The sequence below is a fragment of the Podarcis muralis genome, chromosome 12 (assembly GCF_964188315.1).
Source record: "Podarcis muralis chromosome 12, rPodMur119.hap1.1, whole genome shotgun sequence".
Taxonomy (NCBI): Eukaryota; Metazoa; Chordata; class Lepidosauria; order Squamata; family Lacertidae; genus Podarcis; species Podarcis muralis.
Window position 1 is genome coordinate 14,936,132 of NC_135666.1, and position 70,346 is coordinate 15,006,477.

Sequence of the window (70,346 nt, forward strand, 5' to 3'; positions counted from 1 at the left end):
ACCCATGAAACGGGCCCCCAAATGCAGTGCAAAACAAGGTATTCAAAAGTCGAGAACAGACTTTTTGGGGTACAGAAAACTATTGCAGCCTAAGGGGGTCATTTGATTCAGAGCTGGCCCTAGCTAGGGGTGGACGGATCTGTCAGATTTGGTTTCTGCTTCTCCCGATTCCAGTCAGGAGAAAAGATTGCCATAGTTCCACACCAGCTTTATTTAACGAAATCTATATACTTCTCGTCATAAAACCTCTTAAGCGGTTTACAAGAACCTTTGAAAACTAGCAATTAAAAACAGTTTGAAACATTTAAGGGTAATTAACAGTGATTTTATTTGGAGAACACGCCAGCGTCTATGTGTCTAGATGGGCTTGCCTGTCCATATTGCTTTGCATGTGGTGAAGTTGAGCCGAATGGGCCTTCTAAGAACCTGCTCTGTGTACAGCACCACTTGCTATTTTCCCTGTGAATCAGTTTTCTAGAAATCTCCACGCTGTTTGCTGCCTGTGGTAATTTTTGCTAACCCTTCAGTTTATGGGGTAAAAAAAAAAACGTCATTGTATGAGGTAAATTTTTTTTTATAAGTCCCTGTGGAGAGCACTGCAGCATTTGCATCTATTATTTAGAAAAGACGTGGTCACAGGCGACAACAGAAATAAACACACTCACGCTCCTTTCTTTTAAGAGTGTAGACACGGCATGCTTATATTTATAAGAACCTGTCAGCTTCATATCTTTCCCTCTGCAACGGCTACATAAGGACAGGAGGTTAAAACAAAACAAAAAAAAAGCCCCTTTCAGTTTATGCCTTTTATGGTAATTATAAAGGGATCCTCTTGGACTCCCCCCCCCCCCCTTTCTAAATGGCCCTGCTAGGTCTGAAGTTGTAAGCAGCAGCTCACAGATATAAAGTGGTACTACAGTAAGGGTATTTACATAGCCCATTAAGTTCCAGCAATATTTATAATCTGATATACTAAACACCAAGGTCCAACCATGCAATTATGAAACATTAAAGTAGACTTTTGGGTGGGAAAGCTACAGTAAAAAACCAAATGCTTGACACGAGCTTGGGATGACCCATTTTGATGAGAACATATCGCACTCCCGGCCTCTGAATTAATCATGCAGGAAGAGGCATTTGTACTTGACGCATTGCAAAAATGTTATGGCCTATCAATGCGTCCTTTATCAGCTCACTTTAAAATGCACCAAGCTGATGAGATGGGAAAAGAAAGGAGCAAAATGAAAGGCTCCTCTGGAAAGCAGACACTGTGGATTGGTTGAGAGAATGGCAGGTTTGGCATGGGAAATATTAAGGCACCTCATTGTGCTGGTGTGACCTATTCCCCCTCCTTCTTCCACCCAGTAAACCTCAGGCATACTAGGAGTCAAGCAACTCGGTAGTGGCACCCTCCCTGTGGAACACCCACCCTTCAGATGTCAAGCAAATAAACAACTATCTGACTTTTAGAAGACATCTGAAGGCAGCCTCGTATCGGGAAGTTTTTAACGTTCGATGTTTTAGTATGTTCTGATATATGCTGTGAGCCGCACAGGGTGGCTGGGGAAACCCCAGCCAGATGGGCAGGGTATAAATAAAAAGATTATGATTATGATTATGATTTAAAAGGCTGCAGATATGCGCCTGCATAGCTGTGACTCAGAACATCTACAACAGCCACCCAGGACATAGAAGAGTCGGCCAAGAAAGGACGACAGAAAGAAAGAGTCAGCGTGGTGTAGTGGTTAAGAGCGGTAGACTCGTAATCTGGTGAACCGGGTTCGCTTCCCTGCTCCTCCACATGCCGCTGCCGAGTGACCTTGGGCTAGTCACACTTCTCTGAAGTCTCTCAGCCTCACTCACCTCACAGAGTGTTTGTTGTGGAGAAGGAAGGGAAAGGAGATTGTTAGCCGCTTTGAGACTCCTTAAGGGGAGTGAAAGGCGGGATATCAAGTCCAAACTCTTCTTCTTAGCTCTGAGTCACAGAAGCATCGATGGAAGGAACATGGAAACTGAACTAAGCCATGTGGCCTTCAGAATCCAATTATGCTTGTACTTTACTGTGGGTGTAGCCACACGTACCTTTCCACTGCCCTTTCCAGGCACGGTCCACAATTTAATGTTGTGTGTTCCAGCGCCATTTTTTATTTTATTTTTTTTTGGCTCCAGAGCTTTCCTTGTGAAAACTCATTCTACGAAGTTCAATCGGAGCAAACATCCATCTGTGGAAACCCCAATTTGACCTGTGCTCCTATTCAGCTTTAAAGAGCAGGTTTTCATGAGGAAAGCTTGGGGCAACGAAAAAGCGGAGGGAAACAAAACTCAGACATTGAGTGTGCCTGGGAAGAGAAGGGTGAAAAGTAAGTGAGGATAATAAGCAGAACATCAATGCTACACCCTATTCCCCTGCTCCAAATGGTGCCGTTCTCTGACTCTGGACAAGTAATTTGCCTGGTGCCTTCTGCTTCAAGCTTTATTTTTCAATCCGCATCATTATGTCCTAGGTGTCCTAAGCAATAGTTAAAAGTTTTGTTCCCTCCCACTCCCTCCACCTCTTCTTTTGCTTTTTACAAATGCACATCAGCATGAATGGAAACCCGCTCGGCAGATATCATAAACACTGGAAAAGAAAATTATATATATATAGAATGATATTCAAAGTATGCTAGAAGAGTTGTTGCATTAAAGAAGTCACAAAAGCGTGACAGGTTTTGACTACACGAAAAGACTTGTGCTACTCATACTATTTGATCTGGAAACCATGTTTTTTATTCCAAGATGTTTAGGAGTTCGGGACATAGCAAGCATTAAAATGAAGTCACTCTGCACATACAGAGCTGGTGTAGTGTCTAAGGCTGCTCTTTATGAAGAGTCAGTGGGGCTTACATCCAAGTAAACACGCTCAGGATTGCACTATTAAGAAACTGAGCTGTGAATCAATGGACATCCTTGGTGGCATCTCTTAGCCTCAGTCTCCCATCTGCAGTATGGGAATACCAATACTGACCCAAAGCCCAGGGTTGTCGCAAAGATTAATGATATAATTCAGGTGCTGTGGACACTCTAGAGCAGTGTTTCCCAACCTTGGGCCTCCAGCTGTTTTTGGACTACAACTCCCATCATCCCTAGCTAGCAAGACCAGTGGTCAGGGATGATGGGAATTGTAGTTCAAAAACAGCTGGAGGCCCAAGGTTGGGAAACACTGCTCTAGAGCACTACAAAAAGCCATCATTTTCTGTCTGCTGAAATTAAAGATTTGAATAGCAAGCTAACAAAAAGGGAAGCCTTAGCAACAGGCAAAACATAATACATATATGACGACGTAACATAAAAATGCATACAATAAATTAGTATCGGAAACGGTGTATGTGAAAACATGCAAGTCACAAAACGAGTATTTGGAGAATTTAATGAGAACCGTTGTCACAGGAATGGGGAAGCCATGGCACTCCAGCTGGACTCCAGCTCCTAAGAGCAAAGGCAGTGGTCAGGATGATGGCAGCTGTGCTGCAACATCTGGAGGGCCACAGATTCCCCATCCCTGTGTTCAAAAGACAGCCATTCATCCCACGTACAACTATTCCAAATGCAAATCCATTCATTCACTCATTCATTCCAAGAAGAATGAAGAAACAAGTCCAATAACTTTGCCCAACAAGGCCAGAGGCTCCTCTCATGATTAAGGACCCGGTATGGGGGAATTGAAAGTCTGAAGAGGGGACGCATTTGAATACATCACTCTTTGCCAACCTGGAACCCTCCAGATGTTTTTGGACTACAACTCCCATCAGCCCCAGCCAGCTTGCACAGATGGGAGTTGTACTCCAAAAACATTTGGATGTTTCCAGGTTGGCAAAGGCTGCTTTGAAAGTGAATTGGATAAACCTCTTTGTAAACTGCAGCATCCTTTTGAGCCTTCTTAGTCAATATAGTAGGGATGCGGGTGGCGCTGTGGGTTAAACCACAGAGCCTAGGACTTGCCGATCAGAAGGTCGGCGGTTCAAATCCCCACGACGGGGTGAGCTCCCTTTGCTCGGTCCCTGCTCCTGCCAACCTAGCAGTTCGAAAGCACATCAAAGTGCAAGTAGATAAATAGGTACCGCTCCGGCGGGAAGGTAAACGGCGTTTCCGTGTGCTGCTCTGGTTTGCCAGAAGCGGCTTAGTCATGCTGGCCAGATGACTCAGAAGCTGTACGCCGGCTCCCTTGGCCAATGAAGCGAGATGAGCGCTGCAACCCCAGAGTTGGTCACGACTGGACCTAATGGTCAGGGGTCCCTTTACCTTTACCTTAGTCAATATAGTAGCTAATTCCCAAGATGGCAAAGATTTTTATAGCCCAGTTAAAAAAAAATAGCCACATTGAGGACAGAGGTTATGTGTGAAGAAACAGGCTCTACCCACTTCTATCTCTAGGTTGCCTGGAAGGGAATGTGTCCCTTCAGCTAATAAGGTTCCCTGCCCATGGTTTATAAGGTACTGCATACCTCAGTCTATACAGTCTTTTTTCTGTCTCCGTGTGGTTCACTGTTCCTCCTTTGTCAAGTTCCAATCTCTATCTCAAGACTCATTGCACAACCCTGAGCCAAGTCATTGGCTCCCAACCGCAGTTCCCATTTGTAAAATGGTAATAATAGTGACCGACATCACTGGCTTGTTGAGAGAGCATGTGCAATAATGACGGCGAAACCATTTGCAAATTAAAAGTGCAACATAACAATCAATACTCAGGGCACAGCCAAACTGTAGGAACAGAGGGAAAATATGCCAGTGTGTGATAAGAGCAAGGATGTTCTATTAATCAAAGTTCGTGCAAGCTGAATTCTGCAGTTTGTGTGTGTGTGTGTCCTACAAAAACCTTGATTCTTTTCTTCTGCAAAGGTCTGTGTATGACCTCTTACCCAAGCCTCCACCCCCTTAGGCTTCGTAGAGTTCACCAGATTTAAAAGTGCCATTAGACTTTGAAGATGGGCTATATTTTGCGGCGGCTGCTCTTCAGTTCTAGGGTGGTGTCTGCAAGCCCCCATGTCTTTACCCGATATGGCTTGGCCAAAAGGGACTAGTGAGCCAAATGAGTTGGTCTGCGGGGGCCTCATTAGGTCCATGAGCCAAAGGTCCCCCATCCTTGAACCAAAGCCTAGTAATACTTTCTTCTGAAACTATGGACCAGCATGCCAATGTGGGTTGATATCACGATCTGCATCTATGTAACAGAGCTGGTCCTAAGTCTGGCGATGTTTGGCGTCATGCAAATGGGGAAGTGTTTGCTGAAAGAACGTGGACAAGCAAGCAATATGTTTAGTGGGCATCTGGGAGAATGATTCAGATGTGAGGGTGATGAATTGAAAGTGACTGGCAGGAACTTCAGCACAGACAAAAGGAAGTTATTCAGACCTCACCTAATTTATCTATGGAACTCATTATCACAAGGTGTGGCAATGGCCAGCATCTTAGATGACCTTAAAGAGGATTAGATACATTTGTGAAATATTAGGGTACCAATGGCTGCCATTCATGATGCCTGTATATACCATCCCGGTTCAGGGGAAGTACATCTCCAAAATTACCATGTTTTAGAGGGCAAGCACGGTAGAGGACTCTTGCCTTCATGTTTTTAGAGATATCTGGCTGAATGCTGTTGGAAAAAATGGATGCTGAACTAGAGGGACATTGGTCTGAGGCAGCACAACTTTTCTTTTTCTTAATCCAGTAAATCCCAATTATTTTCAGCATGGAATTGGCAGGGGTCAGAATGATAACTAATAAAAATGCATCAAAACACACCATTTCCTATGGCCCAATGACACACAAATCCTACAGCTGAAAACAAGTTCTAAGGCTAAACTCAAAGGATACCACGACCTGCACTAGGCCATCCCCACATTTTGACATGTAGACAAAAACAGGGTAAAAACTCTACAGACGTTATAAAATGTTATCACGCTGACTGAGCTGTACAATGCAGCGATATGCCCTATGATCTTGAGTCTTTTGCAGGCACCCACGTGGCTTATATCACTGTGGTTTCCGTTTGGAGGGAAAACTGAGTCGCTGAATTACGATGCAACTGGGAGATGCTTTCTGAGCCGTTCCGAGAAATAGAAGAGCTGTGAAGTCTGTAATCTCGGCCCATTCTTTGGTTCAAACACCAACTCCGCCATTTTCTTTTCAGTTCGCCTTGTACCTAAATGTAAACAGAGCGCACCAGCACGCAGAGTATTAGGTGTGCACATTCATAAGAAGTGTACATCAATTTGGGGGTCAGGGTGGGGGCTCGGAAAGGTCAACAATGCTCCCCCCCCTACACAATGCTTTAACATGCAGCAAGGTTGTATAATAATTCCTTTTCGGTAAGATATTTCAGATATACAACGCTGAGAGTGGATTCCTCTGAAACAGAGACAGCAGACCTGCCAAGAATCCTTGGTCAGAACTGAATCCAAATTTGCACCCACCCATACGCATCCAAATGTTCTCCAGGGTCCCTCCTCTATCTGAGCAACACCTGGCAAGCTTACCTGTTAGTCATGGTGGGTGGCAGTGGAGTTGCCATATTAATTACCCCAAATGCCCCTGATGCAATATTGCTCCAGGGCACTGTGGGAAATGAAGGCCAGACCATCTTTTCAAAGCACTATGATACCATTTTAAATAATCATGGCTCCCCTCCACACACACCCAAGAATTACGGGAGCTTCCGTTTGTTAAGAGTGGTGAGAGTTGTTAGGAGACCCCTATTCCCCTCACAATTCCCAGAGTTTCCTACAAAGATGGGCTGGTAATCGTAGCCTAACAACTCTCAGCGCACTTAACAAACTGCAGCTTAACAAACTACACTTCCCATGATTCTTTGGGAAAGGCATGGCTGTTTAAAGTGGTATCATAGTGTTTTGTATGTGTGATGTGAATGTGGCTTAAAATGGCACCTTCCCTATTGCAGGAAACACTACCTTGGGGGTTCAGCTGCCTGATCTGGTCAGGAGGGTAGAGGACCTTTATTAGCAGAGAAGTGGGGTCCTGATGGGGTGCCATGAACTGTCTAGTAATGCTGGGTCCTAACACCAGCCCTGGGTCCCTCACAAAGCCTCAAAAGCCCAAGGAACTAGAATGCTGTGTATTGCACCTGTAAGCTATAGCCCTTCCTTAGTAATTACCACAAGAGACTAAATAAAAACTTACTTCGCTGTTCAGAAAGCAGTATAGGACTGCAACAACCAGGCCCTGTAAATGGGAAATATTAATAAGTTAAACATAATGATAAACTATTTCAGGAAAAATAATGAACTATGTCAGTTTAAACAACAACACTGGGATATATCTTACCTGAAAAGATCCCAGACATAACTCAAAAATGATCTGATAGTTATTAGAAATGCGAATCGGAAAGACCGCAAACAACATGTAGTGAACTCCAAACAGTGGTATAAGCAGCAATGTCGATTTTGCAAGTCTCCTAAAAAAAACAAAAACCAACACACAAAAAAGTAAGGATGAATCAGAGCTTAACAGAGATCCCCTAAATTTCTGTTTTCCCAACAGGGACTTCTGGGGAGTTTCACTTACTTATACTGGGACTGGTCATTGCCTCCAACATCTGGCGATCTCAGCTTTTGCAGTAGAATTCTTATAATGCTGATGAAAAGTACAAAATTCACCTAGAAGACAGCATGCATGCACACCAGTAAATCCACGCACCTCTCCCTGGCAGTAAAAGTTCAATAAGAGTAAACTGAAAAAACTAACAATTTATAGTCCTTTCATGATACCCTACATTAAAAGGTACATGATGAAGCTGCTTCACTCTAATAGCAGGGCTGGACCTGATAAAAAATTCTGGCCCATGGTCAGTTAGTAAACTTTGTAGCTGAGCAACGATTTGAATATGGACCTCCCCAGTCCGATACTCTAAGCCAGTGGTTCTCAACCTGTGGGCCCCCAGATGTTGTTGGACTACAACTCCCATCATCCCTGAGCTCTGGCCTTGCTAGCTAGGGATGATGGGAGTTGTAGTCCGACAACATCTGGGGGCCCACAGGTTGAGAAAGGCTGCTCTAAGCCATGGGTAGGCAAACTAAGGCCCAGGGGCCGGATCCGGCCCAATCGCCTTCTAAATCTGGCCCACAGACGGTCCGGGAATCAGCGTGTTTTTACATGAGTAGAATGTGTCCTTTTATTTAAAATGCATCTCTGGGTTATCTGTGGGGCCTGCCTGGTGTTTTTACATGAGTAGAATGTGTGCTTTTATTTAAAATGCATCTCTGGGTTATTTCTGGGGCATAGGAATTCGTTCATTTTTTTTATTCAAAATATAGTCCAGCCCCCCACAAGGTCTGAGGACAGTGGACCGGCCCCCTGCTGAAAAAGTTTGCTGACCTCTGCTCTAAGCCCTACACAACACTAAGCTTAGCATAAGCCACATTAGGTGGCTGTAGCTGAAAGGCAGGGTAGGACACAGCTTAGTTGGTTAGAGCATAGTGCTGATAATGTCAAGGTTGGGAGTTCCATCCCCACACGGGCCACCTGCATATCCCTGCACTGCAGGGCTTTGGACTAAATGACCGTCAGGGTCCCTTTCAACTATGAAAATCTAGGATTCTATGACTTTGATAGGCAGGTCATTTGTAACTGCAGGACTGCAAAAAGTCCTATGTAGTTCTCAGTTCAGATTTTCGCTAGTCTAAAACAACACCTTCACCGAAGGAGAGTATAAGGCAGCCTTCTGCAATCTGGTGCCCGCCAGATGTTTAGCTTCCACCATACCTGACCATTGGCTATGCAAGCAGGGGCTGATGGGAGCTGTAGCCAAAAACTTCTGGAGAGCACCAGGGTGGGGGGAAGAGCAGCATAAGGACAGAGAATCAGAGAATTGCAGAGTTGGAAGGTACACCGAGGTTCATGTACTCCAACCCCTGCAATGCAGGAATCACATCTATTGAATCCTAATCACCTGTCTCTCACCTGTTTGAGTCTTTGCCTCAAATTCTTTGGCTTGTTAGAATTTCACTGTGCCAAGTACCGAACAGCGTGGCTGGTACAGGACATCTCAAATTTAAAAGACCAAGAAGAGGAACACGGCACGGAATGCCCAAAGCTTGCCAAGAAGGATTCTTCCATGGCCAAAATGTTATTGGGAGATGCTTCCAACACGCTGAATCAATGGTGAGAGCCGTTAGAGGCACCAGAAACGAACAGCTTGGTTCGACAGTGTTACCAAAGGGCAAGGCACAGCCATTTGACTTCTGGCAAAGTTGGTTACCACCCAGTGAAAAGTAACAGGGAGACTGAATTATAATTTACTTGTGTCCTATGGACTTTAAGCCAGAAGTGAGATATTTTTGTCTCATAAATGAATGGAGGCGTAACCTCAGCTGAAAGCAGAGGGGTGTGTGTGTGTGTGTGTGTGTGTGTGTGTGTGTATGTGTGTGGGAGAGAGAGAGAGAGAGAGAGAGAGAGGCTATAACTGTCCTCCCACTTTTGCGTACATTTTGGGAGTGCAGGTGGGGAATTTCAAGGGCTGAAAGATCTTGGGAGTTCCAGTGAAAAACAAATTACCGGTACATCTGACAAGCCTGACGTCTGTTCACTCCTGTCCTGCCTACTGCAATTTTACTCTACCTTGCCACTCTGTTAACCATCCCTGAGACCTCCTGGTATAGGTAAAGGTAAAGGTACCCCTGCCCGTACGGGCTAGTCTTGACAGACTCTAGGGTTGTGCGCCCATCTCACTCAAGAGGCCGGGGGCCAGCACGTGGCCAGCGTGACATCGCTGTTCTGGCGAGCCAGAGCAGCACACGGAAACGCCGTTTACCTTCCCGCTAGTAAGCGGTCCCTATTTATCTACTTGCACCCAGGGGTGCTTTCGAACTGCTAGGTTGGCAGGCGCTGGGACCGAGCAGCGGGAGCGCACCCCGCCGCGGGGATTCGAACTGCCGACCTTTCGATCGGCAAGCCCTAGGCGCTGAGGCTTTAACCCACAGCGCCACCCGGGTCCCACCTCCTGGTATAGGGCGGTATATAAATTCAATAAATAATAATAATAGTAATAATAATAATAATAATAATAATACCTACCTATCTTCTCATTATACTTTTGGGGACAAGAAGAGAACTGCCACAATTGACATCGAGTATAATGAATCCATAATTAATTCACGATTAATGTGCCTTTTGCCTGTCACTTATAAACAAGGCTAATTAGAGCTTGGGGTTCACCAAGACCTAATTAGCAAATAAACAAACAAACAAAAAAACCCCATCAGGGTTTACAGGGTCAGCGCAGATGGTTTATGGACAGCCTAGAGCTACAGTGCTTCTATTTTTAATATATATATATATATATATATATGGGGGATTATTTGCAATTTTTTGTAAATTGCTTAGCATACCATTAGAGGGCATTTATACACATCTATATTAAAATGCAATGCATTGTGCATGCACACTCGTGCAAACACACACACACACACACACACACACACACACACACACACACCCCTATGTATGAAGATGCCTACAAATAAAAAATAAAATCCTTTGAAACATGAAATTCCTTGATGGAGGTTTGAAAAGGTATGGCTCTGGCAGGATGTAATGGGATAAGTATTTGAAGCATCACCAGCTGGCATAGAAAATGCTTTGGTTCTGGATAGTTAGCCCTATGAAAAGTGATCTTGCAAATGGAGGCTGATTTAGCTACATCTATTTTAACTTTTATAAAGCAGGCAGGGGCTGTTTTGGTCCGCTAAGTATTTGAGGACTGTGTCTGGTGGGGGGGGGTGCCGTTGCATTTTCCACTGTTGTTTTTAGGACTTTGTGGGAATTTAAAAAAACCCAAACATATTTCAATGTGCTAGCAGGAGTTCTTTCTGACGGACATTTTATATTAGCTGCTTTAATGGATCATATCAACCTTGAGCTGAAAAGTAGGTTATAAATAAAATAAATACGTTAAAATATGATAGCGCACTTTGCTCAGATCGACACACGCGTACAGAATTACAGAGCTGAAAATCACAGTGTGAAACCGAAGCGTTAACATGCCATTTGAATTTACTTACTAAAATTGAAATTAGGATGGGTAATCTTATAACCCACCAAGGAACGCTGTGATCGTTCGTATCCCAGCAACTATTGGGAAGAAGGGAGAGAAAAATAATAATAAAATTAATCCCATTTATACGGTAAATAAATTGAGAAGCTGCACTGAAAATGCCAAGCAAATTGGAAAAGGGCAAAACCTCCTAAAAGAACAAAACCAGGCACTATTTTCTCTTGCAAAGTAAGTGTCGGAATCATGGAGATATGGGCAGAAGTGAGGCAGCCACACTAGTAGAGCCCTCAATAACAGGAGAAGCTATAGAAAGCCAGATAAGTCCACCCCTTTTACAGGGCTTGGGGGTGGGGTGGGGTTTCTTTGCTGGCGGTTTGGGGGTCCCAAGGGGGTGCCCTCTTTAGCCCCTGCAAGAGTAGTGAGGTCGCACCTGCCTATGCAGCATCTAGCACGACCTAATGGAAGGATGCACTGGCTTGTGCAGCGTTGGGAGACACATGTGACATCACATGGCTCAGGTGTGACATCACATGGCTCATGTGTGATGTCACATGTGCACACCAGGCCCCTTCACTTTTTGGAGCAACCCGGTGCCTGTGATCCACTGTATTAGCAAAGCAAGCAACTTTTATTAAAAGATGAATTTACCATGTGCTTTGAGTCAGGGGCGTAGGAAGAGGAGGCGGTGGGGGCGGTCCATTCTGGGTGTCATCCTGGAGGGGGGTTTGACAAAATCCCCCCAGGTGGATCGCCACACCACACCCTGGGCGCCAATTGTCACACAACCCCCCGGGTGCTGATCGCCCCCAATGGGCGCGGATAGCTGTGCTGATCACTGCACTGATCGCTCCCAATGGGCGCCAATCACCATTCCAATTGCCCCCCTGGGCAGCTCGTCCCACCCCTGGGCGGCTTCCCCCTCGCGTGCACGGCATGTGCGCCACTCCGGGTGCGCAAGTGGCTTTGAGTTAGTTCACACAGTGGCCAGCTGATTTGACTGAACCACACAGGATTGACCCTGCGTGCAAATCCCACGTTCTGTTGTTGAGTGTAGAACTACGTATGACAAGCACTTAACACCCTGTCCAATCTGGTCTCCTCTAGATGTCGTTGAACTAGAGTACCCAGCAGACCACACCCAGGATGGTTGAGGAAGTCTGCTCTATACAGTAGCAGAGAGCAGCCAATATAAAATATTTTTGAAATTATGCATTCACTCCCCCTCGTCCCTGGAGCGGGAATGAGCCTCATGAAATGTTTCATAGACACCTCAGGGAAGTCTGACATCCCAAGAATTGGTAATATTGGACATAGCACAATTGCCAAAGGACCCGTGGCGACAAAACGTGGAGGCATCAAGTTTGCTTTCCTTTTTAAACTTACCCAGTGTCCTCCAAATAGACTCTAGACACAATCCATGCGATGATGAACACTGTGGGGATTCCTGGGAGTGGAATACGAAGTGGAGGGAAAGGAGCATTATTAAATAGATCACTTGCACAATGCATCAACATTAGAATGCATTACATGCAAAACATATCCCATGGTGCAAGAACTAATTGCTAGGTAGTGTTAGAAATCCTTTCTTAAATTTAGTTAAATGTTTTAAGTAGCTAAACATGTGGCAGAGGAGAGGGAGAGACTGCTGCTGCCACATTTGTGGTGTTGAAACAATCAAAAGTAAGGTCTTAGGCTGAGGCCCTTGTCAGCCTTGCTACCTAAACCCCATTTAACTGGAGATGCCAGAGACTGAGCATGGAATAAATGTTTTGTCTGCAGGAAGCCCAACATGAAGCTACAGCTCCCTCATACTATCTGGCTCCAGATTAGTGATTCACCGTGCATAGTGTTGCAACCTGTCTACCGTATTTTTCGCTCTATAAGACGCACATTTTCCCCTCCGAAAATTAAGGGGAAATATGTGTGCGTCTTATGGAGTGAATGCAGGCTCCTTGGCTTCAGTGATAGCAACGTGAAGCCTCCGAAGCGCAGTGGGAGCGCTCCCGCTGCGCTCCGGAGGCTTCACGTTGCTTTCGCTGAAGCCTGGAGAACGAGAGGGGTCAGTGCACACCGACCCCTCTCGCTCTCCAGGCTTCAAGGATAGCAGCCTGAAGCCTCCGGAGGCTTCGGGTTCCTTTTGCTGAAGGGTAGGTGCTCCTTCAGCTAATGCACAGCGCCCCTTCAGCTAAGCGGGAGGAGAAATGGAAGGGGCTCCGTTTCTCCTGCCGCTTCGCTGAAGGGGTGCTGCGCAGAGAGGGGGAGATTTTTTTTCTTCTTGTTCTCCCCCTCTAAAACAAGGTGTGTCCTATGGTCGGGTGCGTCCTATAGAGAGAAAAATACCGTAATTGTGCTTTTAGTTTATACACTTTACTGTGGGCTCATCCACATTTCTGCTTTTCCCATTTCTAGAATGCATCGGTCTGAGCAGTTTCCCACTTGACCCATGCTGTCTAGGTACGAGTCCAAGCCCGGGGAGAACCCTAAATCCATGCTAAATCAGAGCAAAGGTCAACCCGGAGAAAACCTGAATTGCCATTTGCTCCGACTGTGCACCAAAGAACGATTTCCCGGGGGGGCAAAGCAGCGGGACAAGAGGAAGTGTGGATAAACCCTGTTATATCTTGCATTTCAGTTGTTGTATTGATTGAATTCATGTTATGGGGTGGCTATACAAATTCAGTGAATGAATGGATAAGCTTGTCTCAGAATTCCCTCCTTCCCAGGAATGCTGGACCTCTCCTCCAGGGGTTTTAGGCTTTACACATACACACATACATCATCTTCAAGAGTTCTGGGTCCACCAACCAAACAATCTGAATACCGTACTTTTCTATGTATAAGACTTATGTTTTTTTCTTTAAAAATTATGCTTAAAAGTGGTGGGTGTCTTATACATGGATAGTGCATAGGGTGGACATTTGATTGGCTGCTGCCATGGCTGTCAGCGGCTATTGTGTGCGTGTTGTTGGTTGCTGTGTCAATGGGTGGTGTTGATTTGCTGACGCTGCGGCAGTTGTGTGGGCGATTGGCAGCTTCTGCTGGCGATGGAAAATAGGCGTGCGGGTGAGCAATTTTCGGCAATCCCCTCTAAAAAAAGCTCAGCAACCCTGGGAAATCCTTCACACACACAAACACCTGAACAACTCTGTGTCATCTCCACCCAATTTTCTTCAATTTGAGTCCCCCCAAATAAGGGGCATCTTATACATGGGGGCGTCTTATACACGGAAAGGTACGGTATCTAGGTCAGGCCTGTACAACATGTGACTCCCACCCCCCAGCCAAACACATCCCATCAACCAGCAGCAGGGGCTGGGTGCATCTCCATTTTTGCTGCTTGTTTGGAAGCGCAGAAAGAGAGATGGGAGTGAGGGAGTCAAGCAGCCACAACGTATGCCGTGTGTGTCCATGTTGCTGGATCTCAAGTTCTGGAGGCCAGACCTAGGAGCTAAGATACAAAGACCCCGTTTTACACAGTAGGGGCAAAGAGAGAAGAAAAGAAGGTTGTGTCAATCTTCTTACCCCATCCAATAAGGAGATATAAGGCGAAGTGTCTGTTAGGAGAGAATATGACCATGAGGATGTGGAGATAAAGTCCTTCAACTAAGAGCCAATAAAAGTTGGCCATTACACAGTACTGGAAAATTACCAAGCTACCCTTGCAGCCGACCTGGAAAGTTACAAACCAAGGATGAAACGTTTGGGTAAATAAATTGCTTGAACACAGTAAATGGCTTCCTTTGTTAAAAATCTTTCTTTGATAGATACAAGCTCTGACATGAGGGACTTCCCCTTCCATGAACTTGCCTGTTGGTCGCCTGAAAGGGCCTCTTTCTATTGTTTGGATTCTGGTCAAATTATAACTTTTAGAAGTGAATGGAAACAAATGCCAAGTGTTTCTCAAAGCTTGCTTCCCTAGTGAAACATTTGGGATTTGTCTTGTCTCCTAAAAACCATCCTGTCTCTCTCTCTCCCTCTCCCTCTCTTTATACCTTGTGTTATTCCTTCCTCCTAAATATCTCCTTTTCATTTCAGGGCAAAATATTCCAGGAATAAAAATGCCACCACCGTCGAGGTTAATCTGGGGCAGGGAGCTAATAATCAGGACCACCAGTTAACCAGAAGTAATTTGGTTTAGGGAAGAGGCTCCTGTCACTTTTTAAAGCTAGTTTATTCTATAGAAGCTGTGCCAGAAGCAAAAATAGCCCTGTGGAATGCATAACGAGCGACTGAAAGCTCTTCTAGCTCTTATGTAACTAAACCGGGGTCAGCAGAAGCAACTCTTTGCTGCAGATATTACATCACCTGGACAACACTGCAGCATATTGATTTATACCGGTTTAACTACAGCGACAAAACTCGCTGTCTTAAAAATTCCTTCTTAAATTAGCCAGAAAAAATGGGGGTGGGGGTGGGGGAGAAATGAAATGAAAACCTAACCTGTGTCTCCTTGCTAAATTCATGATCCTGAACCTCTGAAGTGACAAGCGATGTTGACATCTTGGTCAGCGATATGGGGAGCTCTGTGGAAGGTTTACCAGCCAATCGCATTTAATTAAGGCAAAAGAAAACGGTTCAGGGAGGTTCATTTGAGGGACATGCAAAGGTTTGTGCATGTTTCCCACCATTACAAATTTCCTGGTTTTCATGGCTACGTTGAACAGAGTGGAAATATTAACGTAAGGAAAGGGGAAATCCCCCAAGCAAGGAGATCTTTGATTGCGGTTTTGCACAGTAGATGTCAGATTTTTAGTCCATTTAACTCACAATTTTCTACACTGATTGGCAGCAGTTGTCCTTTTCCTGTAATGTTACATGGGGCCTTTTTTGCAGGACGGGGCTGCAAACTGACTTGATGCTCTCAGTGTACATAATATGTGCCCTTTTCACTGATTTGTGGCCCCTTATCTTTATCTGTAGTCTAATTCTATGCATGGATAGAAGTCCCTCTGTATTTACACCCAGGTAAGTGTATTTAGGATTTAGCTCTTAATTATGTTACATCAACATGGAATCCTATTAATAACTTTTTTATGAATAGCACGGAAGCAAATGTCACAGTTCATCTTCCACCCACTGAATACCCTCTCCAATTCACCATTTGTCACTCTGTATTTATTAAAAACGTTGAATTCAGAAAGTGCTTTGCAATTATTTGACCTTCCAAACCCTGTGAGATAGCTCATTATTATATCAGTTGTTTGGTTTTTTTCAGATGGAGAGCTCAGGCAATGATTTCCCCAAGGCAACAGCCTGAGTATGGTGTTTTAGGGGATGGAAATGGTTTAGTTGCACAAGAACACTAGGTCAACTTTAATTACGCAAACTTGAATTTGCTTGTTTGTGACTGAACCCTATCCAAAAAGAATGACAGTTTGGAAGTGCCCCTAGATCATGGGTAGGCAAACTAAGGCCCGGGGGCAGCATCCGGCCCAATTGCCTTCTCAATCCGATCCGTAGACGGTTCTCAATCCGAACTCATCTACTGTTGCCCATTCATTTCTTCACTTAAAGAAGATAGGGAACTTCTGGCTTTGCAGATGTTGTTGGACAACACCTTCCAACCCTCCTAACTATTGGCCATGCTGGCTGAGGCTGATGGGAGTTGAAATCCAACAACATCTGGAAGGCCACACTTTCCCCACCATGACAAAGATCCTAATTACCCTGAAGCCCCATCAGCGGAGGTGTTGACTTGCACTCAAGACTGAGGGGGCCCATCGTGTGTCACACACACGTGACATCATGCACATGTTGCATATGTGTGACGTCATGTGCCCATGACGTCATGTGCCACGTTGTATTGTCAGGAGGAGGCTGAGTGTGGCGGTTCCTCCTCTCTCTCTCTCTCTCTCTCTCTCTCTCTCTCTTAGGAGGAGTTGACTACTGAAGCCATGCTGTGCTTGGCTCCACGTTCAACTTCTTCTGCCCCCTCAAGATGAAGGGGGCCCAGCTCCCTCCCAACAAATATAGCGGGGGCCGAAGGCATCTTGGCCCCATAGATTGGTGCCACTGCACACGAGTCTTTATGCAACCTGTCTGCAACCAATATAATGCTCTCTTAAAAAGGTAAAGGGACCCCTGACCATTAGGTCCAGTCGTGGCTGACTCTGGGGTTGCGGTGCCCATCTTGCTTTATTGGCCGAGGGAGCCGGTGTACAGCTTCCGGGTCATGTGGCCAGCATGACTAAGCCGCTTCTGGCGAACCAGAGCAGCGCATGGAAACGCTGTTTACCTTCCCGCCGGAGCGGTACCTATTTATCTACGTGCACTTTGACGTGCTTTCAAACTGCTAGGTTGGCAGGAGCTGGGACTGAGCAACGGGAGCTCACCCCGTCACAGGGATTTGAACCGCCGACCTTCTGATCGGCAAGTCCTAGGCTCTGTGGTTTAACCCACAGCGCCACCCGCATCCCTAATGCTCTCTTACACGCCCAATAACACAGCACAGGAAAGATAAAAACGCTTCAAGTCATAGCAATTTGTTTTCTTACCCAGGATGGTTGATCCTCTGAGCAGTGAACTGTGTTACTACCAGAATAGAGGATCTCATCTTTGACCAAGACAGAGATTGCTTTTAGAATGAAAGACAGGAACAAATTCAAATGTATATAGTTCCTAGTGCAGTGAAGTTTCCTACACATGGGGAAAGGATACAAAAACAGAAGAGCAAGTGAGTATCATTTTGCTTACTCTTAGCAAAACGAATACCCTGCCTTAAAGAAAAACCTGCAAATGTCATTTCTTAACAAACCAATGACAGAATATATTAATTAAAATGTTTTTAATTGCAGTTGTTTATGCTGGTTCTGTATTTCATTAGCATCTACAATTGGCCGCTTTGTTTTGACAGCTATTCGAGCATTGCTATGGGTTGGATTCAGACTATGTTAGTCATAATTTCGTTGCATAGATTTCAGTGGGACTAGGCCTGCAACCGTAACCATGTCTCATTATATTCAGCGGGGCTTACTCTAGGTAAGTGGAGAGGGGATTGTAGCTTAATAAACAGCTTACTACCCCACCCCGATTTTTAGGTATACTTACCTAAAAAGGCAAAGAATTATACTTCCTGTAGTCAGAGCAATGAGAGACGCACTGTGTCCAAGGGTGTAAATTGCTTTCACCAAAACATAGAAAATCTACAAAAGAAACAATTTCCATGCATCGGTCACCATAAGAGAGCATAAACAGAACATTCACCAAAATTGGATGATTTATAGTAGTGCCAAGGAATCATGCACAGAATAACATTTGCATCTTCCATATGTAGACCCAGCAATACCTCTCCTCTCCAGGGCCTTAGACATTTGACCTTTATAGTACTCATGGGCAACACTCTCATTAAAAGAAGTGGCCATTGCAGTGCATTCGGCACTATCCATGCCTTAACTCTGGAATTGTTTTCCTTATCAATATTTGAGAGATCAAACCATAATACTGAATGTAAAGAATTGTATTTTTAATATTTTGTTGGAAGCCGCCCAGAAAGTATACTCTACTTTTCCGTGTATAAGACTAGGTTTTTTTTCTTTAAAAATTATGCTAAAAAGTGGGGGTCGTCTTATACATGGATAGTGCATAGGGTGGACATTCAATTTGTTGCTGCTGCGGATGTCAGCAACTATTAGGCGTGTTATTGGTTGCTGCATCAATGGCTGGTGTTGATTGGCTGATGCTGTGGCAATTGGGCGGGTGATTGGCAGCTTCTGCCGGTGAGGGGACAGACAAGAGGCGGATTTTTGGACACGTGTGGGTGAGCAATTTCCGGCAACCCCCCCCCCCCCAAAAAAATAGCTCAACAACTCTGTGCCATCTCCCCCCATTTTCTTAAATCTGAGTCCCCCAAAATAGGGTGCATCTTATACATGGGGGCATCTTATAGACGGAAAAGTAAGATAAATTATAAATTATTATTATTATTATTATTATTATTATTATTATTATTATTATTATTATTATTATTATTATAAATTATTATTATATTGATCTTGTTTGTTGGTGGCAGCATGACAATCAGTATTTCAGAGTTGAAATTCCTTGGAAGAGCTAGAGCTTGGCATAAAAATGTTTGGACTATTGCACACTTGGGAGGGGGATCACAGATTGTATTAGACCCCTGCAAGGCACAAAACCCCTTAATTTTATTTGCATATAGTGATGACATGCAAGGACACATGTTGCTAGCTGCCTCAGAAATATGGAAAGGGTGCGGTGATAGAGATACCGTATTTTTCGCTCTATAACACGCACCCGACCATAACACGCACGTAGTTTTTAGAGGAGGAAAACAAGAAAAAAATATTCTAAATGAAACAGTGGATGTATGATTTTTGTGGTTCATGCTGTGGCCACAGACATGTGATCTGACAGTGAGTTTGGAGTAGCCCAATGCAAAAATCCTGAGGATCCATGTGGATCCATGCTTTGTAACCACGTTTGTGCACCACTGCAGCCCCAGGCAACTGGGTGTGTGATTTTTTTGGTGCAAGATGTAGCCATGGACATGCTATGTGATCTGATGGTGAATTTGGGGTGACCCAGTGCAAAAATCCTGAGGATCCATGTGGATCCGTGCTTTGTAACAACGTTTTAAGTGGGGAGGGAAAGAAAAGCACTCAAGGGACAAGGAGCACGCATGGGGTGTGTGGAGAAGGATGCTGCTAATAATGCAGAAGAGGGGTTTAAGGGGAGAAGGAACATGCGTGGGGTGGGTGGAGAAGGATGCTGCTAATGATGCAGAAGAGGGGTTTAAGGGGAGAAGGAACACGCGTGGGGTGTGTGGAGAAGGATGCTGCTAATAACGAAGAAGAGGGGTATAAGGGGAGAAGGCTCCTCTCTTCTCCCACTTTGCTCCTTTAAAGCAAGCAGGCTCTGCTTTTCTCCCTCCTCCCCGCTCATCCCCGGCTTAGCGAGCTGAAAAACTTTGCTGCTATGGGTAGCGAGCTGAGTGTGGAGGAGAGAGGGACAGAGAGCCTGCTTGCTTTAAAGGAGCCAACCGGTTAGGAGCCGCTTACACTCGTGTAAGCGGCTCCCCTCCTCTCCCACTTTGCTCCTTTAAAGCAAGCAGGCTCTGCTTTTCTCCCTCCTCCCCGCTCGGCTTAGCGAGCTGAAAAACATTGCTGCTATGTAGCGAGGCCACGGAGGAGGGAAGGCAGGGGAACCATGGATCCTCTGCTCACAACTGCAGCAGATCCCCCCCGCCACCCGTAGGCATTCCCTCCATAACATGCACAGACATTTCCCCTTACTTTCTAGGAAGAAAAAAGTGAGTGTTATGGTGCGAAAAATACGGTAATACATTTATTTTGTATCTCTTGCACCAAATGAAAATTACTGCTTTTTAATATCCTGGATGTAATGTTATTGGAAATCCTGTATTGGGGGGGGGGGGTGCTTTTAAATTCTGTTTAATGAAATGTTTTTTTAATAACCAAGTGAGTATAGTGAATATGAATCTACGGCTGCTTCAATAGAATTGGTGCCTATTGATCTGAAAGCCATTCCCAATTATGTGAGAGTTCATTGCATACATGGCCCAAAGTACATTTCTTTCAACCAAAGAACTGTAAAAATATATCCATCTATTTAGCCATGCAGAAAAAAATCTATGCAGCTTTCTATTAATATGCTTGCTGGCTATAATATACTAAAGTTAGCTTGCTTGAGCATGGCTTGACAGGCCGTTATTTCCACTTCAGAGCATATTTCGCACTTTTGCTTAGCAAGGCGAAAAAAGTTGTTAGTCAAAAGGTCAACTTTGTTGCTGCGGGGTCTACAGAGACTTCCAGAATCTACCAGAATTCGACAGTCATCTCTCCGGAATGAGTCGTGCTGCAGTTTCACATTTGACACTGCTTGACATGAAACCACAGCTTAAGAATGCAGGAAGAGGCATGTTAGGTCAGAAGAAAGGTCCGTCAGTGGTGTGCCATCAGAGGACTAGTGGGGCTAGGCTTTTCCCCTAAAGGTTCCTGGTAAACAATAGAGTATTAAAGTCTGGCGCCTCTTTCACAAAACCTGGGAGCCTTCTGCCTGGCTTAGCGAGGGTGGCATGATGCTCCAACAGGGCCCAAGAGCCCTTCCACCACCTTCCCAAAGCCCTTTCAGCTTTGAGAAGGAGGCACCAGGGATCTAGCATCCTGCCAGGAAATGGTCTGAATCAGATGATTGGGGAATGCATTCTCAGGCAGATCAGCTCCTCTTTGAAGAGGAGAAGGAGGAGGGGGAAGATTCGCCCTCCATGTTTCCAGCGGTTTCAGGAGCAGAGAGAGACATAGACACTGAACAGCTTAGGCAGGAGTTACCGAGTTACGAGATAATGGAAAGAGAAACAGAAGGGAGGGAACAGCCAGCAGAGACATCATTAGAAAGTGTGGGGGATGCTCCCTCCCCAAGAACTAAGAGGTCTGTCCGTATTAGAGAACAAAGAATGCGCCCAAGATGTTGCTGGAAGGAGGAGGATTTAGAGTAGCCAACTGCTCTCCTTGCGGAGAGATGTGGATTTTTGCTTGCAACAAGGTCCAAGAGCCCTCCTGCCACCTTCCCAAAGCCCTTTCAGCTTTCACAAGGAGACACCAGGGCTCTAGCACCTTTCCCAAAGCCTGTGAAGTTTCTGCCCGACTTAGGGAGGTGCAAAGCTCACACACGCAACACACCCATCACCCTCACAAGCTGCCACTTCTGGTCCTAACTGTTCTGCTTCAAAAAATTTAACTGTGGTTCATCTAGCCCCATCTCCTGCTTACCAACTAAACACCTCCTCCAGGAAGCCCACAAGCAGGACTCAAGGGCAATAACAACATAGGAAAAGGTGTTCTGGATCAGGCCAGATGCCCATTTGGTCCTGCATCCTGTTCTCATAGTGGCCAACCAGTTGGCTATGGGAAGCCCACAAGCAGCACCTGAAGGCAACATGACTCTTCTTACTTGTGTTCCTCAGGAACGGGTGTTCTGAGTTATACTGCCCCCAACAGTGGAGGTGGAATATGAGCATTGTGTCAAAGGGGCCCCTTTAACCTGGAAGAAGATGTGAAGGTGCAAACAGAAATTTTTCTCACAGTGTCAAGGTTCAGGGAATCCTATCCCTCTCCCCGTGGCAGCCAAAAAAGCAGGTAAACAAGAAGAGTCCTTACCACATAATTTATTCAGTAGTCACAGAGAGAGACAAAGGAATGTAGTCCCTATTAAATAATGGCATTACTCCGAGTAAAGCCTAACCCCCTCCGCCTCTCTTATCTAACATCATCCCTGACTTGGGCTTTCTGCCTCTGAGCTTTCTGTTCCACTACCTTCAATGCCCGTCTAGTCCTGGGAGAGGGGGGCTCAGGAATGCTCTCTAAAGACACTGAGTCTGTCAACTGTTAATTCCCCAGTGTTCCTTCTTCCTGCTGTTCCTCTCCCAGTATTTCCCAGCTTTTCCACTCTGCAGTCTCTGAACTATATCCTTCTGCAAACCACTGTATCCACACTGCCCTCCTGTTCTCGGGAAGGTTCAGGAGAACAGGGGGCTGCCGCCACCATTCCTCCTCAGTGCAGCCCCTGACACACAGTTTCTAACCTTCTTGTGCTTTCTGTGCATATTGAAAAGGTGGGTGCTCTTGGTTCAGGGGCCCCCACCCGCTAGTCTTGCAGCCCCAGCAAATGCCCAACGTTTCCACTGCCTGCAGCCAGCCCCCACCATGGTGGCTGGTTTTTTTAATTGACATTATTTTGCAAATCACAGCAGTCACATGCACAGCCTACCAGTTGCAAATAACGTGGAAAACATAGAAGCTTTAATTACTTGAAATATACTTGTCACACCAGGAAACAGCTTTTCTCTAAATCAGACTGTTATTGCTGCTACAGACACTCCCTGTCAGACGTAAGAAAGCACCATAATAAAATGTCATATCTTCAATCCGTTCTGCACTGTACAGCTGTAGAAGATTTGATTGCATTATGCAATGCGAAGGGCGTCCCCCCCCCCCAAAATACAAATGGTCTTATTACTTTGTTTTAGAGATAAGAAGCTTGCAAAGATTTGTTCCAAGCATATATGCTTCATTAGCATTTTCATTTTCCTGCACTTCAATTTTGAAGGCAAAAGCGTGTGATCAAATATTCTGCTTTGCCCCCCTCCTAGTAAATCAGAATATCAAGTATAATAAAGTATAGCACCAGGCAAGAAATACATAATTTCACAGAAATGTTGTCTGAGTCGGCCATAGCAATTTAATCAGGACATGTGTAGCATAGTACCTTGGTTCTCAAACTTAATCCATTCTGGGAGTCCATTCAACTCCTGAAACGGTTCGAAAACCAAGGCGCAGCTTCCGATTGGCTGCAGGAGCTTCCAGCACTCAATGGGAAGCCACGGAAGCTGAGTCAGACATTCGGCTTCCAAAAAACATTTGCAAACTGGAACACTCACTTCCGGGTTTGCAGTGTCTGGGAGCCGATTTGTTCAGGAGCCAAGCTGTTTGGGAACCAAGGTACCACTGTGGAGCTCAGGACCATTCCAGATATTTGGGGGGCCTTTGGCAGGCTGTCCTCAGTGGGGCCTTCCTGTGTTGACCCACCTCCAGGACCTACCGCAATTTGGGTCTCCTGGCAGTGGAGCAGCTGCCAACTTTGTACTCAGCTTAGTTCATGAGCATGCAGAATGGTGGCAGCCCTGCACTATAATGAGCTAGTCTTTGGGTGATGTATACATCTAATATTTGGTTCTTTGGGTCTACTGCTGTTGTTGTTACACTTGTATCCCAACAACCTTGTGGAGTAGGTGAGGCTGAGAGATGGTGACTGGCCCAAGGTCACCCAGTAAACTTCACGGCTCAATAGGGATCTGAATCCTGGTCTCCTAAGTCCTAGCCCAGCACTTTGATGAGTACACCACACTGGGGTGCGACCCTCCAAATATTGTTGGACAACAACTCCCAACATTCCTGATCATGGCTTATGCAGGCCGGGTTTTGGAACCAAACATCATAAGGACAAGCTAAGAAGAGCTCTGTAGCCGGATCAGGCCAATGGCCCTCTGAGACACAGAATCAGAATTGTAGCGTTGGAAGGGCCCTGAGAGTCATCTAGTCCAACCCTCTGCAATGCAGGAATCTCAACTAAAGCTTCCATGGCAGATGGCCATCCAACCTCTGCTTAAAAACCTCCAAGGAAGAAGAGTTCCACGACCCCCTGAGGGAGTCTGTTCCATTGCCGAACAACTCTTACCATCTGATGTTTAGTCAGAATCTCTGGTTCTTGTAACTTGATGCCATTGGTTCAAGTCCTACCCTCCAGAGCAAGAGAAAACAAGTTTGCCCCACCTGCCACGAGACAGCCCTTGAGATATTTGAAGGTGGCTATCATATCTCCTCTCAGTCTCCTCTTTCCCAGGGTAAACATACCCAGCTCCTTCAAGTGTTCCTCACAAGGCTTAGTTTCCAGACCCTTCTGACATCAAATTCTCACAATGGCCAACCTGTGGGAAGCTCACAAGCAGGACCTGAGTGCAAGAGCACTCTGCCCTCCTATGTTTTCAGCAACTGATATTCATGAGCATTGGTGCCTCCAACTGTGGTGGCTTGGCTTAGCCATAATGGCTAGTAGCCATTGATAACCCTCTCCTCCATGAACATCTGGAGGGTCACACGATTCCCATCTCTGTGAAAGGAGCCAATGGCTGCAGATTGGACAATGGCACTTGAGGAGCCAAGCCAGCTTCTCAGGGAAGGGAAGGCCAATAGCAGGGCAAGGCCAGCCACCCTTTAGAAGGCCTCTTCACTCACCTGAGGCACCAGCTTTCCTAGCACCAGCTGGCCCCTTCCATGGTGCTCTGTCCAAGGTCCTGTTCTTTGCATCTGCCTTTCCTGCCATGAACCTGCCTTATGAGCAAGTGTCTCTGCTGCTGTCAGCAGTTTTGAGCCATGATGGGGCAGGCCACCCCTCCAAAAATAAACACCACACACAAATAGCTTCATGGTGGGGGAGTGTTATTTGAATTGAGTCCAGGTAAAGAAGGCTGATCGCCGTAGAATTGATGCTTTTGAATTATGGTGCTGGAGGAGACTCTTGAGAGTCCCATGGACTGCAAGAAGAGCAAACCTATCCATTCTGAAGGAAATCAGCCCTGAGTGCTCACTGGAAGGACAGATCCTGAAGCTGAGGCTCCAATACTTTGGCCACCTCGTGAGAAGAGAAGACTCCCTGGAAAAGACCCTGATGTTGGGAAAGATGGAGGGCACAAGAAGAAGGGGACAACAGAGGACGAGATGGCTGGACAGTGTTCTCGAAGCTACCAGCATGAGTTTGACCAAACTGCGGGAGGCAGCAGAAGACAGGAGTGCCTGGCGTGCTCTGGTCCATGGGGTCACGAAGAGTCGGACACGACTAAACGACTAAACAACAACAACAATAAAGGGGTAAGGAGGAATTTTAAAAAAACCAGTTGTTGCTGCACTGATTTTCCAGCTTACAGTGAGTCCCTTCTTTGGAGCTTCTCTTAGTTGCAGAAGAGAGAACATGAAGCTCTTAAGCCTGCAAATCACCTCCCTTTGTAGGAGCTTGGGGGTGGAATTTGGATTGGATCTAAGGGAGCAGGAGACCTTCAGAAAGCAGAGGGTGGTAGAGCTGGAAGAGTGAAAGTCACGGACTGGGATAGCTACTGATATGAATGGGGGTAGGATAAGAGGAGGGCAAAAGTCCATGGAAGGCTTTAAAAGTCAGTATGAGGAGCTTATGCTGAACCCAGAAGAAAACGGGAAAACAGAGCAAGGGTTTAAGTAAGGTGTCGTGTGATCAAAGCCTGAATAGTTTTGGCAGCAGGGTATGGGATGGATATGAAGGGACCGCGGTGAGAGAATGGCAAACCAGGGAGGAGACGATGGCAGTAATCTAGGCAAGTGGCCGTGTGGATAGAGAAAAGAGGCGATTTTGTTGCAATGCTATTGAATATGGCTGGGTGGTGAACTGAATATGGGAGGCACAGAAGACAGAGGAGTCAAAGGTTATGCTGAACATCAGAGAGAGAAGAACTGTGAAAGTTACCGCAGTAGCAGGGAGGGAAAATCTGGCACTGGAGCCTCTCTGAGATAGAAGCAATCTCTTTCTGCCCTTGGAGGGGGAAATTCCATGTTTCCTATGGTCTCTGCGATGGTGATTGCTTGGTAAGGCCACAGCTTTTATTAACGTATGCAGTACAGTGTGACATGCGTCACTCAAGGGAATATATATCACATCCCCCTCCCCCTTACAGGAAATCTCTGAATGTTTGCATTCTGCTTCCTTGGAAAAATTATATTGCTTAGCTTTCTCAGACCCCCTAATTATTGCAATATGTATATCCATATATATAAATAAATATATATTTAAGAAGGCTTTTCCTGTTCGTAATTAAAAAGGAACGAAAGTGGGGAAAAGCTTCAGTAGGTCTACAGGCAGCTGCTATCCACATGTACACGGTGTTCAAATGTTCCCTGTGTCTACATGCATGGCTCTGACAGAACAAAATGAGAAAGACCAGAAGTGAGCTAATAATCGTTGTCAAAACCCACAGGATGAAACATGCCTTTGCAGAGAGATATTAAGGAAAGAGTAATAGGGGCACACACATAATACAACATCTTCATCTATCATAAATTTCTAGATGGGGCTTCTAAAGCTTTCTTGGAACCATTCTACACCCCTCACAAAATAAGATCAGATTCTGAAGTGGCAGGGACAGAAATGCCCTCCCCCTTAAACTTATGCATGGGGGGACAGGGAAACTAGAATTTCAGTGGGAGAGTTAGGCTAAATATTTCCGCTTGGTGAGCAAGCGTTCTCCTTGCAAGTCAGTTTTCTGTGGGGTGGACATTTTTTAATAATTCAGTCTTCTGCCTGTAGTTTGATGTGGTGCAGTTTCAAATCCTACAGTCTCCTACTGTCTAATGTGCAGTGCGAATCTAGACACTAAAAGACATGGGTCACTTCTGAATCCCTATTTCTAATCTATTGCCTGGGGCTGGAATCCACCCATCACAGCACAGTTTTCAGAGGCCAGAGCATGCATAGCTGTCAAGTGTCCCTTATTTGAAGGGACAGTCCCTTATTCCAGCGCCATGTCCCGCTGCTGTCCCTTATTGATGGATGTCCCTTAAATGATGTCCCTTAAATTTCAAAGGAAGCAGCTCCTCTCCCTCCCTCCCTGCCGGCCAAGGAGGAGGGAGGCTCCAACTGTGTTGCTTGGCTGTGTTGCTCACCCAATAAGAAGTCTAAGAATGACTGGGGGGTGGAGCTTGCATGCCTTGTGTATGGCTAGTTAATGCAAGCTGAGGGGGGTTTTGAATGCTGGATGCCATTTTGTTGCACGTGCTGCTGCAAACTTTGCAGTTCAAAGCCAGGCCGGGGAGCCATCTTAAGCTGAGGCTGCGTAGGCCTTGTGGTGCATGTGATTCAGATTCTATTCAGTTGAACCTCTGGTTACAAAGTTGGTCGGACAGTGTTCTCGAAGCTACCCAGCATGAGTTTGACCACACTTCAGGAGGACAGGAAGACTGGAGTGCCTGGAACAGGTGAGGCTGCAGGTCCCTTATTTTGGCTGCTGGTCCCTTATTTTCAAGGCTGCTGGTCCCTTATTTTCAAATCTGTAAGTTGACAGCTATGGAGCATGTGCAATTTCACTGTAGACGGAAACAGCAAGACCATGGAGGAGGATGCGTTAGGCACATGGCTTCAGCTATGTGAGGGGTGGTGAGAGGGGTTTGTGGTTCTGAAGAGCCCGCTTCCACCTAACCAGCTGAACTGGTTTATCGCGTGACCAAAACCACCCACATCCCAAGGCCAAGGAGAACAACTATAAATTGCTTTGAGGTGCCTCATGGGAATCAATAACAACAACAACAACAACAACAACAACCTCAGTGATCAGTATGTTTCCTCAGAAATAGGCCGGAAGGTTTTCACCCACATTTCTTTAGAAAATAACTACAGCATTGTGAAAAATGTCAACATGAACAACTTTTAATTTCCGCTGCAATAATTTTTTTGGGGGGTGGTAGAGATCGCCAGCATGGCCACAAAATGCTAGAGCAGGACCAGCATCACAGAAATGTTTCCCAGTCATCCCACCGTAAAGGTGACTTCTATGTAATATTTACACCACAGGCCTCATCTTCAAGTAAATCCCTTGCACAGGGACACAGGCCCTCAAGGTTCCCAAACAACCTGCAATTCAGAGTCCGTTTCTACACCTTTCCCCTCCTCTAGGTTCTACCTCTAGAGATGCATGAGGCAATGTGGCACAGGGTGGGGTGGGGTTAGCTAACTTCCTCTCCCATTAACCCAGTTAATGCCCCCTAAAGCTGCTATTTGCTCCACAGGGCAAAACAAACAAGCCTCACAGGTGCCTGCATGTTTTGCTCTGTAGGGACAAATAGCAGCTATGGGTGTGTGTGTGTGTGTGATTTTGATGGGGGAAAGAGTGCAAGATTTAATTCTACTTCCACAGCACCATTTTTTTTTTAAAAATGGATGATTTCTCAAACAAGGCCTAGTATGGTCCTGAAAATGGTCCAAAAAATTGATTGAGTGCATACTGTAGGAAACAAGATTGTATGAGGTAGAGTTTATCATTTGCTTTTAAAGGCTTTCTGCAGTTAGTCAGCAGTGTCACAGGAGGAAAAAGTCAACAAATACGGAAAACACAAGATTTATTTGATGATAAAGCATATTTGATTCAGTACATATGCAGAATTAGAATTTCTAGAACATTCGACCAGTTTCCCAGCATCTCTGCTGGGTCCATACTGCCTTCTAAAATCAACTCTAGGTGCTGGTTTTGACCCATAAAGGCCAATTGGTTTGGGCCACTACAATTATGATGGACCTATGCAGTCTTCCAGGAGCAGTGTTTTATGTTGCACTTTCTAAAACCGATATGGATGGTGTTCCATCTCTAACATTTAGCTTGATTTTGTTTTCCTTTAATTAACACAAATTGGCAGCTTAAAATTTCAATAGTTCTCCAGTACATTTGATTCCGAGTCATAGAATTGTTTGACTTACCGCGCTGTCTTCGTCAACTTCTTTATATCCACAAGCAAAGAAGAAATCTGGAAATATATCTGTCCAACCGTTACTTGTACAATTTTTGCTGATATTTCCTAAACAAAAGGGGGGAAAGTGTAGCAATCAGGAGTGGAATTCTAATTCACTAAAAAGGTTGTCCCTCACAGGTGACTTGAGGCTCCTGCTGCCAATCTACTATAACCTATAGCAATGTACACACCATCACTAGCCTCCACCAACAGAGAGGAGTGTTGTTGTGGTGGTGGTGGTGGTTGCCCAGTCACAATGGAGGCCTAGTTTCACCCTGGCAGGTAAGAAGCTACCACCAGTGGTAACCAGCAGCAAGCTCCCAGTGTGCCAGTGTGGTGTAGTGGTTAAGAGCGGTAGTCTCGTAATCTGGGGAACCGGGTTCGTGTCTCCGCTCCTCCACATGCAGCTGCTGGGTGACCTTGGGCCAGTCACACTTTTTTGAAGTCTCTCAGCCCCACTCACCTCACAGAGTGTTTGTTGTGGGGGAGGAAGGGAAAGGAGAATGTTAGCCGCTTTGAGACTCCTGAAGGGGAGTGAAAGGTGGGATATCAAATCCAAACTCTTCTCCTCCTCCTCCTCCTTCTTCTTCCTCTTCCTCTTCCCTAAACTGGCCATTTCCCACTTCCCAAGCCAGTGGAGGTGACAGGACTTTAGATTCAGTGCTGAGTCTGCCCTTCTGCAATGCCCTGTTGCTTCCAGCCAGGGATCAGGATTGCTCTGAGTGTCTTGACTCTGAAGTCAAGAGAACCCATGTGTCTATATTTGGCCAAAGTCAGAGCGCTTACTTCAGATAACCTAACTTGTGTCTCATCATCCCAAAATAAAACAAAAGCATCCATGGTATTGTCACGACTAGAAAAATGACCAAATACTTCCCCCAGGTACGGGTGTGTTCTTCGTCAGCAACAGATCAGGAGGCTCCGTGCGACATTTAAAAATCACTTGGCAGAGGTTCTATTAGCGTCCAGCTTTTGAGAAGACTAATTTGCGGCTATAAATGTGTTAGATGGGGACGTAATTTGAATAAAATTATCTTCATAAAAAGCCTTTCATTACCCTACACTGTTATTTAAGGTGATATTGAATGATCTATGGCAGGGTTATTAAAGCCTTCAGATCCTGCAGTGATGAATAACTAGCTGGAGAGATGAATATTCTTCTGACACACAGCAAATCCCAATTTCGCTGATAATGTGTTTCTAAAAGCCTTGTCCCAATTATGAGAAGAGGAGCAGAGATGAGAGAAAGTTCTAGAAGGAACAACAAACTGGAGGGCTTTCCTATTGTCCCAGAACATCGCAGGAAACTCTTCTGAACGCTAATTCATAAATATGCACCTGCCAAGTAGGCGATGCTTAAATAAATCTACATATCCATAATAAGACTGGAGCCGTAACCCTGAAATAATCAGATCAGCGTGTTGGATTGGGAATACCTGCCCTTGAATCCATCCCATAAGCATGGTGGGAACACGGAAACACAGAACGTAGAAAGCTGCCTTATACTGAGTTAGATTATTGGGCTACATAGCAAAATATTGTCTACACCAGGGGTCAGCAAACTTTTTCAGCAGGGGGCCGGTCCACTGTCCCTCAGACCTTGTGGGGGGCTGGACTATATTTTTTTGGGGGAAATGAACAAATTCCTATGCCCCACAAATAACCCGAGATGCATTTTAAATAACAGCACACATTCTACTCATGTAAAAACACCAGGCAGGCCCCACAAATAACCCAGAGATGCATTTTAAATAAAAGGGCACATTCTATTCATGTAAAAACACGCTGATTCCTAGACCGTCCGTGGGCCGGATTTCGAAGGCGATTGGGCCAGATCCGGCCCCCAGGGCTTAGTTTGCCTACCCATGGTCTACACTGACTAGCAGAGGCTGTCCAGGATTTCAGATGGGGAACACAACCAATCCTATCTAGAGATGCTGGGGACTGAACATGGGACCTTCTACACGCAAGCCACATGCTATACCATTAAGCGAAGGACACAAACGTGGTCCATCCTCTGCTGATGCTGAATGTACCCTTCTAAAAAAGGTCCTGCACAATATTTCAGATCTTATCTAAAATATTGTGCAAAATAGGTCAGCCTATGTTGGGTTTCACACACTTCTGGGTCCTGTTCAAATGCTATGCCCCATGCGTAGGGGTCCAATGATGCTGGAGATGGGGCTCCTAAGGTTCTCCTAAGGCATTCTCTTGCTTCTTGCCAGATGTATGAGATAGATCCAGGGACAGATATGGTCCAATGTGGCCCATAACCCACATAAAGGCAGGCCCCTATAACAGTCGACATCTACCAGTCATCAGGGTCACTCTGAAGATATTTTCCTGCCTGTGGCCTAAGACAAGATGGCGCCTTTCCCCATTCCATGTACAAAAGCCAACTAGACTGGCAGCCAAATCTCACTGCAGGGCAGCATAGGGGGTGCAGTGCAGACCACACAGTTATTCCCACTTTCCATCTCTCAGCAACTGCAGCCTGAGGCAGCTGTGTCACTCTGTCTAATGATAGGGCTGGCCCCACAAGTCATCAGTTGCGAGGACTACCAGGTGCATAATCAAGCTCCACCCTTCTGCCCTGTGTTTACTGTTCTGGACAGGCTGCAAAACCCAGAGTCCCATGGGACACCATATACAGCTGGTAGACTGCGTTTTGGTGGCTCACAGACCCTGCAGACCTGATATCCATGACATACATTGATAGAAATTGCTCAGCACTATGGCCTTGGTGCAAACCTGAATATAATCACTTGCATGTTTTCAAGATTATAGTCATGCAGTAAGCCTTTGTAAGTGTACACATCTTGAGATGCAGGTATTCAAACAACGACGACAATGACAACAACAGTCCTTTCAGTATGTAAGTTGCCCATCACCAAATTAAAAATGAACTCTTCGTAGCAAAAATAATTTCTTAATTTCTGGCTGTTGTTACCCGCACATGAGAACCCTTAAAAAACCACACACACCTCAATATGGTTTCCATTATATAAAAGATATATTACCTGATTTGCTGAAAAAATTGCTGAAAATTTTTGGACACGGTACTGTCACGGTTTCCCCAATTTCTGCAGGGTGCCAGCAGGTAATGTTATCCCAGATCCCAACACACCCTGGAAAAAACAAGCAGAAAGCATCTCATATGGAGCTCCTTGAGTGAATCCCTCCTCCCACAGTGTTCTTCCCTCTTCCACAATTACAGTGGTACCTTGGGTTACATACGCTTCAGGTTACATACGCTTCAGGTTACAGACTCCGCTAACCCAGAAATAGTACCTAGGATTAAGAACTTTGCTTCAGGATCAGAACAGAAATCATGCCATGGCGGCGCAGCAGCAGCGGGAGGCCCCATTAGCTAAAGTGGTGCTTCAGGTTAAGAACAGTTTCAGGTTAAGAACGGACCTCTGGAACGAATTAAGTACTTAACCCGAGCTACCACTGTACTTCTCGGGAAGCACCTGTGTTTCTGGTTATTATGAAATATTCAAAGAAACATCTGCAACAAGTGCTTTGAAAATGTAGCAGGTTTTATATCGTTAGCTCTTTGCCATCAGGAACTGTCTTCCTGTACTTTGCAAAGGATGAGGTAACACTGATGGATCTCTGCAGTAATAGGAAGAAGTCATGTCTGGACAGGGCAGGCCTCCCATTGAGGTGGTGGATGTTGTGGAGTGGGAAATGGCGAGAAGGTCTCAAGAGTCTGAGTGTACCACATGGCGTGCCCTACACCTCCCTAAGCCAGCCTGCTGTGGAGGATATTGCCACCCTGCCAGGGGTGAGCTAAGAGTCAGCTGCCAACACCGTTAGTTTCTGTATGTGGAGCAGGAGGGTGCCATCCTTCCCCTCACAAAATACACACAGTTCTGCCTGCGACTGCCTATCAATTATTTTACATTTTGAAGGGAAAAATAATACCCCTGGCCTCTTGGGTACCTAAAATGGATGCTGGCAATCCAACACAGATTTCCAGACTCAATAAGAAACAAATATTGGTTGACTTATCTCCCATAGGATTTTCGGTATCAGCAACTCAAGCAGAATTTGATCCACTCCTGTGTACCCTAATTAAGCAGAGACTGTGTTAACAACCTCTTTCCCTCGCAGAACGTGTTTGTTTACATAGATTACCGTGCGAGCAATGTTATTATGATGTAATTAATGCAATTGCCCTCATCTGTTTCCTGATTTTAAAAATTATACTATAAAAGCAGCAAGGCTTAATGAACAATTTCAACATACTCATAAATCTTGGTAACAAATCTTTTGGAACCTTATTAAAATGGACTTTTTAAGGGGAAAATGTTACCAATGAATCATGCAGAAATAGAGCTGATTCATGTCTCCCTAAGTAATCGTATGTTTGTTGAGAACTTCACTTTTTAATGCATACTTCCTCCTAATCTATGCATTTTTGCATGCATTGTTTAGCTGGAGACCTGCACTTCAGAATTCGGAGAAGTACAAATTTCAAAGGATAGCCTAATTGTGTTTTTGGTTCAAAAAGTGTGGATTGACTTGCTTCTCATTAAAATGCAAACAAAATCAAATGTCTGCCCCATTCCTAATTCCTGGTCAGGTCAAACATGGTCCTGGAAATTTCAGCTGCTTCCAGATCAAGATTCCTTTGGCTATTTGTCCAGCTACCTGGTCACACCTGCTTTGTTTTCTCCACCTTCCCTGCCCCTGCTCTACTCAACTGACCATAGCTGTCAACTTACAGATTTGAAAATAAGGGACCAGCAGCCTCGAAAATAAGGGGTCAGCAGCCAAAATAAGGGATTTTAGTCAACCAGCTACTTTCTTTCCCCCCGTGTCGGACGTGTACAGTACTGTGAAACGACAACGGAAATAGGCGAGGGAAATGGTCATTAAATGAAAAAAAGGCTGCACAAGGATTCGACTGCCATTCCATCGGCTCGGGCAGGTTGGCTTCAGGATCATTGCCAGGTCCCGGCGAGAGATGACAATGCCCCAGAGAAAAAAAGCGCAGCAGGTAATCTAAAAGGATCCCCCTCCCCCTAAGATCAGGCACGTCCAACTCCCAAGAGACCTGTTGCACATGCCTGCAGTGGCGGAGCTCCGTGCTGCGGCACAGGGGGTGGGCTGGTGTGCGTCCTGGGGGCGGGGCGCCCAGCGCCGGGGGGGGGGGGCAGCTGCGATTGCACCCTGCCGGGATCGCACTGCTGGGGGCTGGGCGCTCCCCCCACCCTCCTCTTCCTCCGCCAGTGCATGCCTACCCTAGATCCTGTGCCGAGCAAGACCCTGCATATCTAGCTGTGCATGCTAGTCGTAAGGGATGCCTCGGGTGGCTGTAGCAGTGATAGTTCTCTCCTCGCTGGCCCTTTAAAGAAGGGGGTGAGCCCTGCCGCCCAACAGGATGGGCCGGACGCGGTTACCTCTGCCTGCTTAGAGCTCCCAAAGTCTTGCTGGAGTCCAGGGAAGGGGGGGCTAGCTGGCCACTTTTCGTTCGGGGAAGGAAGCCCCCAGATAGCACCATAGTCGCGCCCCGTAGGCGGATCGCCCCCGCCCCCGAGTGCACATTATCTTTGCAGCTCCTGGTGCGCCCCGGGAGTTATGGGCCCTTGGGTGTGTTGGGTGGCGGGTGCTGGGACTCTCCAACAAGCTGACATTCTCCCCCGAAGGCGCGCTCTCTTCCTTATCTCCCGAGACAGACGGATGCTCACCAAGGCCCTGCCGCGATGTAAGCAGACCCTTGTGGGGATGGGTCTTATCCCTGCGAGTGGGGGTGGCTGGGAGGTGAAGGTAGTAGCCCTTTTCTCCTAGGCAGCATTGAAACCCGGGAAATTTAAGGGACATCATCAATCCGGGACAGCAGCGGGACACAGCGCTGGGATAAGGGAGTTTCCCGCCCAATAAGGGACGGTTGACAGCTATGCAACTGACCCTCTCCTAGATTCTGACACAACTTGGCTTCCTCACAATCATTTCTTGCCCCTTCACTGCTATGGAACAGACTTTCCTCTAGCCTTGAATGTGTGTACCTTGTGTGTACTTTCACCTGCTAGTTTGATTATTTTAACAGAGGCAACGGGGATTAAAAGAACACTGAACCACACCAGCAATTGTCGGGAAGACAAAAAGAAGACTGCTTCACATCACAGCGCCACCTGCCGGTGGCCAAGCAAACTGTAGCGTGACAACACTCTTACATATATTAAGCATATAAGGCAAACCAAAGCACCACTTATTCTCCATCACTTCTAAAAAAAAACTGCTTTAGTTTGCTTCTGGCATATTATTCCAATGATTGATTTTGCTTTGGACAAATTATTATTTACTGCCAAGTGCCACAATAAATAAGCACTGGGTTACTAAAAGGCAGCAATACTAACAAGACTGAATTATTTTTACTTTGCCATCAAAATGCATTAGGATCTAACGACTTGGGTATAATCAGAAACGTTTAGAATTCCAAGTGAAAGAGCCCCCAAAATATTGTGATGAGAAAACTTAATTCTGTCATAGGAATAAATCATGCACGTCAAAGAGATCTCCGGTTATCTACCGCATTTACAAACTTTATTATGTAAAGGAGAATTCTAGTCATAGGGCTGTTCCCCTTTCCCTTATCACTTTCACAGGAGGGGAAAGCTGAAGAAAAATGGCACCCATGAAACTGATATGGCTCTCTCCCTCATCAATTTCATGGTAGATGAAAGACAGTGAAGTACTGAATAAAAAGATGGGTTTCCCCCCCTATTTATTAAAAAGAATTTTTAATACACATATATTACAAATATACAAGCATACAAACATACATTTCATACAATCCTTAAAAGTGTTCAAACATACCTACACTCAATCCCACAAATAATTCATGGGTTTTAAGTATCCAGCTCTGTTCTACTTAGAGAAGACCCATTGAAATTAATGAACTTGTTAGTCAAAAGCATTCATTTCAGTGGCAGGACTCTGAGTATGGCTAGCACAGGATACAACCCAGGAACCCTACTCAACTGTCCCAGCCCACCGCAATTGCCACCATGAGGGTGAGCCCATTGGCCCTGTGCCTTCCCAAACATTTTGACCCCTGTTCCTGCACCTCTCTAGGCACTGGGGGCTGAATGTCTATATTGGGGAGTCTGCTGCCCTCGAGTAAGCTCCCTGCATGAAGAGCAGAGCGGGCTCCCAGCTGCAAACACCCGGCCTCCAACATGTAATGGCTGCAGGAATGTCATCAACACCAGGTACCACTTTGTCACTACAGATCACACTCCTCCACTTGATGCAGGTGGAACAAGCCTACATTCAAAGCCACAAGTGCACTGCCATCCTATGTAATTCACACACAAGGATTCAGGACTGGTAGTCTGGGAAAACTGGGGAAAGTGTATGGTGCTTACAGAGAGTCCAGCCTAGCAGAAGAACCTTCCTCTAATCCAGGGGTCAGCAAACTTTTTCAGCAGAGGGTGTCCCTCAGACCTTGTGGGGGGGGGGACTATATTTTGAGAGAGAAAATGAACGAATTCCTATGCCCCGCAAATAACCCAGAGATGCACTTTAAATAAAAGCACACATTCTACTCATGTAAAAACACCAGGCAGGCCCCACAAATCACCCAGAGATGCATTTTAAATAAAAGGACACGTTCTACTCATGTAAAAACATGCTGATTCCTAGACCGTCCGCAGGCCAGATTTAGAAGGTGATTGGGCCGGATCCGGCCCCCGGGCCTTAGTTTGCCTACCCATGCTCTAATCTGAACGCCCCCTGTGGATGAAATGAGGGTGACATTTGTTTAAGGGTGGTCCATCTGCACTTTGCTCTTCCTTGTGCATGGTCCAAACACATTTTATCTTGATGAAGTGTGTTGTCTCTGATTTTTGTGTGTGCAGTGCGTTTCCAAGAATCCAACCCTACACTTCATAGAACTGCTGAAAAAATGTTCTTGGCTACGTGGATGTTCATTTCCTAAAAACATAAAGTGGAGTCTGTAGACACTGTACTATCCGACAAGATACTAAATTACTAAGAGGCTCTTGAATGGTCTCAGCCAGGCAAGATAAATCTGTTTTCTCTGTTGCTGGATGGCCTGGAGAGACGACGGATGGGATCAAAGGAGGAACAACTTGACAAAATGGAGAAGTGTTACTGGATATGCAAGGTGAGTGGGAGCAGGAAGGTGAAGGTGTGGCCTCCTAAATTATAAATCAAACTGAAACAGAAAAGCTAACTTTTCCTAACCCTGTGCACAGTGGCGTAGCGTGGGTTGTCAGCACCCGGGGCAAGGCAAGTAATTTGCGCCCCCTAACCCGTGGATTTTAGCGCTGCGAGTGCGAGCGCGCCCCCCCAGATGTTGCGCCCGGTGCGGCCGGCCCCCCCTGCACCCCCCACGCTACGCCACTGCCTGTGCATATACCATAAAGCATTGACCCAAAAGCTGTAGTCCAGAGCACAGAAGATATGGTTTCCTAGGTGTCGCAAAGAAACAGGTAAGAAAGACAAAGGGAAATAAAAGCAAACAGCAAAATGCAAGAGGGGTGAACCAATCAGGAGACTTAAAGCCTAGAACATTCTAGTGTTTGGGTGTGGGTGGCTTTTCCCACACAGCTGAAGCAAGTTCCTCAGTCTAGATAGCACAGAGGCCTCAATTCAACGAGATCATCTCAATTACTGGGATAGTTTTCTTCCAAAAGGCTAGCATTTTACCCAGAGACCTATGCAGAGGGACCATTTTCTTGACAATGTCGTCATATTAAAAAACAGCAACCCCCACATTTCTAGGGGCCATGCAGGACAATGCCCAAGTACTAGAGGACGGTGGGTATCACTAATAAAGATTTTTTTAAAAACACAAACCCATAAAACTAGATTTGCTATTGTGTTTATTTAAATGCATAAGGACTTTGGGACATGTGAAATTATACAAGCCTCTTCTGCATTAATGATTTATGGAAAAAAAAATTAAAAAAAATGTAAGGCCTACAATAGAAGAATCAAGTATCGCAAGTCGTTACTTTGATGGAGTAAGATACTTTGCATCTTAAAGAAACAGCAATTATAATGAAATAGCAGTTATGGATTGGAAACCAGTCTGACTTTATGTTAATTATTTTTGGGTTTCAATCTATTAATTATAACTACCTGAGTTAAATACAAGTTAATGATCTGCAATCACCTTAATTAGGTTCTTTTGTGAAACTGCTCCCCAATCACAAGAATACTTTAAAATGCTATATTGTGTGTGTGTGTGTGTGTGTGTGTGTGTGTGTGTGTGTGTGTGTGAGAGAGAGAGAGAGAGAGAGAGAGAGAGAGAGAGAGAGAGCGTTGCCCATAGCTGCTTTTCAATCAAATTTTCCGAAGTGGTAATCTATTATCTATATGTTTGTTTTTTAAAGGGGTCCCTCACACTGATGCAATGAGATCCTTTGAGCATATGTAATCTTGCATAACCTGTTTGGAAACATCTCCAAGTTTCTTGCCCTGTGACAGGAGCTGGTGATGGGTCAAAAAATATCTTCCCAAGGTAAGGGTAAATCTCTACTTCTCTAGATCACTTGCCAGCAAGATCTTCCCTCTTTATGGCTGCACTTTTCATTTGACTTCCGGTTTTAAGATCACTTTTTAATGTTGGCATTGCAGTGAACATTATCTGGTTCTCATAACGAAAAGTAGATGCTCTACCAGTCAGCTATGGTCCTTCCCCCCAATCTGTATGCTCCTGCTCAGACTGTAAACAACTTTATTAAAACATGTCTGTAAGCCACTTTTGACTATGCAAAACTTATTGGAGGCTTATACCTGAAGGAGCGTCTCCACCCCCATCATTCTGCCCGGAAGCTGAGGTCCAGCGCCAAGGGCCTTCTGGCGGTTCCCTCACTGTGATAAGCAAAGCCACAGGGAACCAGGCAGAGGGCCTTCTCGGTAGTGGCTCCCACCCTGTGGAACGCCCTCCCACCAGATGTCAAAGAGAAAAACAACTACCTGACATTTAGAAGACATCTGAAGGCAGCCCTGTTCAGGGAAGTTTTTAATGTGTGACATTAAATCTTTTTAATGTGTGACATTTAATCTTTGTTGAAAGTCGCCCAGAGTGGCTGGGGAAACCCAGCCAGATGGGCGGGGTACAAATAAATTATTATTATTATTATTATTATTATTATTATTATTATTATTATTAATTTTATTAGGGAAAGGGCGTATAGAAATGTTCCTATGGGGTTTCTTCCGAGTAAACATGCATAGGATCGTGCTGTGTATCTCACCCCCACTGAACTATCCCATACTGATCTTGTTATCTTTGTAACCTGCATCCAATACGAGCGAAGCCAAACCGTCAATAAACCTATTTGACATGACTCTAGCCCACCTACTGATGTCTAGCCTGAAAGAAAATGCTTGAAACAGACTTCAAGGATTGTACAAAGTAATGGTAGACTTTTCCCCCTCGATATCTCACAGCGACATGCACACATCATTTGTGCTTGCCGCGCAATGTGTGCAACCCGTGTGGCGTGCGCATCTCACGCTGGCACATCATGTGGCGCAAACATGTGATGTAAGCACATTGTGCGGTGCCAGCCCCCTCAATCAAGGGGACAAGCAAGCTTGCCTGCCATCACAACAGTGGAATGGGGATGTGCAGGTATATTGTGAGCTCTACCATAGGTCTTTGTGGAGGCGGGTGGTGTGGTGTGTTTGTAATTTCATGCGTTCTGGTCTTCAACCATGTACAGGCTTGGAGTACACAAACAGCAGCCATAACCCACAGGACTCCTGTCGTACTTTCGGTTCATAACTGTTTCAACAGGCAGCGTGACACGGTTTGGTACTGTGCTCCATGGTGCTCCCTGCGTGACCGACAAGGGTCCCCTATCTCTGTGTGAGACGGTGGTGAGGTCAGCAGCAGTGCAGCCAATCCAGCGCTCCTATTGGAGCGTTTGCACCTTGTTGACTCCACCGCCTCACTGATGCCGCACTCCCCTCTCTCTTGCTAAGCCACAGTGACAAAGACGATGGGAGGTCAAATAAGCTTCCCCAACCTGCTAACTAGATCCAATTGGACTGGAAGAAACTGAGCTATTTTCCAAGTTTGTGGGGGATATAGTTCAAGGGGTTTTTTTTTTTGTCCATTTCTGATCCTAACCAGGGACAACCAGTCCATTACCATCTGGGGTAACTTCACATTTTAGGTGTCGCTAGCAAAGCTATGTGGGCAGAACCCCTGTTTGTTTGATTTACGGCACCTATTCTGGTCCCTCAAAGAGGATTCAGTCCACGTACAGGACTCCAGACCAGGCTTTCTTCCCCCCCCCAGTTGATTTTAGGCCAAAGGCAGCATTAGAAACCTGACACACAAGAATCCCGAAAAGACAATCAATTATTATTTTTTAAATTCATATTTTTAAAAAGTCTGGCAGTGCTGGTAATTATGCACGTACTGAAAAATGAGTAACTTTCTGGCTCGACTGGATGTGGAATTCATACCAGTGGCAAAGGACAGCCGAATAAATTACTTCTTTTGCTCCAGTGCGATGTTTTTGGGTCTGTTCCAGAGATGAAGGGCAAAGGTCCATCTTTCCCTCACTTGTGGAAAATATCTGAAAGATGTTGATAGGAAGGTTGCTTTTCTTTGTGTACACACAGACTACTGATGAACGTTCCCCTGCTGGAGCTAGAGAGGGAGATTGTCATCATAGGCTAATGGAAGGCTCCAAGGTGTGAGTCCGAAATCACAACAATTAGGTTTTGGCATCCTTTCCCCTCTAACACCAGCGCTCTTTGCATTGTGAGCTCCGAGCTTCAACCTGCCACGATCAAGGCAAATGTGCATGCAAGCATTGCCACGGACCCAGAAGTGGAACGAAAAGAGGCAATAACAGCCCTAAAAGAACATAAAAATGGCGCAAAAATGGTGTCTAGCAATCCCACAAGCCTTTGCAAGTGCAACTCCAGGAGTCTTTGCACCAACCTTCAGTGGCATAGCGTGGGTTGTCAGCACCCGGGGCAAGGCAAGTAATTTGCGCCCCCTAACCCGTGGATTTGCGCCCCCTAACCCGTGGATTTGCGCCCCCTAACCCTAATTCCTAGATGTTGCGCCCGGTGCGGCCGGCCCCCCCCTGCACCCCCCACGCTACGCCACTGCCAACCTTTGAGGCCTGTGGAGAGTTTGAGTTGGAGCAAGGAGGTTTGGAGGGAGTGATTGTGGTGGATTTTTGGTTTTTTTAAGGGTTTCCAGAGGTGTAGAGGGTGTTTGCAGACTTTCTCAATAGTGTCCCCAATATACACGATTCTACTTAAATGTGCGGTGCCTGAGAATGCACCCCTCCCCGCTAAATGGGGAGTTGCCTATATTTGAATGGATTTTTCAATGCATTTCAACTTTTATTCAGTTGCGAATGGGATCCGTTCTGGAGGTCTGGCCGGATCCTGAGGTTTTTGCAACCTAAGGACCAGTGTTATACACATGTGCGCGGGGTGGTAGACCGCTTCTGCGCATGCGCGTGAAGTGAAACACTTCTGAGTTTGCTGCTTTCGCAATCTGAAGTTTACGTTACCTGAGGGTAACGTAACCTGAGGTGCTACTGTACAGTGGTACCTTGGTTTGCATATGTCTTGGTTTGCATACGTTTTGGATTACAAACACGTCAAACCCGGAAGTGTGTGTCCTGGTTTGCAACCTTTTTTTGGATTACAACCTTTTTTTTTTTTTTCATTACGAACATTTTTTTGGGGGGGGGAGGCCCCATTAGCGAAAGCACGTCTTGGGTTACAACCTGTTTTGGTTTGCAAACGGACCTCCGGAATGGATTATGGTTGTAAACCAAGGTACCACTGTATTTTAAAATGGCTGTTACCTCTCATCAATCCGCTGCAAACCTGCTAGTAAAAACCAAGGAAATGAATTTTTAAAGTAAGCATTGACTAAGATTTTTTGCACACAGGCACACACAGTAAAATCTCTCCACACTTTTCAGCTTATAATTCTAAGAGTTTTATAGATACTTCATATTACTGCTGCATGTTAAAAAAGAACAACGCAACCTAAGATTAGTTCCAGGGAACCTGGTAATAAAAAGATGCAACTATAAAACATCATGAGGGCAACAGGAATCATTAATATGCAGCTTAGGGCTATCAAAAGAATGTGGACAATCGTTTCAGGCTTGATTTGTGTGTCTTTTGGCAATTAGCCTTGTTATTATTATGGAAGAAACTGGAAAGAGAAAAAGAAATATCCCAAAGTGATTTATTACCATGGAAAAATATGTTTTTGCTATTAGAAACACATACAGGACAAAAATATTGGACTCAGCTCGAATGCTGACAACGCTAAATATAGAAACTTACTTTTTGACATCCTTATAATGTCTATATTTAAAAAACCCCACACTTTAGTTTTTCTTATATACTGGGACTGCCATTCTATGCACAACAATCTGAGAATTAGCCTTCACTGATGATTGAACAGGCAGAGGGTTTTGTTGTGAGTTTCTGTTGACATGTTAACAAATTTACCAATGTGAGTCACATGTCACTTCCAGAGCGTTTATCAGTAGCAAAACCAGCTCAGAACTTCTCCTAAATGGTCTATAGTGAAGACCCTGCTGGCAACTCAAGCCAGAGTGTCCCAAACAGCCTTCTGGAAATTACTATATTTAAACAGCTGAGTTGTGTTGCTTCTTGAATCACTTTAGGGGGGGGGGGAAATAGGGGTAGCTCTGGGGAGACACAAACATGCCTGAAAGCTCTGTCTAATGTGGGGGTTATATTGGCTCCATCAAGATACAAGCACGTGTATATGAACGGGCAGCTTCCCTTTAAGCAACATTCATACCCAGTGCCTTTTTTCTATTAAAAAATGTTTAGGGGTACTCTCATTTTGATTCAAGAAAAATAAATACAGTAAATGGACAAAAGTACAAAGATTCACAAAACGTTTAGGGGTATGCGTCCCTCTGCATCCCCCCAGAATAAAAGCACTGTTCATACCAAAATCCCCAAATGGCTTTTCAAACAACCAGCAGGGAAGTCCTTAGCTGGAAGCTTGGCTGACGGACTAAAGGAATCAAGGATGGGGAACCAGCTGTTGTTGGACTCCAACTCCCATCAGCCCCAGTCAACATGGCCGGTGCTTAGGGACAACGACAGATGTAGTCCAATAGGTTTCCCATCTCTGCTTTAACTGCTGCTGCACTAGGAAAGAGGTGATGCAATGGCAGGAACGCACCTTCACTGGCACCTTCACTGGCATGGAAAACTCTACCTGCTGTGGGTGTTTTGCTGGCAAAGGTAAAGGTAACCAGTCGTGACAGACTCTGGGGTTGCGGCGCTCATCTCACTTTACTGGCCGAGGGAGCCAGTGTACAGCTTCCAGGTCACGTGGCCAGCATGACTAAGCCATTTCTGGCGAACCAGAGCAGCACATGGAAACGCTGTTTACCTTCCTGCCAGAGCACTACCTATTTATCTACTTGCACTTTGACGTGCTTTCGAACTCCTAGGTTGGCAGGAGCAGCGACCGAGCAACGGGAGCTCACCCCGTCGCGGGGATTCGAACCGCCGACCTTCTGATTGGCAAGTCCTAGGCTCTGTGGTTTAACCCACAGTGCCACCTGCGTCCCGTTTTGCTGGTTGTAGTGTCTAAATCAGGGCACTTGCAAAGTGGCCCTGGGTCCAAAACACCCTAATTTCATTGAGATGCCCAAAGCAAGGGCTAATTGCTGTTACGGTAATTATTTATTTTTTTAAGTCAAATTAAAGAAACAAAAGGGGAAAGCATATTTTTCTGCTCTGGCCACAGGGGTAGTAAGTAACAGGAACTCTGTTATGGATTCCCCTCCCCGCCCCCTCTATAGGATTACCCATACACACTTAACCTGAGAGTATAACCCACTTCTGGGGACTTACTTCTGAGTCAACAGGGATAGGGTTATGCTACACAGCAATTAAAGCTGTCGGTGAGGGTTGGCAGAGAGGAGAATTTGTGTCCCACTCTTCTTCGGAAGAGCCAGGGGCAAACGACAAGGCTATCTTTATTTGCGCAGCATATAGTTAAAGTGTGGAATCTGTTCCCACAAGGTGTAGTGATGGCCGCCAATTCGTACAGCTCTGAACAGGGATTAAGACAGATTTCATGGAGGAGAAGGTATTGATGGCTACTTGGCACGATACCTGGATATTACCTCAAGTCTGAGAAGGGGTAGGCCTCTGAATATCAGTTGAGGGAGGTGATAAGCAGGAGAGAGCTATTGAATTCATGCTCTGCTTGTGAGCTTCCCATAGGCATGTGATTGGCCAAAGATGGACTAGATGGGTCTTTGATCAGATCCATCAGGTATCTTCTAAAGTACTTAGAAGTTCCAGGGAGTTCCAGCAGTGTTTTGCCTTTAACAGTTCTCTTGTGGGTGGAAGGTAGAGAAGTTAGAGCTTAGATAAATCCTTCAACTTCATCTCTGAAGTTGTTTGCTTGCTGTGGGCTTTGTGACTGCTAAGCATGCTCTAATCCTGAAATCTATACGAGGCAATCCACACAGTTTTTGGACCCGTAGCAAACCATAAAAGCAACACGATTGCATCTCCGTTTAAAACAAAGTTCCCCACGGCCTCAACTAAAGCAGTTATTGTGTGCTCTATAAATAGAACACGTTATGGGCAGAAGGTCACAACCCCCCCTAGTTTCCTAGCACTTCCATGTCCTTTTAAAAATGCTCATTGAAGCAATTATTTAGCTTTCCTGCAGTCAGATACGCTTTCAAGCCAGCAAATGGCATGATTGAATGAGTAAGACGTTTAGACGTTCCATTTAAACAGAACACCAAGCCATGGTTTGGCATTACGGGAATAAGCAGGGAGGAGTTTCAGTTCGCATACTTATCCCACTGCACACTGATCCTGCTTTGAAACAAACCATGGTTTATCATTTCATCCATACTCTGCTAGCCCAAACAAACCTAGGATCAAATCCTGGCTTGAGATCCTGGTTTGCATGGCAAGTGCTGGTTCGGACAGTCAATTCCTGTTCCCAGGGAACTCTGAGAATTATCAATTTCAGCTCCCAGGATTGGGGGGGGGGGGAGCCATGACCGTTAAAAGTAGTATCATAGCATTTAAACATATGGTATGAATATGACCTAGGACTGTTGTTGTTGTTTAGTCGTTTAGTTGTTTAGTCGTGTCTGACTCTTCGTGACCCCATGGACCAGAGCACGCCAGGCACTCCTGTCTTCCACTGCCTCCCGCAGTTTGGCCAAACTCATGCTGGTAGCTTCGATAACGCTGTCCAACCATCTCGTCCTCTGTCGTCCCCTTCTCCTTGTGCCCTCCATCTTTCCCAACATCAGGGTCTTTTCCAGGGAGTCTTCTCTTCTCATGAGGTGGCCAAAGTATTGGAGCCTCAGCTTCATGATCTGTCCTTCCAGTGAGCACTCAGGGCTGATTTCCTTCAGAATGAAGAGGTTTGATCTTCTTGCAATCCATGGGACTCTCAAGAGTCTCCTCCAGCACCATAATTCAAACGCATCAATTCTTCAGCAATCAGCCTTCTTTATGGTCCAGCTCTCACTTCCATACATCACTAGACCTAGGACTAGTGAGACCCAAATTCAAATCCTTACTCAGTCAAGAAGCTTACTGGGTTACCTTGTGCCAGTTGCTATACTTCTTGGCCTAACCTATCTTACAGGGCTACTGAATATAAATACAACAATTAAACTGAAAATAAATAAAATAAACCAGCACAGCAATTAGGCTTTCTCATTTTCTCTGTGATTGCAAGGAACCTGCAGGCTTGTATTGGCTCTCAACCCACCCTTCCAATTGGCTGGCAACCTTATAATCCTTGTCAAATAAAGATATCCTTGCCAATTAAAAAAATATATCCTATAACATACTCTTTTAAAATTCTGACTCACAGCACCCAGTCTAATTCAATTCATTGCTACTGATCCATTTTCTTTTACAGGCAGATATGTGTTTACTTTTCTGTTTCAAACCCTTTGCTGTATTTATTGTCTCCCTACTGAGAAGAATGAAAGATCATTTATTTACACTGTGAGCAGATGGCCTTGGCTGAGGCACTGGCTTGTGGGAAATGTTTCACTTCTGTATTTGCCTTTTGATAATCTTCTGTTCCATTGCACTTAAAGCCATAGTGAAAAATTGTTTTAAAAGCAGAGACAGGAAAGGAATGGAATCAGCTACCTCCTTCCAAGCACTTTCTCCTCATCTTAAAAATGTAATCATTGCCCCATAAGACATTTTATCATTTTAAAAAATCCAAACATCTTCACGTAGCGCGAGAAAATCCTGCAGATTCTAAGTATAGCCCCACAACTAAGTTCTTCAGCCACAGTTCCTGGACTACAGCTCCCATGACCCTCAGACAGCTCAGGGATGATGGGGTTGTAGTACAACAGCATCTGGTAGACTCAAGGTTGAAAAACTATAGTGTAGACAGTACTGAACTATATGCAGGGAGAGCTCAATTTGATGAAGATGGCATCACCCACCTTCTTCCATGGACCAAAACCAACATTTAATCTGATTTCAGCACTGATGATGGGACAACATCTTCCACCAAGGCTACCTCAGAGGCACAGAACAAATTGCTTAGCACACAGTTGTTCTCCAACACCTCACTGTTGCCTGCCCCTCAGCTATCTGCCACCTAAAGCGCCTGCCTCATTCTGCCTACTGGTAGGGACAACCCTAACTAGATGGCCCAATGGTCTGATTTGGTACAAGGCAGCTTCCGATATTCCCATAAGGGATCTACTATTGTGCTATTTGCTGCTCCCCATTGCTCCTGCCCTTGGAGGGCTAGAATGTCATCATTGGGGCATTAGGAATGTCTTTTCATTTATGGCGGGAGTGTCCACTGGTGAAAGAGTTCTGGTCTAATGTGTATATACTGTCTCAAAGACTACCAGACAAATGATCCCACAGCGCTCACTTCTAAATATATGAGACGGTCATATTCAAAAACTGCAAGCTAAAGAATTAGTGATGTGGCTTCTGGCAGCAGCTAGGACGTCCACAGCACGAAAGTGGAAGACCTTCAGATATCTCTGTGGTATGAAAGTGAATGGAACCTGGCAGGGGCAGAAAATATAAAGGTTTCCAAAGGCTTCGAAGACCCATAACATTTTTTATACTGTGTGGTCAGATTCTATCATTTATACCAGCTTAACTAACTTCCAGGACCCTGTGGCACCGTATGCAGGAAACAGGGACATCTAAATGTTTCTACCAACAGATGTCTCCTCACATCTTCTGATTTTGTTGACAAATTTAACAGAATGGATGGGTCCTTTCTTTGCCATTTCTGATATTTTTGTATTTTTGCATTTGTTTTTGTACGCTTATTTTACGTGTAATGGAATAAAATAAAAGTAATTTACTAATTACAGTAAGTAATCATGGAAACACAACAGGCTGGCAGAGGGGGGGGGGTGTGGATAACCCTGTCCCATGTCAATGCTGGCCATGAGAAGGGACCTTCCTAGCAGCAAGAATATTATTGGCCCAAAAATGGAAGCAAGAAGAATTACCGACGATTGAAGAATGGAGGATGAAGTTAATGGACTATGCAGAACTAGATAAACTAACAGGAAGAATTCGAAACCGGCAGGACCAGAAATTCATGGAAGACTGGAGTAAATTTGCGGACTATTTGAAAAGTATTTGTGAAGATCAGCCGACGTTTGTAGGTTTGCAAGAAGTTTTGTGAGGAGTATTATTGGAAGTATTGCAAAAATGGATAAGGGGAAGGATAATTTGTTAAGAGATTTAAAGGCAATATAAAGTTAAGAAATGTATAAGAAGTGATAAAATGGTGGTGCTGATGGAAGTCTAAAAAGATTGTATAAGTGATAAGTTTTGTGGTACATTTTATAATTTATATGTTAAAATCAATAAAAAGTATTTACAAAAAAAGAAAAAAGAGAAGGGACCTTCCTTTCATTTTCAGCCAGCATGGAAATGGAGGCTATGAGAATCTTAACAGGTTCCTTCCATTTGCAGGCCAGTAGCTTTTGTGGACTTATTTTTGCAAGGCTACACGACTGAATCACTCTTTTCTTTTCACTCTCTAAGTTGTCTTCTTACCTTTAAAACCCACGGTTTTGGCATTCTTTAAAAGTTCCATGCACTTTATCTCCTCTTTATGAAGCTCCAGCTGCAATCTGCATTCCGGGTGAATCCCATTTACCTGTTAAATTGAACAAAGGACACGACTGAAATATATTCCTAACACTAAGCACACCTAATCATTTTGATTAGGTTTTTCAAGAATAAGTAAATACATTAGCATTGGAAGTTATAGGCTGAATAAAGCCTGCTGATACAATTGCATACTCACTCAGCAAACAAACGTGCAGAGAACCACTGTAACAAATAAACTGACTGACTGAAGCAAAACTCAATCTCCCTAACCAACAGACCCTTTGCTTCCAAATGTCATTAGAATGTATCATTACTCCTCAGAAGGTACGTGTAGCAAAGAAACAAAAATTTACATGCAAATCACGATGCATGCCAAAATATATGAAATCTACCGAAAGAGCAGTTTACATCAAGATGTTCATTCATTCCAATGGGACTACTCTGAGTAAGGCTAGCACTGGGCACAACCCAATGCCATTTTGGGCTGAAAACAACCACTGGTATCAAAACATATATTTTAGTTCTATAGCAGAAACTGAGGAATCCTTGACGTGCTAAGAAGGTAGTGATAACCAGCTATGAAAGCTGTGGTTTTTCATTTTAATGGGTAACTGTCTGGTGTTGCAGGTTGAAAAAGTTAGTAAAGCAACACACTCCTTGACCACAGGGCGTCATTAACTTCTCCAGGCCAGATCCTAGGGAAATCTCTCTAGGCAAGGGGCACAGCTCCAAACAAGGATATGGAAGAACTTGCTGCTGTCCAAGGTAGCCTGAATAATCCCATTACAGGGATGACTCGCCTAGGCCCCTCAATAACTCCTCCAATCTTATCCCAAGTCCTCAATTCATCACCCAAGTCTGCATCACCCTCTAGGCCTCAGGAGCAAAGGTGTCAGTAGACCCAGTGCATAGCCTAGTTGGCTGTCAGAAGGCTCTGTCACCAGAGGTCTACTTGGAAGGGAATATCTATTTGGGAGGAACAACCTTACTTGGGAATACAAGGAAGATCCAGCTGCAAGCATTGACTCAGCAGAGGACCTTCCCTGGTTTAACAGTTTCCATTGAGGCTCATTAATGCCTTTGTTTGAGCTCTGGCCTCCACAACCAGGTGCCAGTAGTGGCCACAGGGTATCTCCCAGGGGGCTGAGGTCAAGGCATTGTGGCTAAAGACACAATGGCAGAAACAAAATTCAAACCACTGACTTTCTGGTTCACCATTCAGTCTCTTAACTGCTGCATTTACTACGTTGTCAGCACCTAAGGTTCCCCAAACTGGGCTTTAAATGTAGGCAGCCTGGTTGCTCCCAAGCAATGCCAATGGGAACTTTGAAAACCGCACTCTTCTGTACAAAGAAACATCCTTGATTGCTGCCTTGAACATTCCCCAGTGAACAATGCCTCTACAGTTGGCAATCACTAGTCACCACAGGGATATTTGAAAATATTGATTGAAGTGACTCACAGCTTTTCAGAGCAACTTGAACATTATTATAAATGAAGGAAATGTACATTTTTGTTATCAAAAGAGAACCTGGCTAACTATGGAGCAGGGTGGAAGAGAACCCATCTAGTGTGATAAGAACAAAGTACAGTATCGCAAATGATAACGTGACGACTTTTTATTCTTCTCCCCTTTCCTCATACATCTTATTTCTTAAATGCTGTGCAGTGGGAAAACCCACTATAATGTGCAAGCATTTCTGTTACTCTTTGTATTAATTATTCTTCTGAACTGGAATGGTTCATTGGTTGCGTTAAGGCAGGGGTCAGCAAGGTGTATCTTGCCTGGGCCGGATCAGTCCCACCGAGATCCCTCTGTGGGCTGGATCACGTGCGCACCTGTGATTTTTAGTATCTGCGTCTGCGCAGACGCGATTTTTGGCGCCACGGAAGCGAGTCCCCATGCACCGGTTTAGCGCAGCATGAGAACGGGCAACTCAGCTCGGGGGTCGGTCAACTGACCTCCACCGGCCTCTTCCAGCCCATGGGCCTTAGCTTGCTGACCCCTGCATTAAAGTACCACAATACGCAACCAAACCATGGTTTATTGTGACAAGAACAATTCTAGCCTCTACCTGAGCTCACATACTCTTCCTCCCTGCACTTCCCTCAGCATTGCCACAAGGACTGTGGACATGTTTGAGATTTTTTCTTGGAGATATAAAGTGGTATAGAAATGAAATTCACCATCATCATCATTATCAGAACCCAACAAACAGTGGTTAGTCTTAACTATAATGTATTGGAACAAGCCAGCTTCTAAACAGTGTAGACTGAGATTAACCACAATTTGGCCTTCAACCATAACATTAACTACATAAGCCTTGTTATATTTATGCACAGGTGCAGTGCCGGGGAAAAAGTATGGCAACCATGAAAAAATAGTGGTTTCTAATGCTAGTTTCCTTTTCCAAGTATCTTTCTTGGATCACAATGTTCTAATGTGTGGCCCAGTTCCTTTTAGGACTGAAAGTGTCCAGAGAATAGTTTTTCTCCGTCTTGCATGGGGCTAGAATTTGTGTGCATCCAATGGAGATTGGAAGATTCAGGGCAGATAAAAGACATTTCTTTCTCATGCAGCAGATCAACTATGGAACTCGTTCCCACGGAAAGCAGCGATGGCCAGCAATGCGGATGGCTTTAAAAGAGGATTAGACAAATTCATAGTCAGAGGCTGGCCACTGTGAGAACAGGATGCTGGAGTAGGTGGATTACTGGCCTGATCCTGCAGGTTCTTATTAAGATTACTTATGAGAATCACAAAACGAAACATAGATGCAGCTTTGTGTACCACTAGTGAACTTTAATTCTCAGTGTTTATCATTTGTCGATTAAACAAATGTCTAAAAATATTCTTTTTTAAAATCTTTAAATCACATGATTTAAATGTTCTCTAAACAGTGATTTAGCAATGAAGCTCAGGGTGCTGTTTGAAAGATATACATCAGCTGCGGAAATTGCAGAAGATGTGCAATGCCCCCGCTCGCTTTATTCCAGGCGTGCCGCATTGTGCAAAAGCGTTCATTTTCCAACAAATAAGCCAGTTTGAATCATATGCACTTTATGAAAGGCCTTTAGGCACCAAGTGATCTAATGAATTCACAGTGTTGCGTGCTTGGAGTCTGGAGTTATTTCCTTATGCACATTTAGGGGGGGAAAGATGATTTTGGAAAGTAGGGAATACAAATTGGCATTCTACAAGCCATCGCATAGGATGAACTGCGGCCATTAATAGTTCACTATTGTAAAAAAGAAAAAACACCTTTCAGGGATAGGGAAAATAAGCAATTTGGAAACAATCCAACATTTTAAACTGGCATCATTTACCAAGCTTGGTTAATAACAGGTGGTTCCCTGCTGCTGCAAGGTCCTTTTATGCAATTCCACCTGATGTGCGAATTAAACAGCAGTTCGATAGTGCTCAGTTCGGCAGCACATACACTAAAATTAGAACAATATAGAGAAGATTAGCCTGGCAAAACAGCAGTTGGATAAATCACACTTAACTACTTTCTGGAAGACTTGATCCTATAGTATCTTGCAATAAAACAATCAGGAATGTGGAAAAACTGCTGTGCCAGAGTTGCCTGCATTTTTTTTGCTGGGCATCACACACACACACACACACACACACACACACACACACACAGGTGATGTGTGGCATAAACCTTTGCAGAGGACTGATGGAGGGATGAGGACTCACAGGGATGATTCACCCATATGGCATTCCAAGATCTGGTCAGAATAAGGAATGCTAGGCTAAACGGACCAATGACCTCACTAGAAAGCAGCTCTACATGTTCATTATAAAACAGAAGGGAAAGCGAACACGTGAAAATAGAGGAGTTAAAAAGCCAAGCTACATAATATAACTTAGGGACATGGGTGGCGCTGTGGTCTAAACCATTGAGCCTAGGGCTTGCTGATCAGAAGGTTGGCGGTTCGAATCCCCGCGACGGGGTGAGCTCCCGTTGCTCTGTCCCAGCTCCTGCCAACCTAGCAGTTCAAAAGTAAATCAAAGTGCAAGTAGATAAATAGGTCTCGCTCCATCGGGAAGGTAAACGGCGTTTCTGTGTGCTGCTCTGGTTTCAACAGAAGCGGCTTAGTCATGCTGGCCACAAGACCCGGAAAAACTGTCTGCGGACAAACGTCAGCTCCCTTGGCCAGTAAAGCGAGATGAGCGCCGCAACCCCAGAGTTGTTCGTGACTGGACTTAACTGTCAGGTGTCCTTTACCTTTACACATAACTTCAGACAAGAGCTTTGGGTCACTTCACACATTATATACATGGGTTTGCTTCTGCAGGAGCACTCAGCAAACTGCTTTATTTCTGGCAAGTACCCAGGAGGCTGCTGTCTCCTGAGTCAGACCACTGGTCCATATTGCTCAGTACTGCCCATGCTGAGTGGCAGCCTGGTTTGAGACAAAAGTCATTCCCAGTGCTACCTAGACATGTTGGGGAGCTGAACCTGGACGCAAAGCTGATGTCCTGCCACTGAGCTGCCCTTCTTCTGCATGATGCCTGTGATTGCAAACACATGCTTCTGTTTACAAAACAGCTCCTCATCCAAGGGTTTGCCCTATGTTTTCCAGAGTACAAATGATCACCTGGGAGAGAAAGTGTGAGGGAGATATCGGAAGGATCTGAAAAGAAAGTTAAGAGCAAAGCAGAAGTCTAGGAGGCAAGAAGAAGCCAAAAGAGCAAACAGGAAGATATAAAGCTTAAAACAAGAAGCCATGCATTTTTAAACATTAGCTTCCTTTGGGCATATTATATATTCCTGTATTTATTTATTTTAAAAAAAATACTCTTAAAATTCCCTTTACCTTTGAATCCTATTGATAAACTCAATAAATCCTATCGATCTGAAGCTTTCTATTGACACACTGTTCATTTTACTGAACAGTGAAAAGAAAAGTGTGTGGATTTGTGAATACAGTGGTTACATACGCTTCAGGTTACAGACTCCGCTAACCCAGAAATATTACCTCGGGTTAAGAACTTTGCTTCAGGATGAGGACAGAAATCGTGCTCTGGCAGCGCAGCGGCAGCTGGAGGCCCCATTAGCTAAAGTGGTGCTTCAGGTTAAGAACAGTTTCAGGTTAAGAACAGACCTGAATGAATTAAGTACTTAACCCAAGGTACCACTGTACGTGAATCCTATTGATAAACACAAGCATAGGCATGCATGCCAAAACGTTGGGGCGGGGAAGGTAAAATTCCTAATCAGAAAAGCACTGCAGTCATGGCTAGGAGGGTGTAGAATAACTTTTCTTTCAGGTCTGCAAAGAAAACGTCTCAGAACCTCTAAGGAGTACTGAATGCTTTGGGGCAGCCTGCCTTTTACGTTTTCCATGGGTGAAGTTTAAAGGGCTGTTTCTATTAAAGTGGTAAGTGCATGCAATAAAAAAAAACTAAACTGACCACAAGTTGATTAAAAAAACCACTTTCTGTCCTTCTCAGCAGCATTCACACATATTCCAACTGTGAGGATAAACGCAATGATAAACTACCTTGAGCTCTTTGGAAGAAAGAGGTGACGATGTAAGGGAAAGAAGGGACTGCAAACAGAATGGAGAGAAAATTGTATTTTTTTGTCTGTACTAGCCAATGTCTGGTCAACAAGCTCAATAGGAAAAAACACACACTTCAAGTAATAAGACTGATTTCTGCATGCAAACTATAATGTCTGCAGCAGCCCCCAAGGCTTTTCCTCCTGACTAGTAATTTGAAAAGGATGTGCAAAAGCATTTCTAAGATTAGAAAGATCATTCATTAATGAAGTGGCTTTGCCATTAAGTACCACAAAGCAGGAGGTTCAAAAGGGGAATATTTTTTCTTCCTCCATTTCTGTGCATCATTAAAAAAATCGAAAAATCAAAACCAGTAGGCATTGTTTTGTCTTTTTGCTTTAGGTGCAACAATGTTTGAAGTCCAATACTGGGTGTTGGTATATGAGATGTGTGAACTGGACTGTATGTCCCAGAAGCTTTGCAAGGTGAGTCTCACATTCCTTGCACTAATATTAAGATACCCACCTGCAGCTGCTACCCAGCTGCTTCCTGATGTGCAGTGTCAAAACACAAGTATTTATTATGTATGTTTTTACACTTTTCTTTTGCTTTTCTTCTGTCACAAAACACAAGGTGGCATAGATATGGTTCCCAGATGGCATGGCAAAATAAAGACTGCCTTTATTATTATTATTTGGAACTTTGGAGCACTTGATCCAGAATTATCATGATTACACACAAGTTTCATGTTCAAAATTACTAATAGTACAGGCTAGAATTTCCACTCCAGCTATAAATGTCTACTGAAAAAAATTGGGGGGACGGGGACACTTCACATATTTGCCATTCCTTAATAATTTTGATTTTGACGAGAAAAGGCTTGACATTTGTTGCAGGGGGAAACCAATCTGCATAAAATTATCTTGAGGGTGCAGACCATAATACTTAGCCTGGAGGCTAGTTTGACTGCGTGAATAGCACTGGAGGCATTGCCATCAGGAATACTTCTGTTTACAGCAGTGGCAGGACTAATTCATGGTGTCTGCTTTGTCCTGATCTTTCTCAATGAATTATAGTAAGATCCAGAAGTTTACAGAGGCAGGGAATACCTCAGAGGAATTATGGGTGATGCTGTACTTCATCCTTTATAGTCCTGCCATGGATGTGGGTGGAAGGTGTCTGGCTCTTCTTTCTATAATGCTGAAATATTGAGCTCTTACTAGGTTCCTCTCTCCATCCAAAAGTGAACCTGCTTTTCAGTCATGCTTTGCCTGTCATATCTGCAGTGAAGCATGTATTGCTACAATTCATTGCCCCCTCACAATCCACAATGCTCAAGAGTTCACCAAGCAAATTCACCTGATTTTATGACTGGGCTTAAGATCCGTTACAACAAATTAGTTACCAGCCTATCAAACAGGGAGGTTAGAGAGGGTGAGTGAGTCCCACACACTTTGTTGCCTAAATGAGTGAAGCAGCAATGCTGTTATATCCTAAGTCCAGGAATATTTCACATGTGCCGCTGAGCAGTTCTGACCCATTTCCACCCAGTCACACCTGCAGTGGGGATTCCCATGCTAAATCAGCACTGGGAACGAGCTCACACTTTCATCCCACAATTTTATGGAATTTGCTCCACGCTCCTCTTTTGTTACTGGCGATGTGAAAGATCCAAGTGGATCGATTTGAGAACAGAGGGCCACCTATAGCCTAAAGAGAGCAGTCACCCAGGGAGGGGATCCTATGAACGCAGGGTAGGGAGAGAAAGGAGAAATTATTCACTGTGTCCTTTTTTAAATAAAGGGGCGCCGTGGGAGCCCGCGCGTCCTGTGGCTGCTCAGCGATGAACGGCGGGAAAGGTACTTTGCACATGCTCAGAGACTAACCCCGCTTTATGATATCAGCACCCAGGTGAGGGGTGGGGGGACTCCACAGGAAAGCAAACAAACCCAGAGTTACTCACCAGCCCCAAAGTCCACCAACCGATCGAGAAGAGAAGAGCCGGCAAGTTCATCCCAGCCAAGTGCCGGAGGGGCAAGATCAGCTCTCCGGGGCCGGGGGTCGCGGGCTTCCGAAGCTGCAGAGACCCCCCAGCAGAAACATAAGGTCGCCGAACGGGCGCTTCCCGTCTCCTGGCGCGCAGCTGACTCCGCGGGCGCGCACGTGGGCAGCTCCCGCCGCGCCTCCCGCTGGCAGCACGAGTCCCCTGTCCCTCGTCGCCCGGACTGCGGCTCCTGCCTCCGTCGCCTCCCAGCCCAGACTGGCTCCCCGGCACGCTGGGCTGCGCGCTACTGTTCACCCACCCAGGACTCCTCCTCTCCGCCTCCGGCTTTCTCCTGCCTCTCCTCCTCCTCCTCCTCCTCCCCTCGATCTGGTTCTTCCATTGGCGCCCTGGAGTTGCTGCTTGCGTGCTGCGCGACAGACAGAAATACAACAGGTGATGCATTTTACATTTTTATTCTGGGGTTGGGCTTCTTAAGATTAGGGGCAGGGATAGGTAACTTACTGGACTACAACGCCCTCCCCAAAACAGCTGAGAACTGTAATTTGTTAAGAAAGCTGGGAATTGTAGCTCTGTGAGGAGTAAATTACAGTTTGTGAGATTCCTTATGGGGTGCTTCCATGGGCATAGTCGGGATTTATTTTAGGGGAGCAGGCTTTGTGTTAGGGGGGGCAGAGCCAAGTTATCTGTGGCACAATGTGTCAGTTAGTTGTTTTTATTTATTTATTTGATGGCTACGCCCTTCAAACATATGAGGGGTACACAGACTATCTCCATTCTGCAGCCTAGCTTACACCTCTCTGGGTCATAGCTGTCAATGTTTCCCCCTTTTTAAGGGAAATTCCCTTATTCCGAATAGGATTCCTTGCAAGAAAAGGGTGGTTGTTGAAGAGGTCAAATGGGATGACAGGCCTGAGGTGGATTTAGGGGAGCACGGCCGGGCACTGAGCTGAGAGGGCGTCACAGGGGGCACTGCAACAATGACAAACAATGGGAGGCGAGAGGAGGGAAGCGCCGGATTTTGGCACCGCAAAGGTGCGCTGATGAAATCCCAAAGTCTGCCACTGCGTACTGTCCTTCTGAGGAGCTTGGAGAACTGGATACAAGAATGAGGAGTATAATTAATGATTGTATTGAAGCACAGTGTGAAGAAGTATGGGGTCCAGATCAAGGGAAATCATAGTCCCATTCTATTCTGCCTTGGTCAGACCACAATGCCCAATTCTGGGCACCACAATTTAAGAAGGATGTTGACAAGGTGGAACGTGTGCAAAGGAGGGCAACCAAGATGATCGAGGGTCTGGAAATCCAGCCTTATGAGGAATGGTTGAAAGGTCTGGGTATGCTTAGCCTGGAAAAGAGAAGACTGAGAGGAGATATTATAGCCATCTTCAAAGATCTCACATGGAAGATTGAGAAAGCTTGTTTTCTCCTGCTCTGGAGGGTAGGACTCAAACCAGTGGCTTCAAGTTGCAAGAAAGGAGATTCCGACTAAACAACAAGAAGAAAATTCTGAAAGTAAGAGCTGTTTGACAGTGGAACTGTCTTCCCCAGGAGCTTGTGGACTCTCCTTCATTGAAGGTTTTTAAGCAAAGGTTGGATGTCCTCTGTTATGGATGCTTTAGCTGAGATCCCTCCATTTCAGGGGGTTGAACTAGATGACCCTTGAGGTCTATTCCAACTCTACATTTCTATGATTCTTTGAATGCCCATGAGAATGCACAGATCACTTGACATTGCACTTCTGAGGGCCAATGTTCTTGACGCCATTTGTGGCAGTTGCACCGTACATCTAAAGCACATTGAAAGTTGTGGTTTGTTAAGGGTGCTGGGAACTGCATGTCTGTGAGGAGCAAACTACGGTTCCCATGATTCTTTGGGGGGAAGCCATGAGCTTTAAATGTACAGTGTGTCTGCAGCAGGGCCAGCTCAAGACATTTTGATGCCTGAAGCGAAGGGCAAGATGGCAGCCTCCCCCAAGACACAACCAAAAGCCAATTTGACTGCTAGTTGACTCTTACTCCAATACAAGTGAAAGTAATGAATTTTCCACTATACTTGAGGGAAGCAGGTTAGCATAGCGGGTACACGGCAGGCCACGCCATATGGCACACACAGCTCTGTCCCTTCCACGCCACTGAGCATCTGCCACCCAAGGCAGCTGCTTCACTCTGTCTCATGATAGGGCCAGCCCTGGTATGCAGCCTCATTCCCTTTTTCCAATGTTGGCTGACTGGAGCTGGCTTATTGCAACTAGATTGGCTGGCTGGCTGGCAAGAGAGTATAAAAGTTTGTTCCCTACCCATACACTCAGGAGATTTGCACTATATGCCAGATTTCAGCGTTGGATCCTCATTAACGACAAGAAATCTAGCCATATCCCAAAATAGGGGAAATAACTCTCAAGTCAAAAACTACATTCGGAAGATTGAAAAGGAGCTAATTCACAAGCTATCCTGGAAGGTCTGACCAGTGATGAGCTCCGCATAAGAAAAGCTATGCAGGAATCCAAATATTTGGAAAGTATCTGTTTGCGCATAATTTATCTTTCTTCCCTTTGTTCTTGCTAAGTGTCCAAGTTCGCACTGAAAGACGTCAGTAATGGAATGGAAGCATTTGAGGAGGAAGAGGAGGAATGTGGGGTGTGGCAACGAGCTTGGCGTAGATCTCAACCCCCTTCTCCAGTTACTTTGTCATGAAAGATGACACCGCTTTTCTGGGCTTGCGCCAGAGAGGCGAGAAGAGAAATGTACCTTGAGTGCAGAGAGAATTCCAGATCAGAATCACGGGTCTCTGGTGTCTGTGGACTATGGGGGACAGTGAGAACTCTAACATCTTGCCTGGCTGTGGTGGAAGTGCACTGAGCAATTCTGAGTCGCCATCCCTTTCACCTTCCACAATGCCCCACAGGCATGTTAGGAGTTCATGACCAGTAAATATATAAATAACGGGGAGGCAGAGCAGGCATTGATAGCAGACCCTTCCAGGGCTTTGGGACCCTAGCAGTTGCCCAGAGATGGCTGGTGCTGACGTCAGCCTTCTTCCAGATTTATGGTGCGCTGAAGGTAATTTCATTTGCCTCCCTCTCCAGACTGCTTTGCTTGTGCTGCAGGGTGCTTTGAGCATGCAGCGAAATGCATGAGACATGTGACTGGCTGCACCTCTTTCTGATCAGGTCCCTGCTTGGTGTGCCTAGAGTGCCAATTCCATCAAGGCATCCTGCCGATCTATGGCATGCTGGTTGGCAGAGGTGTCGCCAGATATGTTTATTTCCCAAGCAGACTGTGCTTTCCCAGAGCACAGCAAATCTGAAGGCAAGCAAGCAAAAGTGATCAAATAGGACTCTTAGGAAGTTAACTTACACTGTCAGCTCACTGGTTCGTCTAACCTGGGACTATCTGTTTGATTGACAACAGCCGCTCAAGCCTCAAGCAGAGAGCTTTCTCAAGGCTGCTTACTGAGGTCCTTTCACTGGGTCTTTCTGCATGAAGAAGCAATGTATCAGCATAAGAAGAGCTCTGCTAGATCAAGCCAATGGCCCATCTTGTCCAGCAGTAGTCAACCAGATGTTCATGGGAAGCCCACAAACAGAACCTGGGTGCAACAATTTTATCCCCACCTGCGATTGAAAGCAGCTGGAATTCAGAGGCATACTACCTGTGGCCATAGAAGCAGATACTATATATCTTTGAAAGTTGTTTCTTTGATCACTATGCATTGGGACATCTCTTAAATATCATGACTGTTTTTATTTTACTTGGAGGTTCCATGTAGATCAAGGAGCAGGCTTTTGTCTACGCTTGGATACAATCAGACACCATTTCAAACCAAGATGGTGGACTGAACCTTTCAAACCAGACTGATTTTTGGGTTTGTTAGAATTCCCAAACAGTGCTGCGTATGAGGCTGCTACAATATATATGCTCTAAAGGTAAAGGGACCCCTGACCATTAGGTCCAGTCGTGGCCGACTCTTGGGTTGCGGCGCTCATCTTGCTTTATTGGCCGAGGGAGCCGGCGTACAGCTTCCGGGTCATGTGGCCAGCATGACTAAGCCGCTTCTGGCGAACCAGAGCAGTGCACGGAAACGCCGTTTACCTTTCCGCCGGAGCGGTACCTATTTATCTACTTGCACTTTGAGGTGCTTTCAAACTGCTAGGTTGGCAGGAGCAGGGACCGAGCAACGGGAGCTCACCCTGTTACGGGGATTCGAACCGCCAACCTTCTGGTCAGCAAGTCCTAGGCTCTGTGGTTTAACCCACAGCGCCACCCGCGTCCCTTATATATACTCTATCACTGAGCTAATGGACAAACAAAGTACCTCAGTTACATGCTTGGTACATTATTGATTTATTATTATTATGCACTGTTTTCCTATACTAATGGTCTTAAATCAGTGCACAGTATTATAAAACGAAGAACTATGAAATGTGTGTTTCTTGCTACTTACAGTCTCTCCCCACCTGTATATTTAAATAGAGTTTAAACATCCTAAACATTACCCTCCTCTCAAACTGAACTGGGGTCTGACCTGGGGCTGGATGTATGGTCCTGGGACAGCATGGGGCAACGTGACTGGGAAAGCCAGATTGGGGTCCTGGGACGGGGCAGAGGGGTCTATTCACAGCCCTATCATGAATGCCAATGAAGTTCTTGACCATTGTTCATGTTCTAAATAATGTACTCATTTCTAGAACATGATGAACTTTCATGAGCAGGTTAAGGGCTCCCTTTCTCTCATTATCCTGTTTCCTTTTTCTCTCTTTGGTTCCTTCTTTTGCAGTGGTGTTCCTCTGTTTCCCTTTTCAAGGGGGTGGGGAAATGTTATAAATAAAAATCTAACCTAGATAATCCAGTGTTTAGAATCTTTGCCCATTGATCCAAGTGCAGTTGCTAAACGCCAGTGCCTTTTGATAGCTGCATGAGAGAGAGAGATGGAAGGCAGATGGCTCGTTTTGTATACTCTAGTGTGGGAAATACTGTGCCTGTGGAAGTTCTGCCTGCTGGAAAGTTCTTAAGGGAACAGGAGCTTAGAACTCTAAGATGGAAAACATACACAAATAGTAGACCTGGTCTCCATGTCTCATGCATGGCTAGATATCTGCCCCTTTAAGTTTTTAGAAACAATAAGATATTGAACAGGTGATTCCTCCTATCAAGAAGATTCACCTGACTTCAGATCTTTTAAGAAAATACTGGAAGGTTGTGGCTACCCCTACATGGGGAGGGAACCTGTGGCCCTCCATATGTTGTTGGATTACAGCTGCCATAACCCCTGACCACTGGCCATGCTTTTGAAGCTAATGGAAGTTGGCGTTGAACGGCATCTGATTCCTCACCTCAGTGGTTGGCTTGCAGACCAAATATATCACTCAGGGTGCGCGGAGAAGCTGTCTAGGAGAGCATCCAAAACTCTGCAGTCAATAGCTGTACACTTGGTTCCCTCACCCGCACACTGATGGGAAACATTTGCTCACCTCATTACTTCTTTCTGAATATTTAACCTACCCTTTACAATGTTTGTGGGATGCGGGTGGTGCTGTGGGTTAAACCACAGAGCCTAGGACTTGCTGATCAGAAGGTCAGTGGTTTGAATCCCCGCGACGGGGTGAGCTCCCGTTGCTCAGTCCCTGCTCCTGCCAACCTAGCAGTTCTAAAGCACGTCAAAGTGCAAGTAGATAAATAGGTACCACTCCGGCGGGAAGGTAAACAGAGTTTCTGTGCGCTGCTCTGGTTCACCAGAAGCGGCTTAGTCATGCTGGCCACATGACCCGGAAGCTGTCTGCGGACAAACGCTGGCTCCCTCGGCCTATGAACGCCACAACCCCAGAGTCGGTCACGACTGGAGCTAGTGGTCAGGGGCCCCTTACAATGTTTGCAGCCCTTAACAATTTTCTCTCATCTGCCCCAAATTTGAAGACATTGATTACAATCAACACAGTTTGGCTTCTAGAGTTTGGCGATATTGATCCGGTTCAGTTTCTTGCCTCAATTTGATCAGCCTCCACTCTGCATCCAGTGAAACATTAGCCACAAAGCCTAATCTATGAAAGGTGGTGCATGAAAATAAATATGTGAATAGTTGATGGAGTCATAAGGTCGCACGTCTGCCGATGCCTTTGGCTGCAAAGCAGCTGAGCTGAGTGATATATCGTTCTTTATAGAACAAGTAATCCGGGTCAATCTGATGTCCATATTGCAGCAATACACTTGGCTTCTGCGTTAATGGGAAGCTTCACTTAAACAACATGATTTATTAGTCTATTAAAGAGAATGGAAAAGGAAGTCAAGTCTTTTCGTTTGGGAGATGGAGGCAGCCAGGATATATGTGTGTGTGCGTGTCTTCTCTTTTGACAACAGGTTGAAGAGTTGTTCTTTGCTGTGGAGCCAAGACAGTTGTTGGCTGATATCACCATGCTGCCTCTCTGTTTAAATGGCTTTAATCTGAATAATTTCACTTCATCCTGTGCATTAAGCAGACAAGGCAAAAAAAAGAAAGAAAGTGGGAAGGGGAATCGTTTTGTTTCAACTTTATGATATTGTCTAAGCTAGGGATGCCTAGCTTCTATTTTATTCATTTATTTAAGACATTTTTTTTAAAAAAAAACACAACAACTTTAAATGCTCCTCTTTTCTTTCTTTCTCTTACTCTTGCAAGATTACAAAGATCAGAAATAAGACAGTCCCTTCTCTCAGGCTTACAATCTAAAAGCACAGCACAAAAGGAAAATGTATTGGGAGGGAGGAGGGGGGATAAATCAGGCAGTGAGGTTATCAGATACAACATCGCAGGTTCTTGGATACAAAGTTCAGCAGATAGTAATTCGACAAGTCATGGGGCTGCATGATGGAGGAAGGTACCTGACTGATACTTACTCTCCCTCTGATAGCCCCAGCAGTGGCAGTCTAACAGCATCCTCTTTTCTACCTCTGCTACATCGAGACTAGCCCACTGCCCGTAGCCCCCACCCCTGCCTCAAGAATAAAAGGTTATTTTTATTTTCCTTTTTAGGTACGGAAGGGGGTGCAGGGAACTAATAGAGGAGATGGGTGTGAATTGCTAATTTGGTGGTTTTTTTATTTTTTAAAAGCTTTCTCTTAGTAAAGTGCCATATTTTTCGCTCTATAAGACACACCAGACCACAAGTTTTTGGAGGAGGAAAACAAGGGAAAAAATATTCTGAATCTCAGAAGCCAGAACAGCAAGAGGGATCGCTGCGCAGCAAAAGCAGCAATCCCTCTTGCTGTTCTGGCTTCTGAATAGCTGTGCAGCCTGCATTCGCTCCATAAGATGCTCACACATTTTCCCTTACTTTTTAGGAGGGAAAAAGTGAGTCTTATAGAGCAAAAAATACGGTATTTGAGTATTCTGAAATACTAAAGAAACGTTTTGCCAAAAAAGAGGGGCGCTTGCTTACTTTTTAAAAACATGAACCAATGTTTTTGAGTTTGCCCGCCCCTCGTTTCCACATTTGTGGGATTGTGCAGTCCTGTTTTTTTGCTTTTTCATTGAAAAAAGTCTTCTTCTTTTTAACCCTTATTTCTGCTGACCCAGAAGCAGACATGTGCATTTGTTCTTTGCCAAACTCCTAAGATGAATGCATGCCCGTGTTTACAGTTTCCATGCAACAACTTTCCATAATAATTGCTAAATAAACAAGTCCAGTTTCAAATCTTTCATCCTCCACTATAAACAGCTCAGATAAACACCCACAAACGATGCAAGAGGAGTGTGGAATAGTGAAGAGCACAACGGGAGGAGAAGGGGACCTTCATGCCACATTGCGGAAAGTATAACTGGACATCTAGCCAAAAGGATGGAGGTCTATTCTGTGCTCTGGACTGGAGCAGTGCTTTGACTTGCCACTCAAGATGAAATATAGTGGGTTAGATAATCTTGATTGGACCCTTAGTCACCTCTGTTGGCCAGGCTCCCAACAGGCCATTGATTTTTCTCATTGCCTTGGCCTCTTCTCCAGGGCTAGCTAACATGGTGCCCTCCAGATGGTGGGACAACAACTCCCATCATTCCTCATCATTGGCCATACTGGCTGGGGCTGATGGGAGTTGTCGTCGAACAACATTGGGAGCTCCCCTTGCTCTACACCAGTGTTTCCCAAACTAGGGTCTCCCACTGTTTTGGACTGCAATTCCCACCATCCCTGACCGCTGGTTCTGCTATCTAGGGATGATGGGTTGTTGTTTAGTCGTGTCCGACTCTTCGTGACCCCATTGACCAGGGCATGCCAGGCACTCCTGTCTTCCACTCCTCCCACAGTTTGGTCAAACTCATGTTGGTAGCTTCGAGAACACTATCCAACCATCTCGTCCTCTGTCGTCCCCTTCTCCTTGTGCCCTCCATCTTTCCCAACATCAGAGTCTTTTCCAGGGAGTCTTCTCTTCTCATGAGGTGGCCAAAGTATTGGAGCCTCAGCTTCAGAATCTGTCCTTCCAGTGAGCACTCAGGGTTGATTTCCTTCAGAATGGATAGGTCTGTTCTTCTTGCAGTCCATGGGACTCTCAAGAGTCTCCTCCAGCACCATAATTCAAAAGCATCAATTCTTCAGTGATCAGCCTTCTTTATGGTCCAGCTCTCACTTCTATACATCACTACTGGGAAAACCAGAGCCTTAACTATACGGACCTTTGTTGGCAAGGTGATGTCTCTGCTTTTTAAGATGCTGTCTAGGTTTGTCGTTGCTTTTCTCCCAAGGGATGATGGGAGCTGTAGTCCAAGAACAGCTGGAGACCCCCTGTTCTACACCGGGTACCTGCTTGAGTCTGTCTGGAACATTACTCAATATGGCAGATGCTACTTCAAAAATAGAGATGTAATAAGAAACTCTTGGGCATTCATAGAATGTGCCCCATGCACACAAGAAGGATTAGCTAGGTGTGCTGACTTTACTGTGACTGGTGTGTTCTTCGGCACAGCGACTATGTCTTATCAGGTGTGCATTTTTCAGTTGCTGCTTAAAATGTTCAAGCTCCCTTTGTGTTGTTTTTAAAAATTGAAATTGAAATACAGTATACGGTTAGACCGAAAGACAGGCATTCAATCTGCCAAGATTCTTGGTGGGGGAAAGAGCAAAGCAATCAATAGTGACGGTAACCAAAGTCCTTTTGCGTTTTTTTGTTGATATTATTTAATTTTAACATATATATTCTCTTGTAACTGAAAGGTAGGACACCTGTCTTCCAAATACACAACTTATATGCTTGCCATTCCAAAAGACGAAGAGTTAAGCTCATTTGTCAACAGAGACATCTGAAGTGGGGGAGTCTCCTGCATGTCTATGGACTTCCTGTGTGATTTAGTACCCTGGAATTTGAGGCTCCTGCTTCAGATATTCACTGTCTAACTTGGGGCAGCCAGGCAAACAGAAGGGACCAAGCTTAGCACATACTCCCTCACAAGATGTGATTTGCATGCCCGAAGAATACTGTAATTAAATAACCTAACAGAGAGTCTTATCTCTATTCCAAGCTGAGAAACCATGCTGCTTCTAGTTAATAATCATGTCTAAATCCTTACCTTCTGCAATTTCAAGGGCGTATTCAACTAAGTTCAGCAGAAGTTCTGCTGGTTTAGGATACATATAATGCCTTCCAATATTTACCTTTTTAATGCCTTCCAGTATTTGCTAAAAATGGAAAACTGCTACTGCATAATTTTTGCTCAGCTCCAGAATGTACACAATAAATCTGCTAAATTTCGCCAGCACCTGCATTTATCATGCTTCATCTTGTAGATTTTTTTTAAAGCTAGAGGGCATAAGCAGCCAGTTATAGTATGAATTGTAATATTTTTCTTCAAAGTTCACACACCATGTTATTCTCTGAGCACTATTCCTAACCAAAATCAGGCATTGTTAAAAAAATAAAAATCAATACCCAGCTCTCTTTTTTCCAACTACAACTGCATCTTTATTTTGAATTCTATTAAAGCCACATATATAATCTTTTATATATATATATAATCTTTTGTCTGATAATTGGATTTAGAAGGAGCCTTTCAAAAGTTGCCCTATCTCTCAAAGATACCACATTCCTGTAGTAATGCAAGCAGAGCCCATCAGATCTGAAAGTATTGAAAAAGCAAGGCCCTACTTGCCCCACAGCCAGAGTGATATTTAGCAAAGTATTTTTACAGTATCTCTGTTCACTTAATCTTACCTTGCAACCTTGAAAATGATTATTTTCTCATATTGCATCCCCAACATTTTTTTTAGAGTCAGCCTGCTCCTTGTAACCATCTGCAGTTGAGGGAGATAATTCTGACCTACGCTTTTAAAAATAAATTATCTTCCAAACTGAATATCTTGTCTAACGTAAGCTGGATTTGACTGTGGCCAGGAAGGCAACCAAGATGATGAAGGGTCTGGAAACCAAGCCGTATGAAGAATGGTTGAAGGAGCTGTGAATGTTTACCCTGGAAAAGAGAAGACTGAAAAAACTTTCTGACAGTAAGAACTGTTTGACAGCGGAACAGTCTCCTTTGGTATGTGGTGGACTCTCCTTCTTGGAGGTTTGCAAGCACACGCGCTGAACCCCGTCCATGGAGCCTACCTCCCCACCAGAGAATGAGACCAGAGACCAAAGTATGGGTTCAAATTGGTCACAACTTTATTTAACTTCAGAATGTGGGAAATTTGGCATAGGCGTTGGCACGTAACCCTCTCAGCCTGTCCGGGACTGAGGATGTGCAGGGCAATGTGGTGCAGTGGGAGGGGACTGCAAAGCACAAACTTACACAGCGTGCCCTCCCACCTTATCTCAGCCGGGAGTTTGACCTACATGCCGCCACTCTAGGGCCAGGGACTCCCACAACCAACCATTTAACGGGCCTTGCAAATGCTGCCGCATATGGGTGCATGAAATGCCTCCCCACCCCCAACTCAAAGATAGACTAAAGGATATCTTGCCAAGGACTAAAAACCACCAAAGTTGTGACAAAATGCTACGGGGAAGGCAAAACCTGCCAATGCAGGGAAAATTTCTTTCCGATTCTGAATACAGCAACCATAGCAGAAAAATATTAGGCTGCAAGAAAATATCATTAATTTGGGAGGGGTGGGTGGGTGAACCTGGAAGAGAAGAAACAAAGTGAGGTTTGGCCAAAGGGGTCAGCCTCTTTCCCCTGGCCCTTGCCCAGTCCCCCACCGACTGTCCATTGTCCTCCCAGGCTGGGGGTGGGACGATAGCCCCCTGACCCAGGTGGGAGGCACTGGACCAGGCAAGCCCGCTCAGTGTAGCACAACCCACTCACCTGTTGGGAAGGGAGGGTGGAAATTTTAATCAGAGGTTGGATGGTCATCTGTCAAGGATGCTGCAGTTGAGATTCCTTCATTGCAGGGGGTTGGAGTAGATAACACTTGGGATATGTTACAACTCTACTATTCTATGATTCTGTTTACTTATGCATCCCAATACATATATGCATTACAGCAATATGAATGTGATCTGGAATTCCCCCAGATCGTAGGAACATCAAGATGAACGCAACAGATTAATGGCTCAAATATTTAAGCCAAAATTTGTAGCCATGTGTTGAAAAGGTGGCTTTTTTAAAATTCTTGATAGAATGCCTGAATCCAACAGAGACACGTTTTGGAGTGTGGAGTTGGACATAGGATCAGTCTAAATTATTGCCTGCATTTGCTGCTTTTTTGAAAGAGCAAAGAGTTTTCCGTGGAACAACAAAAAATCAAGAGATGTTTTATGAAGTTTCTGGCCTGCATTGCACAATTTACAAGGAGCTTTAAAACACAGTAGAGTTCTTTCCCGTCCCTTTCAAATAAGTGTGATCAGGTTGACATTTCTAGAGAAGACAATAGGTGGAGAGTTACCAAGAGAAGATAAAAGACTTTTTATGTATGCAACAACGGCAGTGAGAATGCTACTAGCCCAGAGATGGAAGGAAGCAGGAATACCAACAAAAGAAGAATGGCAGATGAAACTGATGGGAGTATGCGGAGATGGCGAAACTGACGGGGCAGATCTGAAACCAGGAAGGTCAAGTATTTTCTAAAGACTGGGGTAAATTTGTAATTTATTTAGAAGACCACTGTAGACAGTTAAAATCTTTGGCAGGTATGTAATGACACTTGTAATGTGGAATTGTTTATGGTAATTATGGTTATATAATAGATGGATAATGGTAAAAGATGCAGCAAATTTAAACTTAAACATGGAACCCATGGAGGGAAGGAAGGAGGTCCGAAGGTTCAAAAGAACCTTGTATTTTAATGTTTGAAATGGTTGTGCTTTATATGTATAAAATTATCAAAAACCCAATAAAATTTTTATTTTTTAAGAAAAGACATTTCTAGAGAAGGCAAACCTTTCCTTGGTTTCTTCATCTACCCAATTTTTAATTATATCTGAGAAAGAATTTCTAGTCCATTAATTGCCTCTTTCCTGACACAGGCAGTATAAATAACTGGTTCATTCGTTGAGCATGTTGGGAAACAATTGAGAAAACCCTGCTTTTCTTCCACAGATATTCTGCTTTTCCAAAGCCCATAGTACTGTACAATTACGAAATGCTCCCCTGTTGTTCTTTATAAAAAAGTGAGAGCTACCAACTAGAACCTGACCACCAGGTGATAATGTCCCAGAGTTTGAACTTCACACACACACACACACACACACACAAAACAATTGCACAATACATCTTGATTTTGAGACTCAATAGAAATTAGAATTAACATTTTAAAAGACTTGTTGATCAGCTTCATTTCCAAGTTTTTAAAGCTCTCTGCCTTAATGGGAGAAAACAGATCCCACAATTCCACATAGCCATTTGCAAACTGGAATAATGTAGGCCAGTTCAAGATATTATAAGTCAGACCATTTTCCAGCTAGTTGGAAAACCATAGTCAATGAGTGATAACTCTTCAGTCTATGTCAAGCAGAGTAAAGTTATCATTTGTAAATCTGCAAGATGAGGAGGGATGCTGGTTTCTTTAGGTCTAGCACAGTCTTGGCTTTACAAATTTACCGAATGTTAAATTTACAGTTTAGGATTAGACATTTAAATGACATTTATCAATGGAGACCTTGGCCAAAATAAGGAAAGTATTTGTTCACAGAACTTGCTGTTTTTCAGCAAGTCATAGAGCATGGGTAGGCAAACTAAGGCCCGGGGGCCGGATCCAGCCCAATCGCCTTCTAAATCCGGCCCGTGGACAGTCCAAGAACCAGTGTGTTTTTTACATGAATAGAATGTGTCCTTTTATTTAAAATGCATCTCTGGGTTATTTGTGGGGCCTGCCTGATGTTTTTACATGAGTAGAATGTGGGCTTTTATTTAAAATGTATCTCTGGGTTATTTGTGGGGCATAGGAATTTGTTCATATTTTTTCTTCAAAAATATAGTCCTGGCCCCACAAGGTCTGAAGGACAGTGGACTGGCCCCCTGCTGGAAGAGTTTGCTGACCCCTATCATAGAGAGGATGTTCTCCAACAGAAATTCAGATAGCAGGCATAGGTACCAGGGGGACAGGGCCTTCAAGGACCATGGAGAGCTCCCGATCAATACAGAGGATGCTTTGACTGTGCTCTTTTCCTCTGTGATTGTCAGCATCGCCCTTGAGCCAGTGCCACCAACTGGACTCATCCACTTCAGCCCCGACTGGGATAGGCGAGCTGGGTAGCACTTCCAGAGACCACCTTCTGCACAGGAACAGGTCAAAGTGCTGTGGACTCACAGCTTAGAGTTGTGAGCACCGGATTCACTCCCACAAGAAGACAGTCGTCGCACAGCAGAGTACAGCAGAGTCTAGCAGAGTATATAAACAACTCGGAGAGCAGCTCTGTAGAATATCTTCTTTATTCTATAACTTATTGTAGTTATTCTATAACTACAACTATAATACAACTATATACAGAGCTAAGTAGGTCTAAGCATAAATGAATGCTGAAGCTCTTAGCAGCAACCTTATCTAAACACACAATCTCTCTCTAACACTCTCTCTCTCCGAACACACTGACTGACTGGGACTGACTCTTTGATGTGGTGCTGGAGCAGAATAAGTAGAGAGCAGAACACGCCTCCTCTCTGGAGAATCAGCAGACTCCTCAGGAGATTCTTGGATATGGGAGGGGTGAAATCTCCTCTGTGATGTCATCTCAGGACGCTTCTCTCTGGCATAAGAACTGTGATGTAGTTTTTGTTGAACATCCCTATTTATTTATTTAAGGTATTTATGCCCTTATGCGGCTTACAGTGGAAAAATAAAACATATAATATACAAAAATGGAAGACACAGATTACAACATCGGAGAACAGAAACATTAGAGCAATGTTTATAGTAAAAAATTATCCTGAAATAAAACATCTTTAACCTGGTATCTAAAACTTAGCAGGGGAGGTGCCTGCCTGATTTCTCTTGGGAGGGAATTCTGTATTTAAAGTGCCAAAGCCCCATAATTCTGAAAGTTGTTAACTACTTCTGCTTTTTTGCATATATGTATTTTGTGTGTGTGTGTGTGTGAGAGAGAGAGAGAGAGAGAGAGAGAGAGAGAGAGAGAGAGAGAGAGAAAGAGAGAGAGAGAGAGAGAGAGAGAGAGAGGAGGAGATACAC

The 70,346-nt window shown here is 44.9% G+C and overlaps 1 protein-coding gene across 1 annotated transcript; it reads right to left on the reverse strand.

The window, feature by feature from the left end:
* Positions 1-3,211: 3,211 nt before the first annotated feature.
* On the reverse strand, positions 3,212-56,016 carry VIPR2 (vasoactive intestinal peptide receptor 2). Its single transcript, XM_028750955.2, has 13 exons — positions 55,721-56,016; positions 48,187-48,289; positions 32,124-32,231; positions 29,072-29,169; positions 18,095-18,189; positions 17,542-17,683; positions 14,570-14,717; positions 12,431-12,491; positions 11,055-11,124; positions 7,561-7,652; positions 7,321-7,450; positions 7,177-7,218; positions 3,212-6,181 (listed from the first exon to the last, which is right to left on the reverse strand). Exons 1-13 carry the CDS (start codon positions 55,769-55,771, stop codon positions 6,008-6,010), a joined length of 1,314 nt encoding a protein of 437 aa, XP_028606788.1. The 5' UTR covers positions 55,772-56,016; the 3' UTR covers positions 3,212-6,007.
* Between the last annotated feature and the right edge of the window lie 14,330 nt (positions 56,017-70,346).

Excerpts from the sequence above, each read along its gene's own strand:
- VIPR2 (XM_028750955.2), bottom strand. The coding sequence starts at position 55,771 with ATGAACTTGCCGGCTCTTCTCTTCTCGATCGGTTGGTGGACTTTGGGG. Across the intron at positions 18,190-29,071 it reads AAGTTGACGAAGACAGCGCG|ATTTTCTATGTTTTGGTGAA; the intron begins GTAAGTCAAACA and ends TTTCTTTTGTAG. Across the intron at positions 7,451-7,560 it reads AATGACCAGTCCCAGTATAA|GAGACTTGCAAAATCGACAT; the intron begins GTAAGTGAAACT and ends TGTTTTTTTTAG.